Here is a 70,106-nt window from a genome sequence, read left to right on the forward strand (position 1 = left end):
CTCACCACTGTTCTATGTTGTGTCTTTGCATAGTAACCACACAGGAGTTTGTTCGGCTTGCCTTATCACCACTCTGCTGCTGAGAGGTACCGTGTGGCTACATCTAACTAGTTCATGATCACTGCTGCCAGCTCCATGAGGCTTCTCAGTGTTTTGTTGGCTAGTCTTAGTACTTTATGTAAAGAAAAGGAGACAAAATTAGAAGTTTGTATGAAGGACTTGCTAGGTTCCCAAGTTACATGAGATGTTTATTTGCTTTTTCAGGATCCAAAATGTCCTTGTTGAATAACAAACAGCACACATAGTATTCACTAAAGACCAGTAGTTTACCTGTGGTCTGCAGGGATGGAGCCGAGTGCAGGGTAGGAAGGCACAAGGGTGTGCATGGGAGGGGCCGTGCTGCACAGACATGGTCATATTTTATTAGTAGCAAAAATCACGTCAGAAGAAGGAATGAGGACCTGCTTTAGGGTACAGGACCCCACCCTCCCAGGCTCTCTTCTGCACTCTCAGAGCTTCATAAACAATCCAAGTCCTCCTACTTGCCAGATGGTGTTCGTTTATAGATTATGGAAATTTGTCTTTGAAAGACAGTCCCAAATCTAAGAGAAACATCAACTGTAAGGAATCCCAAGATTCAGGCTAGTGGTTCCCTGGAACCAGGAAAAGGACTAAAACTCCACAGAGCAAAAGAAAAATACAGCCACTGTGTCGTCCAGCCTGACTAGGGATTCCTGTCAAAGGAAACCCTTATATCACCAGCTTCACACAGACCTGGAATCCTGCATCCTCACAGCCTGCTTTATAAATGGCATCCATGTCAGATCGATTCCAGCAGGAGGGGCGGAGCCCGGGGACTGTCCTGTCCTGTGTTCCCAAGCCCTGCAGAAGACCAGCACTTGTCTTCGCCTTGCAGGTAAAGAAGCAGAGGCCCAGCAGGAAATGGCTTCCCCAAGTTCACGCCACTCAGAGTAAACCAAATCCCATCTAGTGGGGTGCCCCTGGTCCCCACAATCAGTTAAACTCTAAATCATAAGACATGACACTGCTCCACTATTCCGGAGTGAGGCGGCGTCAACTCAGCCGGTGAAATGATTCCTCTGAGTCCTCCATTCTGACTCTGCTCCGGACACCTCATTTCCTTTTAGAGATGGGATAGCCACAGCTATAGAACAGGGTTTGGAGAGAACCACCACCAAGATACTGTCACACCTCACTGTCAGGAGTGGCATCCTCATCACTTGAATGGAGGATGGGAAGGTGTAAGCGTTCCACCTTGTACCTGTTCTGGAAAGGGCCTCACAGGCTGACCCCCACTTTTTCCTCCCCTCCTGTCCCAGGCCTTGCCCCTTGTGGACTTCCTGATCTCCAGCATTGCTCCTGGGCCCCACACAGCAACCACTGAGGCCATGGTTCACTTCTTCCTCCTTTACCCAGTAGAGCCTCGGTCTCACTCCACCTCAGCACATGCCAAACATGCCCTCTCGTCACCCCCTCTTTCCTTGACAAGCTCCCATCCCTTCTAAGGTCTGGTTCAAGTCCTCTGGGAAGTTTCTGAAACCCCACCACCCCACCCAGGGTTCTTCTGTTCCATGTCACTTGGCTCTCAGTTGTCAGCATCCAACTGCTTTACAGATCTCTTCCCTATCGTTTCCTCTCGAGACCTCGGCCTGGCACTGTCTAGCACACAGCAGGTGTCAGAAACACTGAGAGCATGTGCAGATGAGAGCTGGCTGTGTCTCAGTAAGTGGGAAGTCATGGGGTGCACATCTGTTCATCAGCACTTGGGAGCGGGAGGCAGAAGGATCAGGAGTTCAAGATGGTCCTCAGCTACAGTTCATAGCCAGTCTGAGTTACAACTTCTTTTTTCCTTCCTTTTTTTTTTTTCTGGTAACGATAAGAGTCTTATGTAGCCCAGGTTGGCCTTAAATTCACTGTCTAGTCAAGGATGACCTCAGACTTTCAGTCCTTCTGTCTCTATCTCCCAGGGGCTGGGATTTTAGGCATACCCACTCTGCCTAGTTTACGTGGTGCTAGGACTCGAACCCAGGGCTTTGTGCTCGTTAGGTAAACATTCTACAAAAAGCTGCAAGCAGAGTTAAGAGAAGCATGATGTTTCTTGAGCCCCGAAGCCCAAGGATTGGAGCTTCCAGTTGAGGCTACAGCTCCTCAGACTCAGGGAGCTTCCGGACCCAGCCCTGAGCAACTCTGTTGAAACTGGGTCTGAGCCGGAGGAGTTCCAAGCCACTGAAGGGCTCTGGGACAAAGGGGGTGCCTGCTTGGAAAATGGTCTCCCCGACACGGGGTCCTCCAAATGGCACTGGGGTCCTGGAAAAGAGAAACAGGAGAGATGGGCTGTGTAAAAGAGGTAACAGACATAGGTGCACGTGTGCTCACACCCAGCCTCTCTCGAGGCCTCAGTTTCCCCTTCTAGGCAGCAAAGATCTATACTATCATTAGTTGGTCCTTAGTCCTGCCTTATCCAAATCTGTTCCCTGTTGAAGTAACAAGGAGGTTTCGAGTTAGAAGTGGCCTAGGCAAAGTTCTAGGCTCCCCTCCAGTCAATGCCAGAAGAGAACAACACTGGAAAGTGGATTTCTCTTTCTTTTTCCCACTTTCCCTTACAACAAAATACCCACAACCCGGAGGACAGAGGACTTGGAGGAGCACCAAGAATGAGAAATTGCCAAGTGACAAGCAGAGCCCACCACTTCCCCCCCACGTAAGGCGGGGACAAAGCTTCACTCATCATCTGCTGCTTTGGTTTGTGGATAAATCGGTGCTTTTACCTCAGAGGGCAAATTAGCAGAATCGCTTTCAACCTGGAAACGTGTAAACTGTCACCCAGCAACTCTGTTTCTAAGCATATGGCTGGGGGAGGCTCCTGCGTGCTTGCGTGGAGAAGCAGACAGCAGAGCGTTACCAAGCGGGAAGTAGCCCCACACCCTCGGAGGTAGGTAAGGGCGGACAAGCCAGAGACACAGAAACTCAAGGGAAAGGGAAACATCTGTGTCAGAGTGGTGGGTTTCAAAAGCACAAAGCTGAGTGAAAAAAGGAAGCTACAAAATGAAACAAAGTGTCCGTACACACACACACACACACACACACACACACACACACACACACACACAGCAATCACCCTCTGGTTGGCAATGGCGGGTACAAACCGTCTGTGATCATAGGGCATCCTGGCAACCTTGTTACCACTGCAAAGGAAACGCAACGTTGGAGAGTGGCCAACAAAGGGATCCTGTCTTTACTTCAGGGTCGTGTTCACTCTGGATTCTCCTGCTCCCTGCCTCTGGTTATGCTTTCCCACATATCAACAGTAAATTCTCTACCATACCTAGGAGCAGTCATGTCCCTTTCCTTTCCTTTTGGTTTTTTTTGAGACAGGGTTTCTCTTGTGTAGCTTTGGAGCCTTTCCTGGAACTCACTCTGTAGCCCAGGCTGGCCTCGAACTCACAGAGATCTGCCTGCCTCTGCCTCCTGAGTGCTGGGATTAAAGGCGTGCGCCACCACTGCCCGGCTTCCTTTCTTTTTTTACTTCTTTTTTTCATTCACAGTTGACTAATGCTGTATGTGATTTTAAGCCTTTTGCTGGGAGAGAGCAGTGCTGGGCATTGATCATGGGTCTCACGTGTGCTAGGCAAGTGCTCAGTCCCTCAGTTGTATTCACAGTCCTTTTTATTTTAACCAATACATGCCAGGCAGTGGTGACACACACCTTTAATCCCACCATTTGGGAGGTACAGACAGGTGGATCTCTGTAGTTTGAGGCCACCATGGTCTACAGAGTGAGTTCCAGCACAGCCAGGGGCACACTAAGAAACCCTATCTCAAAAAACCAAAAGAAAAGAAAAGAAAGAAAGAAGGGAGGGAGGGAGGGAGGAAGGAAGGAAGGAAGAAAAAGAAAGGAAGAATACAGAAAGCAATATTCCTAGAATTCCCCTGCCGTGGGGACTAGTGGAAAGGGGTTTGCCTCTGGGTGGAATTGCAAACCTTGGCCAGGGTCTGGGATCCTGCCAGGGCAGTACTGGCTCCCCCAGCTTTGCCAGCAACAGCTGAACCCTTCAAGAGCAGGCTGGGCAGTGTCTGAGGCCAGCAGGCCTCACAGCCAGGACTGGGAATCCAGAGTCCCCGCTGGGCCCTGCTTGTCCACCAGAGAGCTATTCCTCCTCTGCCACCTCAGTTGTTCCTTCTGTCCCAGAAGGGGCCTCCCTAGGACCCTTCTGCCGCTAGGAGAGTACCTCAGCTGCCATTCTGAGACGCAGGAGTGAGGAATGCCTCCACCTCAGCCAGGCAGGAAGCCAGCTGCCAAGACTGAGCCTGCCTGCTGTGGGGTTGAATAGGTGGTCAGGCGTCCGGTGAGGGCCTTGGAGAGACAGCAATTCTGCCTGGTGGAGAATTTCAGGCTCTCACAGACTCTTCCGCCCAGTCCTTCCTACCGGCGCCCTCCTCGCCCAGTCAGCTGTTTAGAATAACCAAGTCCCTCTCTACTGTGTATTCTCAAGGACCCTATCCTTACAGCATTTCTCTTCGGGCCTGGCCAGGCCCTCCCACACAGTGCCTGCCTCTCAGACGATCTCCGATGTGTGTGGTCTCAGCAGGTACCAAGCCGGCTAGCGGGCAGCCTTCTTCTCTCTGAACCCTCTTGTTCTCACTCACGGCAGCCCAAACCAGAGGGAACATGTTCAGAAACAGCCTCAGGACAACAACAACAACAACAAAAGACAACTGCAGTGGAAACACCCCCAGCTGGGGCCCCTCGGCCGATCCACCTCCTTCTGGAACTCCGGCTGTGCTTCCAGGCTCCCAGAGAAGCGCTACCCCTGTTTCTGCCCCATTAGCCCATCCACTTTCCCCGTCATTTCTGCCTATAAGCGGCAATCGCAGTAGCAGCCCTAGACCTAGAAGCAGCTAGCTTATTGTCTGACAGAAGCTTCACCTAGGACTTCTCACATCATCTCCACAGCAGCCTTGTGTACTTGAGAATGCTGCATTTTACAGGTGGAGTGACAGGCGCAGAGAGTTTAAGTTCCTTGTCCAGGGCCACACAGCTCGGTCTGGAGTCTGCATAAATGCATTAAAGCCATGCACTAAATCAGTACAGGCCACTCCTTCAGCAGGCCCCCCACCTCTGGTGCTATTTCCTGCTTTCCACAGCCCCGAAGCCACCTTCCAGGCCCTTTCCATACTACTGGTGAAAGAAAAGGCAGGGTGAGCCTAGAACTGGTGAGATCTGGAGGTGTCCCCAGAGGAGGACAGAGTTTTGATGTCCGTCCCAGAGCTGAATGGAGAGCAAGGCAACCCGGACTTCTGGGACTTGAAGCCCAGGGCTGCCCCCTCCTCCGGGTTCTGTGACTGAGCAGGGTGTTCATATGCCTGAGCGTCGTCTCTTCCTTTGTAGAATGAGGGGAATCTGGTACTTGCAATATGTGATGGAGGTGTATCATGTTCACCTTACACATACACACACACACACACACACACACACACACACACACAATTTATTGAACATGTAATAGGTGTGAGGCACTGCTCTAGCAAGGTCTCAGTAAACATCTACAGAGGGCTGGGGCTACAGCTAGCAAGCAGAAAGAACGCAGGCCTCCCCACCCTGTGCGTCCCATGCAGCCTGGCTTTACTTGTTGAAGTTGCGATAGTCGCGGAGAACGGGGGTGCGACTTCCGCCGCCACTGGGGTAGTCTCGGTAGCTGACGAACTCCTGCCACGGACACCGGTAGCCTTTGGGGATGGCGGTGTGGTTGAACTTCTCGGGCGGGATGCCCTTTAGCGGCTCCGCATAGCCTGGGGGTGGAGTGGCGCTGGTGACAGGCACTGCCTGGGCTCTACCATCCCACCCCGCGGGCGGGCGAGCATAGCCAGGGTGGGGGAGAAGCGTCAAGAGAGCGGAAGTATAGGGGTCGGGTATGTGAGCACAAGGCAGCCTCCCGATCCCAGGAGGTCTGCAACAGGGGGTTCCAGCCTGCGCTGAGACACAGATTCGCTGTGACTAACCCGGGACACTGGCGGCGACTCTTTAAGCCATCGGTGCCCCAGGACACAGGGCGGCCTCTCACCTGGCGCCAGGGCGCTTGGACTACGGACCGACTCGACCCCAGCCACTCCCGGATGGGCGATCCTGGGGTCCCCCGGTGGCCCCTGGAACACGTGGAGCTCAGAGCGGTGGTTCTGCTCCTCTGGGCCATTGGGAACCTGAGTACAGGGGCGAGCATTCAGAGGCGATGGCCAGCCGCTCTTTAGCGGCCCGTCCCTTCCCATAGCTGTCCCTGGAGGAAGGGGTCCCTCCTCACCGTCCCCAGCGCCGCTCTGTCAGCCGCTTTTCCTCGGGCACTTCCCGCCAGGATCTGTGGGGGGAAATAATCAGGCAGGGACGCTCAGAGAAGCAAGAGGCCAGGATTTCATCACCACCTCCTAAGGGATGTGGAGGGAGAATGTAGGAGGCGGGGGAAGCCTGGGAATGTAGATGGTTTACAGGGGTGAGCCAGTGCCTGTGATGGAGAAATATCAATAGCAGTCTTTGCTACTGTAAATCTAGTCAGAATAAGACACTTCTTGAGCCTCAATTCCCTTCTTGGGGTGGTGGTGGTGGTGGTGGTGGTGGTGGTGGTGGTGGTGGTGGTGGTGGTGGTGGTGGTGGTGGGTATACTGATGGTATGATAATGCTGACATATCCACCTCCTACATGTGGAGCCCCTAGCAAACACTGTCTCAGGCACGTAGTCAACAGGGCCACGTGCCATCTCTCTCCTCCCGACTCTTCCCCACTCCAGTAAGGCCCAGAACTTGAGTGGTAAAGGGAGAAATGCCCCGGACTTCGTTAGATTTTCCAAAATTACCTGCCACCAGCAAACCATTATTTCGTTGTATTTTGAGGCAGGATTATTTATGTAGCCCAGGCTGGATTTGAACTTGCTCTGTAGCCAAGGACAACCTTGAAACCCTAATCTCTCCGCTTCCACCTCTCAGATGCCAGGATTACAAGTGTGTAGCACCACACTGGTTTTGTGTGTGTCTGGGGGTGGAACCCAGACCTGCTTGCATGCTAGGCAAGCACTCACGCAGCTGAGCCACACCATGCCCCCATTCTTAACTTTGTCTCTATGTCAGCCAGTTCTTCTACAGTCTTCTCCTTCTCCATTCCCTACCTAAGACCAAGTGAAGTCTGAACCGCATCTGTCATGATGTAAACAGCCCAAAGCATAATCTAATGTGGACACGCAGAACACCCCACTCCACCCACCCTCCACCCTCCACCCTCCACAGACATCCTCAGTCTGGCTCCCTGGCTTTAGACTAACCACTGGCTCCCTCTTGCCCCTTGATTTCCCCCCAAGAGCACATGATGGCTTACTCACACCCTGCAAACTTTCTGAAAGCTCAAAGGTAAACTTCTGCACCCGGCGCTGCCTCTTCTGAAAGAGGAGGGATCCCGGGTTGTTGCGGAGGGACAGCTCCTCGATCATCAGGTCCTGAGGCACACTCAGCTTCTTCCCCAGGTCCAGCGAAGGGACTGTGGGAGAGGTCAGAGAGGGCTCTTACTGTCTGACCTCAAAGCAGCCCTGTCACTACTCCTGGGCAGCCCCAAGCCTCACACTTGCCATCACTAGACACCATCATTCCTTGGAACGTTTGCCATCTGAGGGTTTAGAAAGGCACCTCAGAGATTGGTGGGCACATGCTCAGTGATGCTGAATGCTGTTTCAGAGGCATTTATACTTACTCCGTGAATTTCCTTCGCACTTCTTTGCCTATAGTGGTGGTGAGAAAGGATCAGACGCTGAGGTTTTTGTTTTGTTTTGCTGTTGTTAAGGGAAGCCACAATAAGAGATAGAGAAGGGGAAGACTTCTGACCAGAGCCTCTGGGAGGGTGGAGCCGCCATTCACCAAGATGGAGATGAAGGAAGAGATGGTTTGGGGGAAGATGAGGAGTAAGGCTTGAGGCACATTCTTTTACTTCTTTACTTATTTATTTATATTCATTTTTGGTTTTTGAGACAGGGTCTCAGGTAACCCAGGCTGGCTTCAAACTTGCTATTTAGGTGAGGATGACCTTGAACTCAGATCTTCCTACCTCCCCTCTTGAGTGCTGACATTACAGACATATACCTATACTGGCAAGTCCAACTTTGTCTTTGTTATTTTAAAAATTGTCTTTTAACATTATTTAAACAGCATAACTGTCTTAAAAAGTTATAAAGTACAGATATAAGGAAAGAAGAAAAATAACATTATCTGCCACCCAGAGATGTACACCCCAGTGTACACCCTTTCCTAACCTTTCAATCACTATATAGTTTTATAAGATTCAGTGAAATCATAGCAAAAAATACTTTGTGATGTGATTTATCAAAGAGTTTCCTTTTTCCAAGTGAATATATTTGTGCTGCTGGGTTGTTTTGTCAACCTGACACAAAACAGAGTCATCTGGGAAGAGGAAACCTCAACTGAAAAAATTTCTACATCAGATTAGCCTTAGAAAAATTTGTGGGACATTTTCTTGGTTGATGTGGTAGGGCCCAGCCCACTGTGGGTGATCCCAACCGTGGGCAGGTGGCCCTGGGTAGTATAAGAAAGCAGTCTGAGCAAGTCCTGGAGTGTAAGGGTGGTTGTCTGTGCTTTACCCTGAAGCACTGCCCCTAGTAGGCAGCAGGTAACTGCAAGATACCTGCCCCTGCCCGAGGTGTGGCAGAGAAAGGGACCCCTTAAGACCTGAGATGCATATGTGCTCATGCTCTCTCTTGGCTGCCTAATGATCCTGGATGCTGGATGCTGGATGTGGGACTGCAGACCAAGCCAGAGTTCTCCAGAGAACCGCATTGGACTGTGCCCCACCACTCCTGGATCCCGTATCCGACCCCTTTGCTTGCTGTAAGTTTATGCAAAATAAACCTCTTTTGACTATCAGATAAACTATGTGGAATTGCCTCATTAATTTCCACTATACTGGAAGCAAGCCAGTAAACAGCATCCCTCCATGGGTCTCCAGTTCCTGCCTCCACATTCCTGCCGATTTAGTTCCTGCCCTGATTTCCATCCATGATGGACTGTGATCAAGACATATAAACAAGTAAACCCTCCTCTCCCCAAGTTGCTTCTGGTCAAGGTGTCTTTGTCACAGCAGCAGAAAGTAAACAAAGACAACATTTTGGCTTTACCTACTTTTATTCAAACACTCCCAATGATTTGATAACTTGGGACTATTCTTGGGGGCTAATGAGAAAGGACTGTGTTCAGGCAGGCTGGGCTACATTGTAAGTGCCTGTAAAAACAAACAAGTAACAGAAGCAACAGCAAAGACACCTTTCCAGCCCGAGGAGTCTTACAGACATTCAAGTGGAAACGCCAAGGAGGGACTTGAGCGTCTAATGCCAGTGTTCAAAGGAAAAGATCAAAATTTGAGGCATCATGATCTTATTATAAAAGATACTTGTTGGTGCTGTTGTTTTCAGGTTTCTTTCCATTTTTCTCCTTTTTGTTGTTTTTATTATACTCATCTATTTATTTAGTAAATTATAGGGGGTGGGGTGTGTCATAGCACACCTGTGGCTGCCAGAGAACAACATGCAGGAGTCGGCTCTCTTACTCCACCATGTGGGACCCGGGGATAGATCTCAGGTCATCAGACTCAGCAGCAAGTGTCCTTACCCTCTGTGTTTGGACACAGTCTTGTGTGGCCCAGCCTGTCCTTGAACTTGCCGTGTAGCTGAGGATTACCATGATCAAGTATGCACCCTCCGGCCTGTCTCGTGTTGCTTGTCAATGAAGAGCATTATATTTACCTCTCTTCTTGTGGTTAGAATCAGTCATTATCCCCACTTAGAGGATTTTCGGGGCTGCTGACTGTCCTTAAGTGTTTGAGTCCCGTCCCTGTGGCCTGTACTTCCATGAGAGCAAAAGGCATAAGTATATATTTAATCAGCAAAGGACACCTCCTGGGAGACACAGTGATGGCGTGCTAAGGTGGGAGAGGGTTCTGTAGGGGCAGCTTAGCTAATATTGTCAGTCTTCAACATCTGATACAGGCGGTGCTGTTCAGTGGCAGAGCACTTGCCTAGCATGTGCAGAGAACCCTGATGCCAATCTCTCCAGCACAGAAATATATAAATATTATATATATACATATATATACATACATACATACATACATACATACATACATACACAATAAAATCAGACACAGAGCCTCTTGTGTCAGGTGAATAAATGACATTTTAAGCTGGGAGGCTGGATGAGGTCAGGGAGAAAGCAAAACAGATCCAGAGAGCCAACAACTTAGCCCTATTTCAGCCGAGTAGGAAAACGCCCTTGAAACCTAGAGGGGCCAGCAAGGAGAAAAGTGCGGATGAGGGGGCACCTGGAAACCAACTCCTGAAAGACTTCGGAGACAGACAGCCCAAGGAGTCAAATTCTGCTGACGTGTCAAACCAGATGAGACCCGAAGACTGACCGTCAGAGCTACCAAGTTGGGGTCAGTGGTAATCTCCACTAAAGCGTGTCCCTAGAGCATTTGGCCGTGAAAGTGTGACTGGGGAGGGCTCGAGAGAGAAGGACAGTGGAACAAGGGGGTAATGAGCCAGAAACAGGATGTAGGATGTTCAGGGAGTGCAGCTGTGCAGCTGTCTAGTTTCTTCAAACAAGAGGAGACGGAAAAAGAAAGAAAGAAAAGGAGAGAGGCTGTTTTGGATTACATGACATTTAAGAGACATCGCAACCAAATAAGAACCATGTGCCTCCCTTGGGTTCTACACATCGGGGCTGGAGGGATGGCCCAGCATTTAAGAACACTAGCTGCTCTTCAGAGGACCCAGGTTCAATTCCCAGCATCCTCAAGGCAGCTCACAACTGTAATTCCAGTTCCGAGGCAGGGAGTAGGGGTGGGAGGCGTCTAACACCTTCTTCTGGCCATGCAAGAACTGCATGAATATGCTACAGATACATGCAGGCAAAAACACCCATACACATAAAATATAAATAAATACATCTTTAAAAAATTTTGGAAACTCAATCTGGAGACCACACTGGCCTCAAAGTCAGAGATCTGTTTGCCTCTGCCTCCCAAGGACTGGGATTAAAGGCATGTGCCACCACCGCCAACTTAAAAACTTTAAAAAACCATTCAGTGTAAGAAATCTGAATACAGACTAGTTCTTAGATAGCACTAAATCATTACTGCTGATTCTGTTCAATGTGCTAATATTTTGTGACAAATAGGGAATGTTACTTTTCTTCTGGTTGTAGGAATTGGAGATGGAGGAGGGGACATGCTCTTCAGGGGAAGACTCTCCTGCCTCCTGATACTGTGTGGACCCTCCTGTCTCTGCCTCCTGATGCTATGGTTACAGACACCTGCAGCCATGCTCATTGAATTTTCCATAGGTGCTGGGGGTTGAGACTCGGGTCTCCATGCTTGCGTGGCAAATGCTTTTGACCCACTGAACCATACGCCTGCCCCCATTGCCACTGTCAACAAGGAATCAGCCTACAGCTAAGCTATCCCCAGTCAGCCCTCTGCACAAGAGCACCCAGACTCTTCTTTCAAGGATCCCACGTAAGGCAAGCTTTGGGACCACCATCACGAATTGGTTGGATAAATATGACAGGTTCCCCCCCAACAGTGATGTGCTAAGGAAGCAGTCAGAGGGGGCTGCAGAAAGAGAAATCATGTCAGGATGGAAAGACAACTGGAGGACATAATCCATGTATATGTGTTCATATAAAAAATGTTGAGCAGAAGAATCCACACCAGTATGCTGACAGTGGTTAGCATATTCTAATTGTTTCATTATGACGAACTTCCAAAGCCATTCATGTGGATTTTGTTTGAATTTTTCAAAAACCATTTTTTTTGTGTGTTTGGATGTTTTGCCTGAATGTATGCCTGTGTGCCACATGCATACAAAGCCAGAAGAGAGTGTCAGATCCCCTAGACTTGGTGTTATAAACAGTTGTGAGCCCCCAAATGGATTCTGGGAACTGAACCCCAGTCCTCTGGAAGAGCCACCAGTGCTTGGAACCATTGAACCATCTCTCTGGCCACTTGTATTTTCATCAGATGTGTTATTTACAAAACCATAGTAGAAGCAGCAGCTCTGGGGACAGAGAGACCAGCAGTCAAATCCTGGCTTTGCTACCTACCAATCAGGGACACCCGGCCCCTCTGAGCCCTGTTTCTGGTCTGCAGAACCGGGATGGTAATATGTAACTTAAAGCTGTTATGAGGTTCAGATGGCTTAATGCATAAAAGCTTCTAAGACAGTGTCTGCCCCATAACACCCAGAAATAATGGTAAGCGTTTTGATTGCTATTGCTTTTGGGGGGGGGTCGAGATAGGGTTTCCTTGTATGTAGCCCTGGCTGTCTTGGAACTTGCTCTGTAGACCAGGCTGGCCTCGAACTCAGAAATCTGTCTGCCTCTGCCTTCTGAGTGCTGAGATTAAAGAGGTATGCTGCCACAGCCCAGCAATTGCTATTGCTTTCCAACGGCTACCTTGAATCTGAAAATGTCATTAGTGTCTGTGATGGTTTATGAAAAATGTCCCCCGTAAGTTCAGGATTAAAATTAAATATTCGATCCCTAGGCACCGTTTAGGAAGGTTATGAAATCTTGAGGAGATAGGGCTTGCTGAAGAAAGTATGTTACTTGAGGGCTGGCTTCGAGAGATTGTAACATGACCCCGCTACGAGTACTTTCTCTCTGCTTTTTGCTTGATGTGGAAGATGTGGTCTCTCAGCTTCCGGCTCCAGCTGCCTGCTGCCATGCCTCCCGTTCCATCATGGCTTCTCCCTCTGGAACTGTAAGTCACGACAAACTGTTCCTTCTGCAAGCTGCCTTTGTCATGGATTTTTATCACAGCAACAAAAGATGACTAATACATGTCATAACAATAATCATGTCTAGTGTAAATCATGTGTGTCAATATTTGGGGGTCTGTACTTAACTACATGGGTAAGAGACATAAAATTCACTGCATGACTCTGTCAGCTGAAGCATCAATACTCCACAGCTCCCATATATGAGCAGGCAAAGTCTCGGAAGATACAGGCTGGGAGTGTGACTCAGTGGTAGAGTGATTTTCTAGCATACATGAAGCCCTGGATTTGATCTTTAGCATCCAAAAGTGGGGGGGGGGGGTCATAAAAACATGACAACAAAAAGAGGTAAGAACACACAGCGTAGGCTAAAAGAATAACTCCCACATAAATCCATACAAGGCAGAGGCTGCAGTTCAGTTGTTAGTGTTTGCCTAAAATGCACTAGGCTCCGAGTTTGAGTCCCAGAGCCACATGAAACCAGCCTGGAGGCTGGAGAGATGGCTCAATGGGTATGAGCATGTGTAAGCATGAGGCTCTGAGTTTAAATCCAAGCACCCATGTGAAGAACTGCACTCCTAAAATCCCAGCACTGCTGGAGGGCAGAGACCAAGGGTCCTGTGGGCCTGCTGGCTATTCAGTCGAGCTCTAGGTTCAGTGGGAGACCCTGGGTTCAAGGAATAAGGTTGAAAATAATAGAGCAGGACATTCAACGTCATTCCCTGCGCGCGTGCGCACACACACACACACACACACATTCACATACCCACTCATCCACCTGCTCCTGCCCACCCCCACCACATTACACTCTCAAAAGTCATTGTCAGCTATATAGCAAGTTTGAGACCAACCTGAGATATATGGGACCCTGTCTCAAAAAAATTATTTCTAAAAATAAAATTTTAAGCCACGCAACACAATTGTTGAGTCCTTCAGTCTCTGGCCAAGACAAAACAGCAAAGGAGCTCAGGCTCCTTTATTTATCAGTGTCTCTGTTGCCATCTGTGCCAGTCACCTGGGCATTAGTCCAAAAGACAATGAATGATGTGGGCCCCACCCCAAACCATGGTCCCAATGCTGTGGGTGTGGATTTTAACCAGCAACACAGAGCCATTGAGGTCACATGAAGGCTTGAAACTCCCAACTTAGCTGGATTAATTTTTAGAGTAATTGACGTGCTCTAATAAATTCCAAGATTATAATGGGAGTTCTCAAAGGGGCCTTATAAAATTGCCGAGCATGGATTTGGGGTGATTTGTTCACAAAGTTAAGCCATGTTTTAGTAAAATGGTTTCAGGCCAGCCGAGCCACCTTCTCTCCCGCCCCCCCCCCACACACACACCCTCTGCCCCACGCCCTACCATACACACACTCCTATTTCCAGAAATGGGGTGGGGCTACCTGTCCTGCCCCCAGGTCTCTCCATGAGACTCACGGTTGGGCTGAATCTGGAACCAGAGGGAGTCCTTGAAGTTCAGTTTGGCCTTAGAGAGGGCTGGGAACAGGGTGGTCTTGGAACCAAGGACCAGTCTGGGGTACCCAGCTGTCGTGGAGAAGGATACGTTCCCACAAACACCTCACAAAGTATCCTAGCCCAGGGGCATACTCCACAGATCTGTCTAGAGACTGCTGTGGAACCCTCACTTGCTTCCCCGAGCCCTGGGGCCGGCCGGCCTGAATGGCCCTGACCTGAGATCAAGAGGAGTTTGTGGAACGTAAAGAGCTGGGTCCACCTTACCTGGTTCAGCAAGATCTCCCGTGACAGCCATCACTGGCTCCTTCTGCTCCTTGGGGATCATCCTGTGGAGAAGAAATGCCCACAAATGGCCCAGGAAGCCTCCTTTTCCCCCCAAACCTCCTCTAAGTCCTTGTCCCCCAGCCCCAGCCCTGAGCCGACCGTAGTCACAAACAAAGGCTAGAGGAGTTGAAGAGCCTGTGAGGTCTCTACAGGAAGGAGGCTGTGGACTAGGAGGCCACACAAGGCAGAGGCCAGTCTACTGGGAAATCACTCTCTTTAAGGGCTTCTCTCTAGGGTCCTGTCCCCATGCCTTCAGGCACAATTGTCATCTACTGACCTAAGAGCGCTAACTGGAGGCTGGAAGAAGTTGGGGGGATCGTGAATCAGGCCAGGGCTACCCTGGACTCTACACACTGGTACTTGGTCCTGAGGCTAGCCCAATAATATGGGCAAAACCATCACGTCCTCCCCTGTCTCTCCACCTTTGAGCTACTTCCATGGCAGCAGAGTTATCTCTGGTAAACGCCAATATAACCACCCAACTCTACCAGCTCCCTCGCTCCAGTCCCCTTTGTAACATTCTCCTTTTGGAAATATGGCCCCTGCCCACCTAACTCAGTTCCCAGCACCACCTCAAGGCCCCAGCCCTCAGCTGTCCCTTCCTGTCATCCCTTCTCTTTCTCTTCCTTCACCCCTCTCTTGCTTTCCAGGAATCTTGAGGCAGATTCACAAATCCAAGCCCCGGAGAACCCGTGTGAGTTCCCAACCCAGTTTCCCTAACATGGGTCAGAAAAGGAAACCTTGAGTCCCTCATCCCTGCCCGTCCCTGTCAGTGCCCCTCTTCTTGGCTTCCAGGTCTTTCTATGCTCCGTCCGTGTCCCCATACACAATAGGACCCTGGTGGACACTGACTGAGCTGAGTCCAGGAGGCTCCCTTGACTTTCTCTGCAAGTATGAGCAAGTAATCACCAGCTCTGTGCCTCAGTTTCCCCCCTCTGTAATTTAACAGCACTGGTTAGACTAAACCATAGGAATGGGCTTCCAGATATCCATGGACCTCTAAAACTGAATGCAAATCGGAGCATGTCTGCACACAATGGAGGGTTAGGGTCACAAGACAATTGACTGTGGCTTATCTGAGTTAGGACACTATAGTCCTCAGATCTGTCCCCAGATAAACATTCACAGGATCTGAACAGGGCCCCTAATTTACAGTCAGGCACTTGTCTCTCTGCAGTGCCTAATGATCCTGAAGACAGCAGAGCGGTTACCTCTCCATCACCTTTAACCCCAGCCTTCCCATCTGATGTCCAGGACCCTGGGAACTTCTAGTTCTCTTCCTCCTAATGCAGACCCTAGGGCTCTGTGAGGCCCAGACTCCCCAGATCCCCTGCAAGGCCCTGAAAAATGACCTCATCTCCTCTGCCCACTCCCCCTAGGTCCCAAGAGCTCCCAAAGATGAGAGGATAATGCCTGTACCTGATGGGGCCACAGTAGGTGGGAAGGAATGTCAGGCACTCAAGACTAACACCTCGGTCGGGGGAGCTGGAGTTGTATGGTCAGCGCCTATTGCGGTCTCCCTGGTCAGCGGTCAGTGAGCAGGGTGTGCCCTACAGCCAGTGCCGGCTTCAGCTGACAAGAATCACTCTCGCCTTGTCCGTGGGTCAGCCTTATTTCGGGCTGCAACAGGAGCTGGGGCCAGATGCTAAAGGCGCTGGGCTCTGGGGAAGGAAGACAGGTGCCCCGGCAGCAGGCCCTTGCAAACAGAAGGGCTTGCACCCCCTGGCTGCACACACGTTCACATTAGAACTCTTCGGTCACCTGGGAATGCTGGAGATTGGCTGTGTTCGTGGAAGCTTGGTAACTGCTCTATCCCTAGTGTCTAGAGTAATGCCTAATAGGGAGTCAATAGATGTTTGCTGGGTGAATGAACTGGATGGATGGAGGAATAAATGAATGAATTGGTCCCCAATATCTTTTCTTGATTTTTCCTCCCTCCCTCCCTCCTCCTTTCCTTCCTCTGGCCTTCCTTCCCTCCCTTTCTCCTTCTCTCCCTCCCTACTATCTTCTCATATTCCCTGAGCCTCTATCCATGGGCTAAAAACAAACGTGCCAGGATTCTATCTTCAAGGAGCTTAGCTAGCTTAGACCAGCCTTTGGGCTACTGTATCTCTAGCATTGCTTCTGAAGGAGCTCAAGGAGCAAGGAACACAGCGCCAGCTCAGTGTGGAGCCTTGGGAAGGCCTCCCAGAAGAGGAGACGTTGGCACTGGATCTTGGAGGATGCAGCTCACCAGGCAGAGGGGCCAGGGACCCTGCTGGTGGAGGATAGATCTCTTCTCGCAAAGACTGTGGAGGGTTGGCCTGCAGGGGCAGAGATAGGAGCTGAGGGTGGTGCTGGGAGTTGAGACCAGACAGGGGGGCAGGGGCCAGATTTCCAAAAGGAAATTGTGTTACAAAGGGCTGATGAAGAAATTAAGCCGGCGGAGTGTGGTGATGAGATTGACATTTTCCAGAGACACAGCTGCTGAACACATACAGGGTTGAAGGGGGCCAGACTAGAGGCAGGGAGATTGTGCGGTAGCCAAGAGAGAGATAGGGGGGTAGCTGGCTCAGGGTGGAGACAGAAAGGGCAGGGAGGAGGAGGAGGTATTGAGGGGCACTTGAATAATGCCCACATCTTGGAGGTGGTCTGGAAATGGGAGGTGTGGGAAGGAAGGAGTGGGAGGTGGAGGGAGGGGAGTCAGATTGTGAGCTCATTCCATCATGGATGAAATAGTTTGAGGCACTGAACACTGGACAAGAGGTAAGGGAGTGAAGCCACCAGTCGGCAGTCAGATACTGACTGTACTCAGGACAGATTCCAGCAGAAGTTATGACCTGGTAGAGGCACACAAGTCAATCCCAGGGAAGGGTGGGCACAGCAAGAGCTCCCTGGAAACAGGGTGGCAAGCACCTGAGTCTGTCACTGCAGATGGCCCCAGTGGACCTTTCTGACACCCATTTGAGACAGCATCCTGGGCTCTGCTCTGAACTCAACTTTCTGCCCCTTGGGTTGCTCAGCCCAGTCTCTGCTGGGCCTGAATCTAGAGGGTAGGACTAAGGGATGCCCTCATCTATTAGCAGGAACACAATCACTCTCTCTGAGCCAAGGCTGGCCCATGGGAATTGGGCCCGATGACCCTGGTCTCACTATAGTTGCCTGTACTCACATAAAACCTCCCCTAGAGACTCTTGTCCCATCCTGGAACCCTGATTTCAATGAAGTAGTAGCCGAGGACTGGACCCTGCCCCAGCTTGGCTCTGCCCACTTCAGCAACAGCATCCTGTAACAGTACTACTCCAAGACACCGCTTAGATCAACTGTCCCATCACTCAGATGGGGAAGCTGAGACATGGGGAAGGAATGGTGTCCTCAGATCCACCTAGCTAATCAATGACAGAACCCAGGCTTCAATCCAAGGACTTCTGTGGTCCCAAGTTTTTCCACCCGGTCTTATGACTTCCAAACTCTGAGACCATGAGTCTCAGATATTCTGTGGACTGATGTATGTTCGGGAGGAAGAGAAAGCCTTCCTGAAAGGCAAAAATGACACAGGAGGCAGAGGAATGCAGAAAGCATTTATTGCTCTGAATTCTACAAGAGGCATGAGGCAGGATACAGGCAAGTTCTAGTGTGTTAGACAACATAAGGCAGAAGGCAGTCACTATGACAGAACAGCAGATCAGAACTGTCGTTTCTCAAAGCTGCCTCCTGCTGGTTCTCTGAGGAAATGCAGGTAGAAGCCGATCTATGCCACAGCATCAGCTAGATGTCTAAAAGTATCTTTTCTCTGGAAGGCATCCTTAGCCTGGGACTCCTTAGTTAGCTACAAGGGATGCTGCAGCAGGTAAGAGCTTTGGTAAATGTGTTCATTTATTATTGACTGACCTCAGTACCCTCTCATCTTCCCAGTAGGGCCTGGTTCCCAACCCATGGCCATTACGAACCTGCCAAGATCACCCCTTTATCCCAAAACACTCCATCCCAACCCTGACTTTATTCCATCCTGACCCTAGCTTCCCCTAGCCTTACTCAGGGGCTCTAGATCACCCTAATGTGTGGGAAAATCTACCAATTACCCCAAATCACATCATCCCTTGCCTTTAACAACATCCTGGGTTTTTTTTCACCTACATATATTTGTACCTCGTTGAACTCCAGCACCTGTACCCCAGGTTCTGAATTCTGATATTCTGAACCTCAAGGGGTACCATCAGCCAACGATGAAAATCACAGACCTCAGCTACATTCTCCCCAATGTCATTCTTGGGGATTGGAATCAGAGTCACTCAAGTTTAGGGGACAGGCTCCTCAAGGCCACTGGGTACAGGCACGAGCTAGGCCAGAGTGAGATGTGAAGAAAAATGAACATAACAGTGCCCATTCTTCTGGGCATGGTATAGACACTAGGCCGAGGCCTGAGACTGAAGGAAGGAGACATTCACTTGGTGGCCAGAAACACAGGCCTATACTGGCATACCTCTTTACTTCCGCCCAGGTTTATTTGTCTCTGAATTCAGGCCCTGTGGTCTTCCACCCTCATCCCCACTTTCTCATACTATGGGATGCACTCCAGGGTGAGACTCCTCAGCGGTCAGGAGCCAACTCTATCCAAAACTGGAGTCTCCTCTGTGCATCCTGGCCATGACTTACATATTCTGTTAACAAGGACCTCTTTCCAAATAGGTAAGACAGACTGGGGGCAGCCACGTAAGGCTGCCATCTCTTCTCTCCCCAGCTTTGAAAAACCCAAAATTTGCCATGAACAGGCCAAGAAGGGCAGAGGTCTGAGACCCATAGCCCCAGGGAACACTGCTCTGCCCTGGCCATAAGATACCCTGGCCACCCTGAGCTGCGGTAGAGAAGGCAGCATGGCAGAGCCTGGGGAGGATCTTCCAGCTCCTTCTCCCCAGAGGGGCCCAGCAGGGCACCTTGAGCTTGCCTGGGAGATCTCTCTAAAGGTCACCAGATAAAAATAGAGCTAGTCTGAGAAGAGATGGAAAACAGCTGTTCTGGCCTAGGACTTGGTGCCAGGAGCTGGTGGTCAAGCCAGGGCCTGGGCATGGGTCATGGCCCAGGTTCTTTTCAACACACACTTCATTTGCCAGGCTGACGGAGGACAGAGTAAGGGAGGAACATGGAAGCCTGGCATGCTGCAGGTCGAGGGGCAGGGAGCCTAGCTGCCTTCCCCAAGGCACGAGTGTGTGGATGGAAGGGGAAGATGTCTGGAGACTGCATCGGCCAAATCTGAGGGTCAGAGGCAGGAGGAGGCTCTTGCTCAGGGTCACACAAATGAATGATAGAGCCAAGGGCTAGAGCCCACGTTTGAGTCACTAGCTACTCGGCCCCCAGGCCCAGAGCTCTCCTTCCCGACCCCTTTCTCTGGAGCTGTCCAATGAGGTCAGACCCTTTGAGGTCCCGGGGCTGGGGTACCCCAAGCTTGGTGCCTCCTCTGGCTCGGCCCTCCCGGGGTGGGAAACCTTAGGTGGTGCAGGAGGCCTCGGTGGGGAGACTACCACGCTTGAGCCTCAGGCTGCCATTCCAACCTCGAGGGCAGATGTTGTAGCCGAGGATGCCGGGCGACTTAAGCCCGGAGTCCTCAGAGTCGAGGGACACGTCGGAGTCTGTGGGCGAGCGGCGGTAGGGAAAAGGCCTGGACGGCGTGGCCTGGGGACTCCGGGGACTAGCGCAGGTCGGAGGCCCGGCGGGCAGCGGGCTCCGCGGGATGGGGGCGAAGGCGGCTCCGCGGAAGGTGCCCGCGGGGCGGGCGGGCTGCGGCGAGCGCATGCGCAACGGCGGCTGCGGCGGCGGTCCCCGCGGCGGGGAGAAGGGCCGCAGGGTCTCGGCGGCCGCTGGCCGCGGGGAGGCGCTCTTGCGCCGGGCCGCGTTGATGATGTTGCGCGCCAGGAGCGCTTGCAGCTGGCGGCTGGGGGGCCGCGCGTCGGCCTCCGGTCGCAGCGGGGAGACCGAGCGCTCGCTCCACGAGGGGGACATGGGTGGCGGCGGCGGCGGCAGCGGCGGAGGGCTGCTCATGCTGCTCCCGCGACCCGGCTCCCACGGTCCCGGGCTCACCCAGCCGTCCAGGCTGCTGGGGGGCCGGGAAGCGCCCGGCGTCCAGGGCGGGGACGTGGGCAGGCTCTCGGGGCGGTCCTGGGGAGAGAGCAGAGAGGGCCAATGGGGAAGGTTTAGTGCCAGGTCTTCCAGAATCAGGGTTTTGGAAAAGATCGAGTATGGTTGTTCATCATTCGGAGATAGGAAAGATACCCAACCAAGTCAGGTAGTGCCTGATGTAAAAACTCAGGTGGCTCTACTCAGTGCAGAAGCTTTAAAAGCCTTTGCTGTCTGGGGTCAGCCCCTGCTTGCTTTGGAGACGAGCTGCCTCACTTAGTGGGAGGGAATGGGCACGCAATCGTCCAGCCATCTAGCCTTCAGCTTCCTCCTCTGTAAAATGGGGGTGTCCACGAAGCTGCGAGGAAGGAACAACTCATGTGAAGGAACGTAGCGTGCGTTAGCACGTTCCTTGGAGGGGACTGCTAAACAGAAACTACTGTAGGAGAGATGGGGAAGACACACACGAAAAGGTTAAGGCATGGGGGCTGGCAGGCACACCGCACACAGCCACAGGGGGTGGGAACAAGTCTTTTTAAGTTACTATTTTCTATGTATGTTTAGAGTTTTGAACCATAAAGTTGTTTTATCTACTCAAAAATGTAACTTTAAATATATATTGGTTTTTCAAGACCGGGCTTCTCTGTTTAGACCTTGCTGTCCTGGAACTCACTCTGTAGCTAGACCAGGCTGGCCTCGAACTGAACTCAGAGATGCGCCTGGCTCTGCCTCCCGAGTGCTGGAATTAAAGGCGTGCGCCACCATTGCTAGGCAAATTTCATACTTCTATATACAAAAACATTTCTGAGAGAGGATTTTATGCAGCCCAGGCTGGCCTCAAACTCATTATGTAGCTGAGGATGACTTTGAACTTCTGATCCTGCCTCTACCTCTTTTGAGGGCTGGAATAATTACAGGCATGTACCTCACTGTGTTCTGAAGTCACCTCCTCACTTCTTTTCCTTGGGTGCCCGGCAGAGGAAGTTCCTCCCGGCAGATGGAAACACAAAAGGAAACCAAGCCACTCACCTCTGGGTCAGTGTTCTCCCCGTCCCTGCACTTCTTGCCAATAGGGGCAGCGAGACTAGCTCTGGGCAAAGCGGGTGGTGAGCATCTCTGAGGTTAAAAAGCACTGCACTGCTGTGGTGGCAAACCCATCTCCTACCTAGTTGGGTACTTATCCATCTACACGCGCCATCCTCATCCATCACCTCTCACTTCTTCTAGTTAGGTCAGACTGGCTAGGAAGCTGGTGTTATCACATTCATTTTCCAAGCGATGAAAATGAAGCCAAGAGGTGTAAATACCGGCCCACTGTGTTCTCCCCCACCAGTGTGTGTGTGTGTGTGTGTGTGTGTGTGTGTGTGTGTGTGTGTGTTTCAAAGCTACACCATGCTTAAACAGTGCTAAGGGAGTTGAAAGTGGAGGGCTTGAGAATATAGGCTATACCCACATACCTTAAACTATCCAGCTGTTCACCCATATTCCAGAAATAAGCAGTCTACTTGGGCTTTTAGTTGAGTCCATGTTCACTAGCAATCATCCATTCATCTCAGTCCCAAGCTATCGGGTGGAGTCAGTGACGTCACCCCAATCAAAATCTATAATCACCCACAAGATCCATTCTTTCACCCAGTTCAGTAATCTGTCAGTCATCCTTTCAACCAACCGAGAATTTAGTCCCTCCCAATCAGAAAAAAAAAAAAAACCAATAGAGGCAGGTGGTATATATTCTCCAATCACACGGCAGCAGCTGCACATGGGTTCAACCTCAGGGCCCTTTCACTAAAAAGGAGGACATTTTTGGTGGGATGTAATGCTGCAGTGACCTGTGGAGGCTTTTCCAGGATAGCCAAGCTCATCGAGGGAGCAACTCAAGGCCTCCTCCCCCTTTTATTCCCAGGGTCAGGGTTGTATGTGCCTATACAAGCCAGAGTCCCTGAGAGCTGTTCTCCGTGTGTGACACATGCCAGCTTGCAGCCAGGTCACCGGTGGGAGGCATACCACAGACCTGTGGAGAAGAGCTTCAAGGGAGGTCCCTGCCCCTGGTGAGACAGGAAGGACCAATGTCTCAGAGCCAAAAGCCAGTCAAAGGTGCTCAGGCATGCTCCATTATCTAATGAGTGCCACCCTGAGCTCATGGCCCAAGCCAGTCAGCAAATGTTTTGTTGTTGTTGTCTTAGACAGGGTCTCTCTATGTGGCCCTGGCTGTCCTAGAGCTCCCATTGTAGACCAGGCTGGCCTCAACTCACAGAGACCCACCTGCCTCTGCCTCCTGAGTGCTGGGATCAAAGACGTGCGCCACCACCACCACCACCACCACCATACCCGGCCCCAGTCAACAATGTTAAGGCAGAACCAGAAGAGGCTGAAGGAGCTGTGAGAACTGTCCAAAAGTCTCTAAAGTTTTGTTTCTGCCTTTCCTGGACATAGGGGATGGCTGGATCCACCAAGTAGAAGGAAGTCATCAAATCCAGCCAGGACTATGAAGTGACATGGTTCAGGCACGGGCCGAAATGTGGCAATGAGCCAGGCCTGACCTCGTGTTAACTGCCATGTCTCAGGACTGACCATGTGGGGGCAGAGGGGGCACCGTAAGGAAAGGGAGAAGGAAGCAGAACTGCTCGCTTTCTGCCAAAGGGCCCAGTGCACTGTGTCTACCAAGCTCTTTGAAAATGCAATGGGTGGAAATTCAGAAAGCAGCAACCAGCCACCCCAGCCTCTCAGCGGGGCCTTTGCATGGAGGGGGTGGAGGCAAAAGCTGAGCAGTGAGCACAGTACTGCCAGAGACCAGGGGACTCCCAGGCTACCTCCTGCAGCCCAGTCATTGCATTTGGAAGAACCAGGGCCAGAGACAGGCAGGGGCTATGCAAAGTCACATAGGAACCAGGTACCGATCCCACAGCGTTTTCTTCTCCACCAGGGGAGCCAGGCAGGATTGGTGATGGATGTGGGAAACAGTCCAATTTAGATAAAAAGGAGGGGCGGGGGAACTGGAGAGTAAATGGAATTGTCTGGTGGAAGACATTTCAGTCATACACACATACACACACACACACACACACACACACACACACACACACACACACACCTCAAACAGACCCAGCCATATCAGAACTAGGCATATGGATGCACACCTTTCATCCCAGTCCTTGGGAGACATAAGCAGGTGAATCTCTGTGAGTTCAAGGCCAGCCTGGTCTATCCAGCAAGTTCCAGGCCAGCCAGAGATACACAGTGAGACCTTGTCTCAAAAAAACAAAACAAAACAACAATAAAAAAAATATCCAGTAAACAACAACAGAACTAGGCACAGAAGCTCATGATTATAGTCCTAGCACTCAGAAGGCTGAGGCAGGAGGATCATCATGAGCGTGAGTTCAAGGCCAGCCTCTGCTATAGATTCTATCTTTTAAAAAAAAAGGAACTCCAAACCAATTTGGGCCATAGGGCAGTGTGTTTTCTCTATCCTCAACACAATCTGGGCTAGCCTCGGGATAGGAACAAAGGAGAGAAAGCACCCTCCGTTCCTAGGCAGCACATGGCTGACACCAGCAGATCCAGACACACTGTTGGCACAGTAGCACACAGGGACACAACCTCACTTCCACGCGCACACAGCTGCTGAGCAGTTCCACTTCACTTCCGGGCCGAGTCAGGGAGGAGAGAGGGGAGCCCCAAGCCGCCACCGCCGCCGCAACAGCGCAGAAGGAAGAAGCGAGACAGATTTGAGACAGAGTGTATTGAGAACAGGAGACAGAGCCAAGTGGCAGAGAGCTCAGCCCAGCGGCAAGAGCGACAGGCTGGAGGACCGGCTCCTCCACGGCCACCCCTAAGCCCACCCCAGGTGCAAAAGAGCGGGGTCTCCTAGAGGCTCCTGGGAAGACCTGGCCTGAAGGAGCCAAGCTCACTCACAGCTCCCACGTGCATCCCCCTCTTCGGTGCGGGTGAGCTCACTGACAAGCCACCCCTGTTCCCATGGAGACAAGCCCAAAGCTCATGAAAACTGCGCACTCAGCCCGGCACGGGCACCGCCTCCACCACCCCTGCCCCTCTGGGATCCCAGAAATAGGGATGCGAAAGAGGAAGTGGGTGGTCCTAGCCCCAAGTCTTGGGACAATTCCATGTAAATGTGTCTTCTTGTGTCTGTATGCTCTCACCCCCAACAAAGACTAGTTCCGGGGCGGGGAGGGATGGGGGTGTTGTGCCACTTCAAAGGAGGGCATGGAGTGGAGATCTCAGGCTACCTGACTCTACACCCTCTGTGTGAACGGGGAAACTGAGACCCGAGGTGCACATTCAGTCTGTCAGAACTCACGTCGAAGTCCAAGGTTTTTCCTCCAAGCTATTCTGTCCCTCTCTCCTGAGCTACTGTACCATGTTCCTGCTGTCACCAGCTGATCCCAAGCTTAAGCTGACCCAGCCCAGGCTTCTGACTGTGGCCTGCTGCAGCAGCAGCTCATTCCAATGGTACCTCACCAGGCCACTCTCATGGAAAGCTAACTCCTGTGTCTCTCAGCAACAGCCCATCCTTTCTACTTTCTTTCTATATCACAGTCCCCTTGCCTCTACGCCAGCCTATTCTCACAATCTTCAATGATTATCACAACTAGAAGACCCTATGTCCATGGGGGAAACTAAGGAAAAGTGAAAAGTGAATTGGCCAAAGTCACCCAGCAAATGGGAGGTGCGAGTGAGTCTAGAATGCTCCTCCATTGCCTCTTCCTGGCCTCATGCTGTTGCACTGAGGTGGCTTATTTTGGTCAGGGAGACCTTGACTGAGGTCACTATATCACTAAAGGGTCACTCTCCTAACAACATACTCCTATCTGCACAGCCCTCTAAAGGGCATTCTTCTCAGGGATACCCTGGGATGTCCCCTCACCCCGGAACAGTGAGGGCAAGGCAGTTGGAAGCAGGACTGAGGTCTGGGCCCAGGAGTTTCCCTCCCTGTGTAGACTCAGGTCCTGGAGAGGGCATGGAGGCAGCCGAGTCCCAGAGAGCAGGAAGACAAGCATCAGAAAACAGTGATATGCTAAGTCCACAGGCAGCAGAGGACTCAGGAGAGGAGGTGGAGCCAGGCAAAGCTCTCTGAGGCAGTAGACAGGAAATGTCCAGAAGGCAGAGGGGAAGAAACACCCTGTGAAGGTGAGAATCCAGAAGCAGGAAGCCAGATGCCAGGAGCCTGAGCCCTATGAGTAAGGCACACCCAGTACTTGCCGATTCACAGGTGCCAGAAAGGCTCTGTCTGTTCCAGAAGTCCCCATGAGGACCCCTCTGGGCCTTCTCCCAGCAAGACACTGTCATCAGACTCCCATCCCTGAAGCTTGCAAGACCAGGGAAAGACTCTCTGCTTATCAGGACCCTCAGGGGGTATTCTTTCTCCATGACCCTCCTTACCACCCAGACATGGAGTCTAAACCCCTTTGTCTACAGCTCGGAGAGGGGAGATGATCCACCCGTGGTCTGTTGGCATCGCCAGACCTTGATCCATGGATGCCTATCTTCCTCACTAAGCCCTGAGCCACATACTGCCACATCTTCTCACTGGCCCTCCGAGAAGGGGGCAAGACAGGCAGGCACTGGGCTGCGTTACTTGAAGCAGAAAGAAGGCTTCCACACCTGGGCCTCGATTCCAGCATTCCGGGTGGAGAAGGAAGGCCTGGGGGCCTGCTTGGCTCGAGGAGACCACGCCCTGGAGGGAGACACCGGGGAGATGTCACTGCTGTAGGTGGGGCTCACAGCAGTGGGCTGGAGGCTGTCCTGGATGGGGGCAGTGTAGAGGCCTGGGGAGGAGCGGGAATGCCGAGGCAGAGCAGGAGATGGCGGGAGGCCTGCCCTAGGCAGGTTGGGCACCAGGTCCAGGGAGCTAGGTTTGGCTGGGGAGGCAGCACGAGGTGAGACGGTGCGTGATGGAGTGCGTGGTGAGGTGGTGCGAGATGAGGCCTTGGCAGGTTCCTTGACAGGAGACAGAGCGTAGAGAGAAGGCCTCATCTGGTACGGCTGCTGCTTGGCAGGCTCTGGGCGCAGGACCCCGTTCTCCGGCAGGTAGCCATGGTAGAGGGAGGCAGGCGGAGTCCGCGCTGGGCTTAGGGATGCCACTCGGAAGCCGCCAGGGGCATTAGTGGAATACTTCCAGGATGAGGGCAGGGACATCGTCGGTGAAGGGCAGCGGGCCAATTCAGCATGGCCCGAAGACTCTATGACGTATTTCTCCATCCGCGACTGGCGGCGGGCATAGAGCTCAGCCCCCTTCCCTGAGGCCTCCGAGAGGTTCTGGTTGGGTTTGGGCTTCGGCTTGGCCTGGATGCGGGGTGACTTGAGGCAGGAGGCCCACTCAGGCACGGTGTCCTCAGGGGCCGCAGGGCTGGCCCTGTCCCGAGCTACTGGCTCCTGCTGGAAGTTGGAGGCCTCAGCTCCCAGGGCAAAGGGCTCTTCTTCCATGCCCACCTCCCCGTGGTCTCTCTGCCTCCGCTTCTCATCGGCTGTCTGCACTAGATCCAGCAAGTCTGGGTTTGGGGTAACCTTGGGCTTCTCCACGAAAGTGAACATCGATTTCCGGCTGCCTCGGCGGGCCATCGACTCTTCCAAAATGCCTGTCTTGTTGGCAGGGGCTACCTGGCTCTTCACGTGAGGCAGCTTAGGGTCGGAGCTGGGGTACAGAGTTGAGTAAGAGGGAGGAGACCTAACCCGGGAAGCCACAGGGGCTGTTGACAAAGTCTCGGCATAAGTGGGGGGTGGGGTGAAGCTTCCTAAGGGGCGCCTCTCCAGGACTGGGCTTCGCTGCCCAACCAGCCTCCTTTCTACCATGGGGCTGCGGGACATCATGTGCCTTTGCGGCTGGGGACTCCTATCCACCATGGTGGGAGCCGGGGGAGCCCAGGCCTTCTCTCCAAAATGCCGTCTTCCCATCATGGGGCTGTACTCCATCTGGCTGGTACTCCCTGGTGCCTGGATCCCAAAAGGCCTGGCCGTCCTGTTGACCACCGAGGCGGGCTTGGCTAGTGTGAGATGTACTTCGCTGTACACCTTAGTGGGCGTGGTGACAGCTGCCCGTCCAGACATCTCTTGCTCTGCTGATGCCACTAGGTTGCTAGGCTGCATATCAATGAGCAGGGAGCTGGACGCGAGATCTGTGGCTGGCGGCCCACAGCTGGAGAGGGGAGTGGCTTCCCTAGAGAAGGGGCTGGCGGCAGATGACGGAGCCGACACCTTATCGATCAGGAGAATGCTGGATCGCACCTCCTCTGCTGGCACCGGGGGCTGCCCATCAGCACAGGGAGTGCCACAGGGTTTGGAATCAGGTGTGCCATTTGGGGGACACTGTGCCTCAGATGAATTCTGTTGGACAGGGGTGACAGTCGCTGGGGGATTCTGATTCACATCGGTGGTGGGCTGGTTGTGGTGGCTGTTGGACGCCGCTGTGGTGACTGTGGCATTGGGCGCGGAAGGGTTCTGGTTGATATCTGCCGCTGGACTGTGCACCTCAGTTGATGGAGGGTTTGGTGAGGGCTGTTGGGGCTCGCGGCTCTGGGACAGGTGTAGCCCATTAGCTGTTAGCAAGGCTGCATTCTCCTTTAAATAAACGACCAGTGGCACTTCTTCCTCCTCACTGGCAACCTTCTCCAGGTGCCGCAGCAGACTGGCTTCTTCTGAGTACTCCTCCATGATGTGGCCAGGGATCCCTCTGCTGGGGCTTCTTCGGGGGCTGGGGTGCTTTGGAGGGCCTGGCTTGGATGGAGAGGTAGGACTCAGACTGAGCCCTGGGGCATGGCCTGTGGGGCTCGAGGGATGCCCTGCCGGGAGGGCCTCTTGGCTGGGCTTTGGTGGCCTCTGGCCACGGCTCTCCAAGGTGAACTCGTTCACCCTCTGCCGGCGCCTGTTGAAGAGCTGGACCCCTCGGGAGTTGGAGCTGGGAGGGGTGGTCAGCTGGGCTGCAATCTGCTGGCTCCACGCCTTGGCCTCCTTCAGATCCTTTTCAGTGAAGCTAGTGCTCCGGCCCAATGCTGCAGAGAGTACACAGGCCTGGTTAGCGAACGGGTGGACAGACAGACAGTCACCATGCCCTCCGACATCTGACCATTTCTTTGAAATCTGATCTTTATTCCGTTTCCTAGAATCAGCTGTCATGAAGATTCAAGGATGATGCTGACCCGCTGTTCAGGATGGTCTGACCATTGCACTGGACTACCCTGGAAGGGTTGCTAATACAGTACTTCTGCAAACTGAGTCACCCCCACTAACTACATCTCCCATGATTCCCCTGGCCACTGGCCACTCTCACCCCTTGAGAGTGTTTCATATCATCTCTGCCTCCGTTCTATACTAAAGAAGGGGGAGAGGAAGAAGAAAGACAAGCCATGGCCAAGGAAGGCCTTGGACGTGCTGGGGACATCCTTTCGCCTGACAACACGCTCTCCCTGGATGGGCCTTCCTGTCTCCTGTCATACCTCTGCTCTTCCTCAGCAGCATTCACTCTTGAAACTAAAGTGTTTGAATATCCCCTGATGTATCTTCTCACCTCAAGCCCAGCTTTGAGGGCCTCTACTTGTCATGATTACCTCTCTGACCCCAACCCCGAGAACAGTGTTCTAAAGATTCCTGAATGTGCAAAGCAACCCCAGAACACCTTACATATTCCTTTCTGGGGGTCCTTTATACTTTCAAATTCAGAGTATGGTCATTTGCTTGATATTCTACACAAGATGCTACTAAGATTTATTTTTTTAAGGTATTTTGAGCTTATCATTGTGGGGAAGCACGTACCACGCTGCACGTGTGGAGGTCAGAGGGTAACGGGTGGAGTCAGGTCTCTTCTACCTTTACGTGGGTTCTGGGGATCGAGGTCAGTCTCCAGGCTGGCACAGCAAGTACCTCTGCCTGTTGAGACATCTCACCTGCCCCTAAGACTTCTTTTTAAAAATAGGTTAACATGCCAGGCATGGTGGCACACACCTTTAATCCCAGCACTCGGGAGGCAGAGGCAGGTGGATCTCTGTGAGTTCGAGGACAGCCTGGTCTACAGAGTGAGTTCCAGGACAGTCAGGGCTGTACCGAGAAACCCTGTCTTTAAAAAAAAAAAAAAAAAAACAGGAAAGGTTAACACATTCACATAAAAAAAAAAGTGACCCCTTTAATCCCAGCACTCAGGAGACAGATCTCTGTGAGTTCGATTCCAGCCTGGGTTACAGAGCAAGATTCAGGACAGGCACCAAAACTACACAAAGAAACCCTGTTTCAAAAAACCAAAAAAAAAGTAACCCTGATTATACCACATCAAATCAAGAAACCACTCAGTCAGTTTCTTCCCCAATTTTCCTACATTTTTATTAAGATAATTATTTAAAAATCCATACATTCTAACATAAGCCAAGTGAAACCCTGGGCTGATGTCAACCGTGGCCACACTGGCCCACTGTGTTCTTTTCTCTTGCTCCCCCAAGGGCCCTGGGTGTCAGCCATTGTGCGCCCATAGCGCAGAAGAGAAAAACTTCTGTGAGGAAGTTCCGAGATTCCTGACAGGCACAAGGCCGCCACCCAGCTACAGGTGGCAAAGACCGAGTCAGTCCATAGCTGTGTTCAGGGTCTTTCTCGGGGAGGGGGGGTGGGGGGCAAGCCTGTAGGAAACAGCGAAGACGGAGGAGGTCACGGGTCGGCCGCCTATTAACTGAGGTCACCATTTCTCTTTCTGTCCACGGCGCCCAGCTGGCACACACTCGGTGCCCAATGCCGTTGAACAATGAATAAACAAAGAAAGATGCCTGGACAGATGAGTCACAGGCAGCTGGAGGGATCAGCCTATGACCAGGGTCATAGCTTACCCAGTGGCTGAGAAAACCCCTCCCCCACTGTGGGAAGCTAATTAGCTCTTGAGGAATCTGACCTTGCCCTCCCTCCTTAACTCACCCTAATCAGCCCTGGGCCTGACAGGCTGATGGGTCTCCAGGGACAGTCTTTCTAGGCATCTTGCCAGCCTGGCTCAGAGTTCGTGGACTCTGAGAGAGGCAAGTGCCTTGATAGAGGAGATAGGTGGTTCACCACTATCCCATTTTATAGATTGGGAAACTGAGATCCAGAGAGTATCCCAGGGCAAAGCTCCCACTCCCCTATGCTGGAGTCAGCAGAGAGGTCCATGGAGGCCAGGTACAATCCGTGCCTCCTGGCTTTCTGGCTCCATCCTTCTGTCCATCTGCTACACCTGTAGCTTCCCTTCATGCCACAGCGACAGCACACAGCCTACCCCAACTGTGGTATTCCTCTTCTGCCCCAGTTACCCACTCTGTAAAGCATGAAGTGTTTAGCCAGACCAGTCTCCTGGGACAGCCGAAGACGAGGCTTCCACACATGGGAAAGTCTGGGATGTTTGGACCATACAGTGTCTGCCTCCTCTGCTCTGCTTGGAAGCAGGTCTCCTGGCTCAAAGCCAAGTTCTTTGGCGGGGGCCATCCCTATGTTCTCGGCAAGCTCCTCCCAGAGCCATAGGCTCCTTAGCTGAGAAACATTTGGGGGCCACCCTGAGATCACAAGTACAAGGGGTCTGTCATCATCAAATCCAGGGCAAAGGGTAAAGAAGGCTCATGCTACCCCAGGAACAGCTGGCCACTGTGACCCCACTCGGCTCATGGGGACAGACAGTATCTGATCTTTTTCCAGCAAAGCACATTCATAGCATAGATCAGGATCCCGAAGGACACACACCAGGGGACTCTGGGATTATGGAGAAGCACCACAGAGTCTCAGCATCTCAGAGAGGGCTGTCACAGCACAATTCTCCACCCAGTCCTTGCATCCCTAAAGCCACACCCCTGCGTGTGCAAAACTTGTTTACACACCAGCTAGCACGGGCTCATGACTCCGTGGTGTGCCTCCCACTGGTACAGGTCTCTCAACCATAAATTCCTTCAGTGGCTTCCACATCTTGGTGTGTTTCTGCCCACCCCACCCCACCCCACCCCCCAGTGAACAGCTTTACTTTGCAGCCTGACGGTCCCGCAGAGATTCACAGGTGCAAACCCATCCCGTGTGACGCAGGATACAGAGCCTACCAACGTTGCTCATGACACACTTGCAGCAGCTGCAGCTGACACTGATTGGGCACACACTACATGCACTTTGCATGCATTGTTGGATCCTCGCACAATTCCAGCACAAACTGCTACTGTGTGCTTTGTGCTGACGAGGAAACCCCAAGAGCAGAACAGTAAGGTGAGCCGTCCAATGTTACAGAGCGACCTTTACACCTGTCACTGCAGAGCACCAGGATCCTGCCTGGCAGAATCCCACAGGGTAAGGCAGATAGAAAGTGATGTGGTGTTTGAACATCCAGGCCACTCCATGTCCCTGAACACCGCCACTCACTCCTTCCATTCCTGCTTCGGGACCTGTCCTGTACCCGCCCCCCACAACCCCTCACATCCACCCAGTACTCCCCAACCCCCTGACTTCCAACGTCAAAGGCCCTTGGGGAGAAGCCAGCTTGGGAGGCTCAGGAAGAGGAAGGGTCACAGAGAAAAGGTGACAGGAGGCTGCTGACTCCCAGCCAGGCTCATCATAGCCCGCCCTGCCCTGAATGACCTCCCTTCCTGTGAGTTTGGAGCTGCCCCTAAGCTCCGAGAGGGGAATGAGTCTCCTTCTTAGTGGAGCTTTGCCCCCAAGGCCAGCTGCAGTGATGTCACAAAAAAGGAATTTGACAGGAGGTTTGGTGCCAGCCCAGCCAACAAGCCTGGCAATTTTTCTGTCACCCTGCACAAACATGGGTGTGGGGTAGGGCAGGATTTGACCAGTCAATGGTACCCTAGAGTCCCTTGTTACAAGCCAACTAAAGTCTCCTAGGGCAATGTCACCTCTGGCAATGGCAAACTTGTGTGAGACTGTGCTTCTTGGCTTTAGAGAGATCAGAGGTGAGCCCCGGCCACAGGGACCCGCAGTCCTCCCTGCCTGTGGCACAGGCCATGATGCCCTTTCTTCTAGCCGAGATCTCGGGAGGTCTATAGAGCTCTGGACAGCAGCCCTGAATACAGGCCTTCGGCAGAAGAAGGCTGGAGGGTAGACAAAGAGAATAGCTGCCTGGAGTCAGGGCGAGACCGGGCAGATCCAGAGCGGAGGAGAGGCTCAAAGACAGAGCATTGCCTCAGGGAGGTGGGGATGCCATGACACAGGCCTCGCACGGCCCAAGAGTACAGCACTCCATGCTTATCGCTCTGTTCATCTAAAAGGCGGCGATCCCAAAAGATGATACGGTTGCTATTCCCATTTGGTAGATGACAGCCAGGCTCGGAGATGCCCACTCAGTGTCAAACAACTCGAAGTGGAAGAGCTGGGATGCAGAACTCAGAAAGTCTGACGGGTTTTCTAGCTCAGAGCTTCCGCGGGAGGGGCATCCAGGGAGCTTCAAGGTTCCTGGAGGATAGTCTACAGACCCCCGTCTCCCCATCCCACCAATGCCCCTCCACTGCTTCCTATCACTTCTTCCTTTCAGGGGAAGAGCTGATGAACTTATTCCCAATAAGACAGACATGAATGATAGGTGGAATGGGAGGATCCTAAGGCTAGGAGTCAGTAAACTCCTAGGTCTAGTTTTGTTCTAGCAGGAAAAAGCCTTCTTCTCTCCAGCTCCCGGTCCTTATCGCCTTCTGTAGGCAGCCCCCCTGTTCTGCCCATGACTTTGCCTGTCTGAACCAAAGGAAGGGATTTGAGGCAGGGGAAGAGAGGCCAGAGCAGAAGGTCAGGACATTGAGAATTCAAGGAAATGTTTCTCCACACGACTGCCGTCAATGGGAGTGTCCAGGCAAGGCCAGCGGTGGGTAGGATGGGAGCCAGAGGTGGGAACACAGAGGTTGGCGTGAGGCAGCCCATTGTAGCGGCCTGGGAGCCTTGGCAACCGGACCGGTAAACAGGCTTGGTAAACTGCCCCCCTGTTGGGGTCAGGAAGGACCCAATGTCCCAGCCACAATACAACCCCTGGCCTGGCTGGGGCAGGAAGATGAGGAGGTCTGAGTAATAACCTAGCCACTTTGCCAGCCCAGTCTCACATCCTCCCTGCAAAGAGGGAAATGACACAGACCCCAAAGGATGCACCCATGCCAGAAGCCTGGTGAGTGCATTCTGACAGTGGACACAGACCCACACGTCTCCCTGTAGAGTAACCCACACTTGGGGGAGAAGGCCTGCCAGCTAAGGGGCACACAGGAATAGGAGTGGGGATCCCTAGGGCCAGCTCCAGCCTTGCCACTAACGGGGCTGGCAGAAGTTCCCATTTGCCTCTTTCCTGGTACTGGGAGAGAAAATAGGCCAGACAGGGGATGCCACATACCCTGAGTCACACCCCAAACCCCAAAGGCCCCTCTGAATGCTCAGCTTACTCACTCTGACTGGGTCTTCCCTGCAGCCCAGCTTCCCCAGGATGCTCCGCCGCTGGCCTCTGTTCTCAAAGCCTTTGGAACAGGCAGCCAAGTTCCCGGCTGATGAAGAGAGGAAAATCCCACCTTGACAGTACCCGGAGGAGCTAGATATGACTTCTCTCCTCCAGAGATGACTCAGCCCAGCTCTTTATCAGGAAAACGATTCTGCAACTGCCTTTTAAATGGCCTCTCCACCCCCAGTCTCTCCCCCGCCAATCAACCCACCCCACGCAGCCAGAATCACCAGATTCACTTGTCCTGCCTCCCAGCCCCATGCTTCTCTTCTGCTCAGAACCCCTAGCCCTGGGAAATCCAGAAGGGTCCTCCTCATCCCGGCATTCAGGGGTCCGGATAGCAAAGCTTGCCTGTACAAGCACGCGCTTTCTCTCTGTGTGTCCCTGGCAATGGCTGAGAGTACAGTAGCTCCTGTACACACATCCACCTCCCCTTGAGTTCCTGCCTGGAAACAGGGTCACAAGCCTCTCCACTAGAAGCCCTTCTACTTCCCATCCTTTCCATGCGTCCCACACCCCCAGCCTGTCACCCAATTTGAATGTGATCAGCCCCTTCCAAAAGCCTTCCCTGCCTGTCAGCGTTTGAATTGCACAGCCCAGGGCATCATCACTTGTGGAGCAGCCTCACTTCAGGGAGAGCTTGCTGTTTAACAGGAACTATGACAGGACCTTGCCTCACTCTCATCACAGCAGCCCTGAGGCTAGCACTGACCTCACCTCTGCCTCAGAGGAGACATGCCTCGCAGAGGTGCCGTGACTCGGAACAAGTCATGTGACTAGCTGGAGCTGTGGATCACACTCACGGGGTCCCTCCCAATGTTTCTTTCATGACATCCAGGGTCTGGGTCTTCTGTCCCCCATAGACTGAAGGAGCCTGAGGGCAGGGCCACACATGCTCCACTCCCGCACCCCTCCCTGCCTACATCCTCGGTGAGGATGACAACTGCCGATCTTCGCCTGCTTGAGTTCCAGATGCTACAAACAAAGGCTCAAGGCTTCCTTCAAATCCTCACAGCAATTCTCAAAGGATGGCTTCTGATGGCCAGTTTAGAAATGAGGAGAGAGAAGCACTGAAGACTAGCTAATGCGTCCCAGTTCTTGCTCGGCAAGGGAGAGAGCAGAATATATCACTCAGCAAGGGAGAGAGCAGAATATATCACTCAGCAAGGGAGAGAGCAGAATATACGCAGAGCAGAGAAGCTGCTTCCCAAGCCTGCAATGTTTCCCTCAGTGGAACTCCATCTGCAGAAAGTACACACATCCACCTCCCGAATCAGCTGCCGCTTCATCCAGGAAGTCCTGCTCAATCCTCCCTAACTTCCAAGCAGGAGAAACAGGACTCACAGGACGCAGCAGACATCAAGAGGATGTGGGCTCTTTCCCCCTGCTGCCAAAGGGGCATCAGACAGGCACAGACAGAAGAGGGAAGACTCCAGGCGGTGGCGCACACCTTTAATCCCAGCACTTGGGAGGCAGAGCCAGGCGGATCTCTGTGAGTTCGAGGCCAGCCTGCTCTACGAGAGCGAGTTCCAGGACAGCCAAGGCTACACAGAGAAACCCTGTCTTGAAAAAAGAGGAGGAGGAGGAGGAGGAGGAGGAGGAGGAGGAGGAGGAGGAGGGAAGACAGGCTTAGCCCATTTAGCAGCTATCTCTGCAGGTAAAAGACAGACTGCTGGCTGACCAGGGCCTTGCTGGGAGGTCCTGCAGGACCTGGCTGCAATAGCATGTCTCTTGCCTGTTCTACTGGCTAAATCACTAATGTATAATGGGCAGATTCCAGAATCTTAGAAACGGTCGTCAGAGGGCTGGGGATACAGATCAGTGTGGAGCGCTTGCCCAGCCTACACAAAGGTCGTGTATTCCTTCCCTAGCCCTATGTGAAACAAGGTATGGAGGCACATGCCTTCATCTCAGCATCCGAGGTGGAGGCAGGAGGGTAAGAAGTCCAATGTTTGGCTATACAGCAGTTTCAGGCCTGCTGGGTTACATAAGACTCCGTCTAAAACAAAACAAAACAAACAACACCAAAAATCCAGCCAGTCCGGTGGCACACGCCTTTGATCCCAGCACTAGGGAGGCAGAGACAGGTGGAACTCTGTGAGTTTCAGGCCAGTCAAGGCTACGAAGTAATACCTTGTGTCAAGAAAATTAACCAATTATTAAGGGGGGAAAGAAACAGGAGAGGCCAACAGGGCTTGATGCTCTTGCAGAGGGCCCAGACTCAGTTCCCAGCACCCACATGGTAGCTCACAACCATCTATAGCTCCCATTTCAGAAGATCCAACACCCTCTTCTGGCCTCCATGGGCACTGCACACACATGGCACACGAACATACATGCAGGCAAAACACCCACACACATACAATAAAAGTTTATAAATTTAAAAACTGAAACAGGGCAGGCACGGTGGCACACACCTTTAATCAATCCCACCCCTACGGAGGCTGAGGAGATCAGATGTCTGGGAGTTCCAGGCTAGCCAGGGTGACACAGTTGAGACCCTATCTGAAAGAAGAAGAAGAAGAAAAAAAAGACAAAACCCAAAATGGTAACTAGAGACAGGTAAGTTCAGGCCTAGGGGGACAAGAACCTATAAGAGAGGTCAGGCTGGCCTGCAGGCTATAAGGTCTTTCAGAAGAGTCAGGAGCACAGGACAGACCACACATATAAGCCTGGAGACACAAAGGTCCGGAGTCACCAAGGTGGCAAGCCAGGATAGGAAAGAGAATGTTCCCTCATTTGTGCTCATCAGGGCCTGCCGCGCTCCGGGCCCTACACAAAGGTGAGGTCTCCCTCCAACCCCCCAGCTCTGGGCCAAGGCCTGCCTCTAGCATCTCTACATGCCTCAGCCCAGGCAGAACTATCAGTTAGGGAGCTCAGTACGAGTGGACTGAAGGTTCGGCACCCCGCATCCAAGGCTTCTGTGGCTTTACATTTGCTCCATCGCTCAGCCCTGGAGCCAAATTCCAGATTCTTCTGGATTCTAGACTGGAGAGTGGTTCTTTAGTGGGTGAGGGGAGACCGAAAAAAGAAGATCAGCAAGACTGTGGGTGGAATTGGGAGATGGAACCCCAAGTCGCTGTGTCAAACCTGAGAAGAAGCCTATTGCATGAAGTGCCAGGAGAACACAGAGCCTGGGAGAGAGAAATCAGGATAAAGCGATCCAAAAGCTTCCTTGGAGAGGACCACACTTGCCTTAGGTTTTTGTTAGTGGAGATGGAAGGATGCTCCAAGCAATAGGGAGAGTTTTCAGACACTAGAAGACTCAGGGTAGTCTGGCCACGTCCGCCCCCATGGCCCAAAGCAAGAGAGAGAGAAGAAACCTTTGAGGAAAAAAAAAAATAATGACAGCAGGCTTGCCTGGAGTCCTGTGTGCATGCAGGGAGCCGGGTATCATTTCACAGGAGCCCCGGAACGTCCAGGCTCTGCCCTGGGCTACGCGCACTGTGGGATCTGCCTTGGGCCTCTGGGTGGTTATACAACACACACCGCAGCGCAGTCCCACAGTCAGCCAGGACCCTCTGCCTCCTCCACTCTGCCATCTGTCCCTCTGCCGCTTCCTTCATATAGAAGAGGCTGCTGCCGTGCAGCCGGAAAAAAAAAAAAAAAAAAAAACCATGAAGGCCAGCCCTGTGGTAAATTCCCCACATTCCTTCCTCTCAGAAAAATAAATAACCCGGGAGAAAAAAACACAGGAGGAATGATAATGACGGCACAAGCCCGCTGGCACTCAAGCTACGCACTGGGGGAGACAGCATGGGAACCCAGCACCGCCTCGTGCCTGTCCTGGGACGGGCAGGGCCTGTGGCCGCCTCTCACAGTGGGTATAAGACCCAACTGGGGCTCAGACTTGCTCATAGCTGCCAGAGGTGCTCGGAGTCCCTGTGGTGTGGCAGCTACAAGGAGTCACCCCAGCAAACCTGTCAGGGGCTAGGTGCGCTTGTTCCTCAGCTAGCCGCCCACCCAGCACATCCAATGCACCAGGTCCTTCCTCCTTTATGTGGAATCATTCTTTCAATATTTTACTTTATCCTCGTGGACTCTAAGTATGCTTATCTCCGTTCTAAAGACAAAGAAACCGAAGCTGTGAAAGATTTGAGGATCCCCTACAGCATTAGGCTAAGGAGTCAACTGTGGGTCTCCAGCACCTGCCTACATTCCCATCCTGTCAGCTGGTGCCCCCCCCAGGTAGCCTGCCCTTCCACCTCCTGGGCAACAGGTCGCCCATCACCCACCCTGAGTAAATCACTGTGTCTCCGAGTCTCAACTTCCTCCTCAATAAAACAAGGATAAGCAGCTGAGAGGTGGCGGCACACACCTCAAATCCCAACACTCCAGAGGCCGAGGCAGGTGGATCTCTGTGAGTTCGATGCCAGCCAGGGCTATGCATAGTGAGACCCTGTCTCAATAAACAACAAACAAACAAACAAAGACAGACAGTCTACTTCATAGTTACCGCTCAGCAAGGGAGGTGCAGAGATGGTTATAAGGTTAAAAGCCCTGATCATTCCTGCAGGGGTTAACTCCAACCTTTACCACCTCTGGAGAGCTTTCCAAGGCTCAGGCTCGTGGTCTCTCACTCCCTCTGCCTCTCTTCCCCAGGTAGCCTCTGCTCTGTCCATAACCAAGCCTAGTTCCACCCCATTTCTGCTGCCCAGGGGACCCCCAGAGGCAACCTCTAGTCAAAATGCTACAGCAGAAAAGAAGAGTTCACCTGCCAGGCCCACCAGGGGCATGCCCCAGGTCCAAGGTCCCAGTAGGGAAGGAGCAGCTATATAGGTTCTGGCTGGATATGCCACCCAAGAGGGCACCAAGACTCCGGGGAGCTGGAAGATGCTAACCCTACCACATCTACTTCAATGCTGCTCATCAATTTCCAGGCCTAACTGTCCCCTGGACCCACCAGGAATCCTGCCAGAGAGGATCCTGCCAAATGAGCCAATCCTGCCTTCCCATTTTCCTAAAACTACAAAAGAACACAGGAGGTCAGGACATTTGACTCTGGTCTCTGTCCTGTTGTGTTTGGGTGGCCTTGAGCTAATTCTTAAACCTCTTTGGACCTAATTTTACCATCTCTTCAAAGCAGGTGGGGGTGGGGGATGGGGGTGGGGGTGGTTGCACTGGGACCACTGCTTGCCAGAGAATTGGTACCTCCCACCCAAGGGTTTTGGGTGCAACTCTGGTCCTTAACATCTTTTTTTTTTTTTAAAGAAATTTTTTATTCATTTTACATACCAACCACAGATCCCCCTCTCATCCCTCCTCCCACTCCCCCCCCCAGCCTCCCCCCACCCCCACCCTGCCCCCATCCCCTCCTCCAAAAGGATAAGGGCTCTTTCTGGAGTCCATTCCCTAGGGTGGGACACCTTGTTCAGCCTTGATGCAGCGGGGAGGGGCTTGGTCCTGCCTCAACTGAATGTACCAGGCTTTGGCTGGTCCTTAACATCTTCAAAGCTATGCAAGTTTCAAATGTGTCCCGGAAAACGCACGCCAAGCCTGTGCACAGCCTCCGGTGTGTCACATCTTAGGGAGAGGATAACCAGTCAATTGAGAGAAAATGAGGCTAAGTGGAGGCACGCTCCTGAGTTCAGCCAGTATTTATTGCACAAACTAAGGGTCGAGCACTGTTCACGGCCATAAAGAGAAAGAGCACAAAAATGTGCGAATTTTAGTAAGGGGGCGAGATGATAAATAAACACATAAGTCTGCGGAGAGTGACGTGCAAAGTCAATTATGTCAATCAAGGTCATCTTCACAGAGGAAGCGCTTCTGAGCGAGGCCGTGAGGAAGGGGTGGGGGGCTCAGGAGGCATAGGCCTGTGCAGAGAAAGAGCGGCTTGGCACTTGTTCTGAGATCCTGAGGCAGGCTCCACCACACACAAGCAAGGAAAGTGTCTTTTCCAACAGCCTTCTACCCTCTTCTCCCTGGGATCTCTTTCCCTAACGCTGGACCGACTCCAGCGGGTGGCAGCACATACATCTTCCTTTGCACACAGGCCCCCACACGGAGGCTTCAAGTATGCGGGACACACAACAGAGCCCGCCCCGGGCGTGCGCACACACTAAACAGAGTGGGCAGGACAGACACGTGAGCACCTGCAGGCATACACATGGAAGTACACTGTGCTCGTGCAGGAGGCCAGCATGGGCACACCCGAAACAGGTATACACTCTGTGGGAGGGTATGTGTCCCTTCAGGCTACCTACCTAGTCTCCAGGTAATGGAGTTACCAAACAGTTCTTGCCACAGACACACGCTGCTGGAGAGGGTCAGTGACCCAATGGTAGGTAGGCTTTGAAATCCATGATTCTGCACCTCAGTCAGAGCCGAATGCGTCTCTTCGGGAACGCATTAAAATCTACCACCTGATGCTTGAGTGTCCCAGGGGGTGACATTGTTCCAGAGAATGTCCCCCCCGCTTCCACTCCTACAACAACTAAGCCCTGTGAAGTACCCGAGCAGTACTGAGTGTGTCGGCCACCACCATGGGCATCTGTCAGCTGTCACCAGAGATTCCCAGCCTCTTTCCTGTGCAGTGATCAGGGCAGCTGAGGAGCAGGAGAAAAAGACCAGCCCCAGCCTGAGGCCTCAGCAAGTTCGTTTTTTCTCTCTTGCCCAGAACAGAACTTGCAGGTGGCCCACACGCCAATTCCTGGGCTCCAGTCTAGTCCTATGGGTCCACCTGAGGGACTCCGGTACACAGCCAGGTTAGCGACTCGATGGGCCCATCAACCCCTAAGTTAAGTGTATAGCTAGCGAACAGACAGACAGATGCCTGGACTGTGGTCTGGCATATAACATGAACTCCTTAAATGTTAACGCAAAACACATTTAATAACATTGAACTACGTGGGGAAAAAAATTATGTGGGATGGGTGCGAGCAATGTTCATTGACATGTACCTGCACATAGAGCCGTGTATGATAATGCCGTGATGAAATCTGGTTATTCTGTGTGCAAAGTGGAAAACCTAATAAAAAGGACAGTGAATACAAACCATCCTTTAAGTACTCACAACCCTTGGTCGTTTCCATAACACTTTTCATTTATCAGAAATACAGGCAGAGGAGGGATTGCTACATCACTCTACAGACTGGGAAACTGAAGCAGAGGCTGGGCATTTAGAAAGAAGAGGTAGGAGGATTGCCATAAATCTGAAGCCAGCCAGGGCTACATAGCAAGACCTTGCCTCAATAAATGAATGAATGAATGAATGAACAAAGAGCAAGAGGCAGGGAGGCAAATAAATAAATAAATAGCAAGAGGTGGGGAGGGGACCCAGAGAAGGCCATTCTACCTCCCAGGATTTCATAGCATGCAGCCTTTGGCTTCCAGCCAGAGGCTCTGTCACCTCAGGCCTGACATTCATCCCTTATAATTTGGTTCTAGCCTCGGGGTAACTGGCCTTTATTCCAGGTTCATGACAACTCTGGCACACATGTGACTTCCTCGGCAACTCAAGGCTCCCCAGCAATGGGACCAGCTGATCGGCCAGCACGGTCGTGTCTCCCTCCCTGGGCCATGCACAGAGTCCCCAGAGCCCTCCCACTGCGTGCTAGCATTAGATCTAAAACCATCATTCCGTCCTAACTAACCTGAGCGTGAGCTATGATGACCATTAGCAAGCCTCCCATCTGCCGAGTCCCTGCAACAGTCTCCAAAGCCCACCCTGCTGAGTGCTTGCAAGGGTTGGTAACACACAGGCAAAGTACCCATCGATAGGCCTGTGGCTCATGCATGCGCCAGCAATGGTGGTGTGTGGGGGCTCTGACTAACACACTCACTTCCAGGAGCAGAGAATCTTGTTTCATTTGTCAGTGCCCATACACACACACCGCATCCATGTAACTGCAGAGATGTCTTTCGTAACTCAGGCCGGCCTCACACCTGTTGTGTAGCGGAGGATGACTTTGAACTCCTGATCCTGCTACATCTACTTCCCAAGTGCTGGGATTATAGGTGTGTACCACCACACCCGGGCTTCTGTGGTACTGAGGACTGAACCCAGGGCTTCAGGCGTGCTTGGTCGGCATTCTACCCATTGAGCCACACACATCCCAGGTTCCTGACCATTACCAGCATGAGGTTTACAGGCCTAAGTGGGGTGCCAGGCAAGAAGACTTCACCTCTGTAGCACCACACAATCTCACTCAACAAGAGTCATTACTTGGGAACGGGGTTTTCAAGATGACCAAGGTCAGGTCTTCCTGGGGGCTCAGTGGCCTTTGCAGATCATGTCCCTTCTTGATGTGGGTTCCCCAAAACTTCTTTTGCCAAATTTGGGGTCCTGGGAAACTGCTTTCCTCTCTACCTGGTGCCAAGCACTTTTCTCACCTCAGGGCTACATAGTAGATGTGTTCGTCACAACAGTGACGAAGGCCATGCCGGAAAGGCCATGTCCTGGGAGCCCTGAATGTAATCCTGTTGATGAAGAGGCATAAATAATGTACCAGGATGTTCTCTCCTCCCCACCCTGACCTGCTAAGAATAGTACCAGCTACCCTTTCAGGGATCCCAAAGGGAAGAGGGCAGGACACCCAAATGCGAACAGGCAAGAAAAATGTCACAGGGCTGTGGCCTGCCAACTGCCCTCCCTGTTAGTCCACATTTCCAGACTCTCAAGACAGGGAACCCCAGAGAATTAAGGGTGCTTAGAGGCCAGTGACCAAGTTCTTAAGGAGTAAAAGAGAGGCCTGGGAAGATTATATGTAAAACCTTGGAGAAGGAGGAAACATGTGAGGACTTTAACTCTTTCTAAATTTGAAAATGGCTGGTCTATCACAGTCCTCAGGCTCTGAAGCATAGAGGAACTATGCAGGGCACCTGTTAGAATGGACACTGTCACTCGAGGGGTTGGGGGGACAGGCCACAGGGGGAGAGGCACAAGAACCTGCATTTCCAGTGATGCTGCCACTTCAACCACATGCCCCCCTTGGAGAACAGAAAAAACAAACAAACCCATTCTCTAGGACACAGATTGGGAAACTGAGTCCGAAGAAAGGGGTAGAGCACTGGCAACTGAACTACCATCCCAGGGCCTTGGCTTCAGGAGACTGCCCAAGGCCATGTGGCTGCTGGACTGCCATGCCCTGCTCAGAGCAGTCCGTTCAGATGCAAGCACAGCGATCCAGGCAGAGAGGGGCGGCTCCAGATGCTCTGTGAGCAACCATCTATGACAATGCTGAGTGTGGGGCCCACTGACAGCACCCATCCCAAGAAAGAGGACGCAGGTAGCCTTTGGCACAGCTCCAGAGGGATCTCTCCTTCCCAGAGTCCTCCTCAAATCCTTTTGGGCCTCCAGTCCTGGACAACTATCTCCACGGCCCCATGACGCACCTCTCTTTGGGATGCCTCATCCTCCTAACACTCCAGCTTCACTGGCCTTCCTTCAAAGGCTCTTTGGAGGTATACCATGCCCTTTCTCACCTCAGGCCCTTTGCCCCGCTGCTCCCACTGCCTTGAGCCCTTCCCGCCCTGGTCCCGGCAGCTGTGCCTTTCTGACCACACTTTCCTTTCTTCAGGGTGCACGCAGGTGGGAGTGACATTCTCACCATAGCATCCTCAGAATATTCTCCGACCTCATCAGATTCCATGCCTGTTTGTTTTAATATCAGTCCGCTCCACCCTGGCAGGGCAGAGACACCGGCTATGACCTCCCGTGCCTAGACTGCCGTTGGGGCCGGACCAACCTTTGTCGACGACAAGGAGGAAAGAACAGAGCAGCGGACTGTTCACACCCCTGCTGCAAAACCTTGACCTCCCTGACACCCTGCAGTCTCACTCAACCAGAGAAGCTGTTAAAGAAGGGTACTTTCAAGGTGACTGGGGGTGAGACCTCGGCCCCTGCGGCCTGGCTGCTCTCTGAGGCGCCGTGGCCTTAACAGGCCATGTCACCTCTTGGTGTGGGGTCCCCAGCACTGTTTGCCAGGTTTTCGTGGGAGAAGGAGCCTGGGTGAGACTTCTAAAGCTGCAAAGAAAGGACTTTCACTAATCCCATTCCTCTATCATTGCTTAATGCGCAGAGAGGGACGGGGGGGGGGGGGGGGGGGTGTCACCCGATGAGGCCACACAACCAGTGCACGGGGACACCAGACTTCCTTGGCACAGCTAGGAGCCAACAGCTGAGCTTCAGGCCCACCCAAGCTCAAGGAGAGCACCGTCTGCCTGGAGGCTAGGAGGAATGCAGAAGGGAGAGAAGAGAGAGGAAAGTAGCTGTGACTGAGCGCATGTGGATTCAGGCCCAGAGCCAGGGGAGATGGATGGAGCTCTCAGCAGGAGGCCTGAGGAGAGCCTGGCAGCTGGCTCCCTGGAAGCCAAATGGCCAGAGGCTGGGTGGTGGCATGTCTGGCCCTCATGCACATGACAGTCTATTTTTTAATCAGTACCCTCCCCATCCCCCAATTCCATGTATGCTCTCAAAGGACCCTGTGTCCTATCTCTCCACGGCGCCCAAAAGTCCTAAGTAGCCCCGAGGGCAATACAAGAGGCCAAGGATGAAGAGTGTCCAACTGTGTGGGTGGTGTGGGACCAGTCTGTAGACTCTTTGACCTCAGTTTCCTTATCTGTCCAGAGCTGGGCCATACCAGACTGCATGGGTTGTTGCAGCTCAGGCACTGGATTTGCAAGCTCTCCAGCATTAACCACACTCACTCCGGCAGGGCTACCCCTGCCCGTTGTACCCACGGTGCACATTTTATCATCCTTTACCCACCCCCAAGGAAGAAGGGCAGGAAAGAAAGGAAAAGGAACTGGCTCGTATGCCAGTGTCAGAGGCTTGGGCCCCAAATCCCATGAGGTTTCTCTTGTCAGGGCCTGAGTGTTAGAGATAGGGAAAATCAGGAGACACTCTGTGATCTGGAGAAGGTGGCTTGGCCTCTCTGGACTACGCCATTCAGGAGTAAAGCTTGAGGTCTTTGGGGTCAGTCATTGGGGCTCACTGAACTAGCCACTCTGTGCCTCGGGTTCCCACTCATAAAACAGTGAGGCTGGTTTCATAGAGCTCTTGGAACACAGTAACAAAAAAAAAATACTTTTCAAAAACTGTTTTTTATTTTATCTCTTCCATTCCTGCTCATTCCTTATAGCTGAAACCTGAGGCCTGAAGGAAGCAAAGGGCTGCTTAAAACCACTATCCCGTGAGCTCCCCCTGAAGCTCAATCCAGGTCTTATCCACTATGCTGGCTCATCCTGCCACCTCCCAAACACCCTGGTCCAACTCCAAGAAGAAATTGACACGGTGATATGAGGCGCCTTGGGCAAGAGGCCATCTGCTCAAGGGCTTGCTATTTTAATGGAGATCAAAACATGGGAGTACTATTAATAAGTAGTAGCTCATTTTTTAAGCATCCTTCATCAACTCACTCCATTTTCCTAACACTACAAGGCCGAGCATTGTCTCTGTTTCGTGGGATAAGGAAACAAGAGTCCAGAGGGGTTACATAATGTGCTTATGAACTCAGACGGCCAGGGATGAAACCCCCAAGTCTGACCACAACACGCACGTGCCAGCCACTCGGGAAGCAGGTGACACAGAGACAGGCTGTGGCATCCAGGGAGGTGGACAGGGCAGGGCAGGGCAGGGCAGGGTCAGCCTTACTGAATGGAAAAGATGAACCCAGGGTGATGGAATGTCAGCAGCAGCCAGTCGGTGAAGAGTTCATTCCAGAACAAGGGCTTTGGGTAAGCCTCTGGAATCACAGGGCCTGGGGGCTGTTGTCATGTAGACGTCTTCTCCAGTCACACTGAGTAGCAACTGAGCCCCAGTGTCCACGGATAGATAGTTCACAAAGGGCTCTATACACACACTGGCCTAACTCACAGAGCCTCCCCAGAGGCCATCTGCCCTCCCTCTGGCCAGATCTCAAGCCCAACTCTTAACGCCCTGCAATTTAAAGACCAGGGGGTGTGTGGTGGTGGTGGGGGGGTGTAACCTGCAGCCAACACATACCACCCACACCCAGCTTTAAGAGTGAGCCACTCGCCGGGCGGTGGTGGCGCACGCCTTTAATCCCAGCACTCGGGAGGCAGAGCCAGGCGGATCTCTGTGAGTTCGAGGCCAGCCTGGACTACCAAGTGAGTTCCAGGAAAGGCGCAAAGCTACACAGAGAAACCCTGTCTCGAAAAACCAAAAAAAAAAAAAAAAAAAAAAAAAAGAGTGAGCCACTCACCACCCTCTACAGCACCCTCCCAGGCCCAGACTAGTACCTTCAAAGACTCTGGGTCCCATTCCAGACATGCTTCCTCCAAGATGCCCTGACCACCCTTCAAATATCATTCAGACCTCTACGCCACAGTGGTCCCCGATAAGCCTTCCCTGGCCACAAAGGGGCTGTCCCTCTGCTGGCTCTCCATCTCAACAGTGGGCTTCTTTCCATGCTATACCCACCCCCCACGCCCAACTCTGAAATTATCTTGTTGATTTACTCATTTCTTTTTTTTTTTTCCTTGTCTTATTCTCTCAATTAAAACACAAGTGTCTATGGTGAGATGGTACATCAGATAAAGGTGTTTGTCACCAAGCCTGACGACCTGAGTACGATCCCTGGGACCCACATGATGGTAGGAGAGAACCGACTACTACTGACCTCCACACACATACCATGTGCGTGTGCACACACATACATGATGTGTCCCCCCACACACACACACATACACACACATACAAGTAAATAAATGTAATTCAAAAATCTAGACAAAGCTGCTAGCTTCTAGCCAGGTAAGGCAGCACATGCCTATTGTAATCTCAGCACACAGAAGATGGAAAGAGATCGATCATGAGTTTGGTGCTCATCTGAGCTATATAGCAAGTTCCAAACCAGCATGAGCTACATAGGGGGACTCTGTCTCGAAAAACAAAACAAAAAGCCCAACCCTATGCGTATGTGTACACGCATGCACACTGTATATATACACATGTATGTACAAACACAAATATATAGCAAGCTCCCTGAGGGCAGAATCTGACTGGCCTGTTTTCTACTATAACCTAGTTCCGAAGCACCTTTCCCCTCATTGCTAGCCAGGGCTACTGAGGTTTTCCAAAGCACCCTTTCCCTCATTGCTAGCCAGGGCTCCCGAGGTCCTAGGAAGGCAAGGGATTTAACCAAGGTCACTTGGTAAGCCAGCAGGTAGCAGAGATCAGCCTGGTACTAGAGCCGGGGCATTCAGCCTGGTTCCCATCCTCTCCCTGCTGACCCACCCCGGCCTGTTTTGACCCTGCTTCCTCATCACAATGGGACAGAGCTGGAAAGTCTTCGACACCAGTGCCCACTCCTCAGAGCCCATGGTGTGCCGATCTGGGCAGCCCGGACTGTTTCCCCTCAGTCCCTCCCTTCCTGGCATCCACTGTTCCGATGAGCTCATGTCTGGAAGCCTAGGAGCTGCCCTGAAGGAAAAGGTGCCTCCCAGGCCAGGCCCGTGGGCTGGAGGTGTGTTCAGCCTCGTGGGAAGGCAGCCTTAGTAGGTAGGGCACGTGCCGAGTGTGAACGTCCCACCTAGCAGGCCTCTGGGAATCAGCTCTGAAGACTGTAGAGAAGAGGATGGGAAAGGCCCCCTGTGTTTCTTTCCTTCTGCCAGATGCCCTAGGGTGCTATGCCCCTCCCACTTATTAAAGTGTCATTTTTTTTTTCCTTCTGCCTACAACTAAACTGTCCATTAAAAGGAACCTGTCGCCTGGCGGTGGTGGCGCACGCCTTTAATCCCAGCACTCGGGAGGCAGAGCCAGACCGATCTCTGTGAGTTCGAGGCCAGCCTGGTCTACAGAGCGAGTTCCAGGACAGGCTCCAAAGCTACACAGAGAAACCCTGTCTCAGAAAAAAAAAAAAAAAAAAAAAAAAAGTGTTGATCTTACCCTTCCCGGGAGTGTAGAACAACAGCTGTGAGGGAGGGAAAGAGTTAAAGACCTTATTTTCACTGTGCAAATACTGACTCAGTCCTAACGTAGTTAAAAGGGGTGCAGGAGATTGGGTGTGGCTTGCAAAGCGAGGGCAGGCTAGAAATTAGGGCCGAAAGAAAGCCTTGGTGGCCCAGCAGCAAATATTTGCTGTTAGCTCTTCCGGTATCAAAACCTGAATGATGCTGGAACTAGCCAGAAGCAGGTCAGCTCTGGACAGGGATTTCGGGCTCCTGCTGGGGGACCGTCATCAGCTTCAGTTTATGCCTCAGCACCCCCCTCCCCGCAACATGGCTAGGGGTCAGGTCTGGGTCAGTGACAGGGCAGACCGGCTGCAGGCAAGGCCCCCCACAGTACCCTCTTCCTCATGACAAGCATCAGATTTCATCCCTCACTTTCCAAAGCAATAAGAGTGGGACACCCTGATGGGCCACCGTGGTACTTGGGTTTGTAGCACAGTTGCGCCCTCAGGGTCCACCTTCCTACCTCTCTGGGATCTGGAGAAGGGAGGGGGGATGCCAACATCCTACAACAACAAGGCGGTTCACTGCAGGGTCACTTGCCACTCAGGACCTGTGGGAGTGGGGGTTAGGATACATGCCACCTGCGGCTTCTCGCTCAGCTGTTTACCCAACTTCTAAAACACCCAGATGGGCAGCACAGGGGTCCCTATCTCCACCTAGAGTTAGACCCAGAACTTGGGGTTGAGGGAGGACGTGGAGACCTTTCCCCTAGATTCCTCAGAGGTCTTTCCAGGGCCCTAGGCGGGATCTTTCCCCTCGCCTCATTCCACAGTGTGGTGTCAGAAAAGAGCCGGCCCTTTCTGGTAATTAAGGGAAAGGTGGAGCTGTGAGACTCAGGAGTCCCTTGGGGGCACTTTATAAAGGTCTTGATTTCCCCAGGTAGAACTGGGCTGGGCCCTGGAGGTCCCAGCTGTGTAGCGGTGTGGCTACCCTGCGCACCACTGCAGCTCCCTCGGCCCGACCGCTCCGCCCGCGGGAAATGGAGGTGCCCGCCGGCACAGTTGGTCCTGCTGCCCCCGCAGGCGCCCACGTCCGTTCAGCCTCAGGCTCCTGGGTCTTGCAGCCGGATCTCCCAGAGCCGGCAGGGACTCAGAGCTAGGGCTAGTGCCCATGCCCGAGTCAGGGGGTTGCATGTCTCCCCTACCCCACATCGACAGGCTTGCGGAGAGGGACACACAGCTGAAGCTCACACAGCCCGGGGAGACAGCGCCCCGGGACAGGGCGTCCTCCGGTTTCCGAGCTGCTGGAGAGCCCTGAGATCTCTCCAACCTGCACTGCACAGATGGGGAAACTGAGGCTCGGTGTAGAAGCAACTTGGCAAAGCTCACCCTGAATGCAGGGACTGGAGCTGAGATGTGCCACCTCCCTCCTCTGGGGGAGGTACGAGCAGCTGCGCAGGTGGCAAGGGCAAGGCTCACTGGGCGCCTCGCCAGCCCCGAGCCCCCCCACTCACCTCCAGCAGCGGTGTGCGCTCCCTGAGCTCCCGGGCGCCGCCGCCTTAGCTCACCTGGCTACGTCCATGCGTGAGCCCCGCCCCGAGATCCCTGCACCCCGCCCAGCGGCGGCGCCCGCTCAGCGCCCGAAGCCAGGTCCTGGCCGCTGGAAGCTGATGGGGACCCGAGCGGGAGCCGCGGGCGCAGGGCGGGCGCCGCTCTCCCGCTGTGCGCTCCCCCGGGCCCTAGCGCCGCCCCTCCCGCGCCCCGCCCAGCCCCCGGGGTGCGACACCCCCTCCCCCCCCCCACTGTGGCCAAGGCCTCATCTCCAGCCGGTCCCGCTCTCTCCTCGCGTCCTCACTTATGCATCTCACTTGCGGATGCCCCTGTCCCTCCGTCTCCTCATCTTACTGTGTATCTCTGGGTCTGCGGTCCTGCCCTTAAATTCTTTCTCACTCGGTTTCTCCCAGCGCCGCCATCTCTCTGCCCCTTTCTCTTCCTACTACCCTCCTTTAAAACCTGTCTTTGAGATTCTGTCCCCTCAAGTGATAACCACGACACCCCCTCGCCCCACACAGCCCAGGAACCAGAGTAACTATCTTCCTTCGTAGGGCTTAAGCAAAGAGGCTGGGGAGGGCTGTCGTCAGCCCGTTGTCCTCCCCTGACTTAATTAGCTATCAGCAACAAGGGCAGAGATGCTGTGAGGCTTTGATTCCCCCAACTTCTGCAGAACACCGTTATGGTTGAGCTCAGCAGAGGCCATGGCAATTGTCACTCTGCTCCAGTGGGAACATCACACACCACACACACACACACACACACACACACACACACACACACACACACACACACACACACACACAGCTGTTAAAAGTCCATATTCCCACATTCCAGTGCAGCTCCCATGGGGAGTTGTTGGTGGGCTTGGAAACATAACTGGTTAACAAGCACCTCCATATCCCCAGCAGTTCTGAAGGAGGACCACACTGGTTGATCACTCCTTCAGTCAGAGTGGCTCCAGTGTCACTGGTCCCCAAGAAACCGTGTTTCGGTTTCTGATAAAGGAACTTAGAAACATGCTGACGTCCACCCACCCTGCCCAAGGTCCTCTAAAACACAGACTCAAAGATGTTCAGGTTTCAGACTCTCCCTGTCCCCAGCGGGTAGGCTCTGAGAGCAGGAGGTCAGGTGACTGGGGAGACAAATCCACGCTGGCCCCTTCCATCCCTCTGTCTGGCTGGCTTTGTGGGCTTCAGGGAATTCCTCGGGCCTGTGGTCACTCTTGTCCTGGTGGACGGGGTGGGGGACAAGAAGATACCCTGGAGATGGCACCAGGCAAGAGATTGCTCTCTCCTTGTGCATGCGCTGGGGAGGTGGCTGCAGCCTAGCCTGTGGAAATCCAGGAAACAGTGCGTGGGTGAGAGGAAGAGAGAGAGAGAGAGAGAGAGGCTAGGATTACTGTGTGGGTGGCTGTGAAAGAGAAAGAGATGGGGGAAAGAAAGGCGGAGAGAAAGTGGTTCCGTCTGCATGTGGGTGTGTGACGGTCGGTCGATGTGCAAGAGCGGCTGTGCCTGGAAGACAGACCAGGAGTGTGTAGCAAAAGAAAGGAAGCGCAGGACATGGCTTAATCCTTGTCTACAGGAAACTGTGTACTCGTGTGCGAACACTTACATGTATGTGTCTGCGTGACCTGTCGTGGGATGGGGGCTATGTAAACAAACCTGAGACACTTGCCTGCATGTTCCATGATATGATGGACGAGAAGCTGTTTGGGAGGGGTGTATGCCAGTGTCTGCCCATTGCACATGGGTGTGCCAGGGTGTGATGGCATTCACACATGTATCAACTGAAAAGGGTCACAGGAGAATGTCTGGGAATGTGGCATGTCTACATGGTGGGGTACACATGTGTTCATGGGTGGCTATGGTATGTATGTTTGATCGAACCGCACAGGAAGGTATACGAGAACCTGGAGCAGTGCTCTTCACAGTCATCTTCCTGTTAAAGTCACCAGGGTGTGGGGCTCCCTGCCCAGCCTCCTCTGCCATCTGCTCTTTCCCAGAAGCCTAAGGGACAGGAGCCTTGACCCTGGCTCCTTGACCTTAACCAGACTCTGTCAGCTCTCTCCCTAATAAAACAGATGTAGTTCATTTCCCTCTGTTTAATCAAGATGGAGGTGGCCAGGGCAGGCTTACCTTACAATCTGTACCCATACCCCTATCCTCCTACCCATCTGAGGCTCAAGGCAGTGTCTGTTAGAGTGGCAAAGGCCCCAGAATCCTCTGGATAACCTTCACCATCGAGTGGCCGCTGGCAAGGGAGAAGCTGGGTCAGCAGTGGCTCACAGGTCTCCCCGTTACATCTGAAGAAGAGGAATGTGGCTTGGCTGGGTCCCCCACCCACTCTCAGAGCCTGAACAACCATTTTCCAGCCCCAGGTGGGTGGAAGAACACAGCCTGCTTCCTTGTTGCCATGGAAACAAAGCAGCAGAAAGAGGATTTAGAAGCATGGGCCCCAAGACCTCTCAGGGTTCAAATCTCAGCTCCTCCACCTACAGGCCGTTGGACTTCAATGTGACAATTCTCTGAAATTCTGTGTGCCTAGTTTCCTCATCTGTAAGACAGAGATGAGGGAAGAACGAACTGGGTTTGGGAGGCACACCCGTAACCCCAGCATCCAAGAGGCCACAGTTCAAAGTCAGCCCAGATTTCCTCAGCAAATCTCAGGCCTTAGGGAGACTGCACAGCAAGACTGTCTCAACATAAAAAGGAGAAGAGGAGGAGGAGGAGGAGGAGGAGGAGGAGTAGGAGGAAGAGGAGACGGCAGTGGCAAGTCTGAACTTCCTAAGGCTATTCAGAGGATGCATTGAAGCACTCTGTATAAAACATTCCACACGGAGCAGAGCATCTGAAAAGAGAAGCAGCCCGGGGTTCCAGCCTTCGATTTTGCTACCAATTTACTGGGTGACTTTGCATGTCTATCGTTTCCTGTTTCTCTCCCTCTGTGGCCACTGGCACAGCAGACTCAGTCCCCTGCCAGGTACAATCAGCTTGAGACTCTGTGGCGAGGATGGCTACAGGGTAGAGCTCTTTCTTGGCCAACTGCGGACCATCTGATCACATCCTCTACCAGACTTCCCTCAGCCCCTGGTGACATCGAACTCAAGTCTGCAGTCCCTTCTTGCCTGCCAAAGGCCCTCTTCTGCCCAGCTCGGCTGGTACCAGCATCCGCTGACCCCAAAGAAAGGTCTGTAAGGTGCCCGAGGCAGAAGATGAATAGCTTGGGCTTCAGTCTGCCAGGCAGCACTCCAGAAAGCCAGGTTTAATAGCGGAAGGATGGGTGTGATTGTCTGAAGATGCTTATGATCCTCTCTGTAATGAGAGGAAGCTTGGAGAGGAAGCCCTAAGCCGCTAATAACCTGGCAGCTCCCCAGGTTCCTTCCCTCCAGCTCTCCAAGCAGAGGGAAGGGACCTGCCACTACCCATCCCCAGGGAGCAGAAAGGCCATTGAGACTTAGATCCAAGACCACCCAGATTTCCACTCCTTAGCAAGTCCCAGCTTCCTTTGAGAGGTCTCACCTCTCCCTTCTCTCCTCCTGAGGCCGCCTCTGCCTCTCTGTCCCTAGAATGCTCGGGCCAACTGGATGGACAGTAAAGAGACAAATGAATTGGGCTGCTCATGAAAAGGATGCACTGAGTCTCCGAGCTGACAATGACTGCATGCCTTGGACAGGTGACTTGAATCTCTGAGTCTTCATCATCTCACCTGTCCTTCCTGGGAAAACTACAGTGAGATCCCATCAAATGACCCACGGGGTGTGAGATGCCAACAAAGTAACTAAAGGTGATCTTTTCTCCTCTCCACCTCTGCCACAGTTGCTACCTTTCCAGGGTATCTGCAGAAAGCGCCATTTCAGTGTAGAGTCCTCGCTCACAGCATGAGGCTCATTAGTCAATCAACCATCCATAGCCGGACATGCTAGTCACATCCTGGACAAGTCACTTACTTGTCCTGAGCCTCCATCTTTCATCTGTGGAATGGGCTCTGCTGTGAGACCGCATGAAGCCATACAGAGAAGCTGTTTGCACAGCAGTCTCTGCACACAGCTCAACCAACAGCAGTTGTGTGGTTCAGCCAGTAATGATCGTTTCCATTTCGCTTTACACAGCTACCTAGAGCATTGTAAATTTTCCAAAACAGCCACAGCTAAGATCATGGCACCCTTTCAACGGCTCCTGTTTTTATTCTGTTTTCACAGATTGAAAAAAAAAAAATGAGCTCACCAAAGGGACTTGCTAGGGCTTGACGACTGAGTACTGGGCTTGATACCCATCATCCCTGCCTCCTGACCTAGCTGTGGCCCAGGTAAGGGCAGGGAGCGAGTCACAACTGTCCTCAGGTGCCCGAGGACCCATATTCAAGCTGACTCTGGGATCCTCCTCCTTGTTTAGAGGCTCTGAAGGCCCCCTCACTGCTCCTGCCCAGCTCTCTATCTAGCCCGTGCCTGGGCAGGGACTGTGACCCAAGGAGATGATCAGAGCCTGGAGAGAATTACTGCAGAGAGCAGAGTGGGTGAGAAGGCTGGTGAGGTGCCAGCTCTGGCGTCAGCAACGCCTGCAGAGAAATGAAGTGTTCCTTCACTCTCTTGACGCACAAGCCCTCCCAGGACTGTCTCCCCCCCCCCCCCCCACACACACACACACACACTCTGCACCCTGGGGACTTGCTGGTGGCTGCTCTCCTGCCTGGGCAGATGGCGGCTCAGCTCACAGCCAGCCCCACCTCCAGTGTGAACCCACTGCAGCGCTTTCCACCGCCCCTGGCCAGCGGTGGAGGCAGTGAGGCAGCAGTAGGTTGGTTCCCTCGCCTCACCCTGCCTGCCTCGGAGGACTCCAGCGCTTGCGGGCCCCAGGAGAACGCGGTCCTCCTCCTCCTCCCTCCACAAGCTGTCATCAGATCTTGCTGCAATCCAGGTGACAAGGCTTCTGCCTTTGTCATTCATCTCTGACAGATGGAGAACCAAGGCCCGAGTGAGGACCCTTGGCCTAGCTCAGCCATCAATACGCGCGGAGGGTCCCGGATGAGCACTCTCCTATTCTTGAGTCTCAGTTTCCCCATTGAGGTCAGCTTACATAAAAGGCTTCAGTCTCTGCCCTGTCAGCACCTGTGAGGCAGTAGCCTCCCTGTCGGGGTGTTTGTTTGTCTAGAGCTGCCACTGAGCTCTGTAGGTTTAATGAGGGGGTTCTGCCCAGGTCAGTTGCTTAGGACTTCACAGTCCCTTGCTACCAGTAATGGCTAAAGGGTAGGTGATGGGGGGAGTGGGTTTTTTTGTCAACCAAGTGAGATATGGGCTTTCTACCGATGCCTTCTCCTTGACAAACAGCTGGAACTACACATACTGCCCAGGTGCCCATCTCCCACAGCTGGAGATCTGGACACGCTGGAAGACTTGTGATCATTGTTAATCATCCTAGGAAAACGTGCTTTTAGAGTCCCTGATTAAGAACATGTGGGGTTTTCTATGGCCCTAGGGAGAAGGGATACAAGCTTACCTGGCTTCTGGGCCACCCTGGGTCCAGGACTGGTGCTGCCACTGGTTGTCATCACTTTTCGGGCCTGTACCACATCCCAGTCGTGGCTGGCCCTGTCACTGGGCTGGAACCCACCTCGTGCCTCCCTGGAACAGCTGGATGGCTGGATTATGCCTGGGGCTCTGGATAGCTGTGCAGTCCCATGGCTGGCTCTGCTTCTGCTGGCCACCTCTTCTTCCAGCTCCACAAGCCTCACCTCTCCCTGGAGGCCATCTTCACTGCTGCTCTCCTCAGCTTCCAGAGCCAGGCACCTGTAGCTGCCATCCGGGATCTGGAAGGGGCAAGGGGCAGGCCTCCCCTCGCTGGGCCCAAGGGGTAGGGTTGGGAAGTGAGGGCCCAGCATTGTGGTCCTCTCCTCTGTAAGACAAAGCAGCGGCCTCCTGGTGCAGGGTAGGTGACCCGTGTGAGTACTGCTCCTCACTCCTCTCGAGGCCTCCTTGGGTTCTCTGCAAAGTCACCTTCTGCTGCTACACAGGGCTGAAGTGAGGTCCAGCTGAGGGGTGAGACAAGTCCTTTCTGGGCTGGGTGAAGATGTAGTCCTCTAACACTTGTCCTTACCCTCCTGGGCTCTGCTCTGTAGGGCCCTCCCGAGAGATCTATCTGCATAGGAAGAGAAGATGCCACACATCAGAGAGCTCACTGAATGTTCTGAAGGGAATCACTGGGACCTCTCCACCCCTGGGTAGCCTCAAGAGCTGGCTGGGATCTGGGGTACAGTTCCCACTCCTCCACAGGGAAGTGTTTCCTTGTAGCATGCTGTTCATACCCTATCCCTAGGCTACCTGACACTTATTTACTTAATGTTTCCCTTCAATCCACTTTAAATAACATGACTTCTATTACTTTAGACTTATCTTGAGCAATAATTGCAGGAAAACCACAAGCAAATCGGGCCAAGTCACCCCCTTCCCTGTGCACATTAAATAAATATCTACTTAGTTTAAAACACTCATGAGCACCATGTAAAAAGAATTCTTTCACGTCCCACCAAAGGTACACACACCACAAGAACCACAGGGACAGTGGGGTGCGGGGTACACAATTAGGGTACACAGCCGGTTATAAGAGACAACACAATGGCGTGCTCACAGGTGCCCAGACTTTGAGCCAGGATCCGACTCTGCCACTTGTGTGCTGGCCTCTGAGTCTCCCCTCCCCTATCTGTGAAATGGACATTGTGATCTAGCGTGAGCACCCCAGTATCTGAAAACCCCAAACCCAGAACCTTCTGAGCACCATCACGTAGCCACCTGTGCGAATCTCATCCCTGGACTTGGGGACTAAGTCACAGTAAACATAAGGCGCAGCTTAAAAAAAAAAAAAGCCTCGTGTAAAATGGTCTTCAGGCTGGGTATAAGATATGTATGAAACAGAAATTAAACTTAATTTTAGACTTAGCTTCGCATCCCCAAAGCTATCCTCATTATGCATATGCAAATTTTTCAAAAATCTAAAAAAGTCTAAAATCTGAAACACTAAAATCTGGACCCAAGCACTTTAGATGACGGATCAACTCCAATTTAATTGTGGAAAGGGTTCTATGAAAAAATGCATGCAGAGTGTTGAGCACACTTTCTGAGCCATCGCTTAGCTTATGTGGGTTACTCTTTCATCCCACAAAAAGTTATCAGGCCCCCATTCTACTTCAGATATCGTAAGAAACATGGAGTGTAGATGAAGGTATGGTGCTCTAGTTCATGAAGTTTTGACATCTGTTAGAGCAGTGGTTCTCAGCCTTAAAGGCTGCAATCCCTTAATCCAGTTCCTCATGCTGTGGTGACCCCCAATCATAAAATTATTTCATTGCTACTTCATAACTATAATTTTGCCACTGTTATGAATCATAATGTAAATGTCTATGTTTTCCGATGGTCTTAGGTGACCCTCGTGAAAGGGTCATTCAACCACCAAAGGGGTTGCGACCCACAGGTTGAGAACCTCTGCATTAGGGAGAGCTGTGAATGATAATGAGAAAATAGTGATCATAGTAGAATTATTTGTAAATGTTACGAATGATGATAATCAGGAGAGGGCAGGAGCTTTCTCTAAGGGCTGAGGAGGAGGGGATGAATGGAGGGTATTCGGGCGGATGAGCTTGGCAGATGGAGAGTGGGTATAGAGAAGGGGGAGGAATGTGGGGTACCACACAGGTCCCTGGCTCTGAGGACACATGACTGTGTTTGTGGAGGTTGGAAACAAACAGGAAGGGGCAGGTGTCCAGTGGAACGAGGAGGTGCCTGATGTTTAGATTTCCAGGGGAGTTGTGCAGTGTGCAGGTCCATGGGAGAGTCCCAGAGAGCAGGAGAGAGTCCCACAGTGGGGACAAAAGTTTGGAAGTCATTTGAGGAGACACAGAGTCTGACATGAACAGTTGAGCTGGTAGCCCTTAAGGCAGGGCACACCGGTCATGCTTGGAGGCACCCTTGTGGTGACTAGATCTTGTTGAAAGACTCCATTCTACCAGTGCTTAGCCATGCGAACTCTATTAGGAGACAGATAGAGGACTCATGCGTGCGCATACTCATGTTCTGGCTGCGCCTGGCTGGGGAGAATTCATTAACGTCTACTGGCTTGATGACAGTGAAGCCAAGCCTGACCACCCGTGGCCCTGAGGCCCCTAGCCCAGGAAGGGGCCAGTCATCCCAACTGCAGTAGTCTGGGTTGAGGTCCTGGCCTCTGGCTGGGACTGTGCCTGGAGACACTGGCAAGCGGACTGGGAGATGAGCGCATAACTAGACCCTCTGGTAGCTCAGAGTCAACCAGGAGAAGGCAAACATGAGTCCTCATCAGAGAGAGAACCAAGCACCTATTAGCAGGACCCGGGAAGAAGGGAGCCCCCAGGACTGAACACACACTCCCTCCTGGGCGTTCACTTAGGCAAGCACCCTGAGTACCAGACAGATGTTTTCATAACTCATCCTAGGGGGAGGGAAAGTGGGAATCCACTCAACGAAGTGACCCAGCTATTGAGTCACACCCTGCTCTGACACCTTGACCACGAGGCTGGACCTCAAGCCTGATGGAGGTGGCCTCAGGTCTTCACTCCTTCCCCAGGATCTCGCTCGTTTACCAGCAGATGCCGGGCTCCTGCCGCTGGAGTCTCAAAGGACTTTGACTCTCATGGAGGGGGACCCTAGCTTCTGCATGAGCCTGGCCAGGTGCCTCCTGCCCTCTGGAGTCGGTTGTCCCCAAGGGCACAATGCAACTCAAGCAGCCAGTGCTGGAAGGGCCACAGGACTCTGGCATCCCAGAGCCACGATCTTCGGTACTCAGAGCCACCCACCCCTACCCTGTCACAGAACCAGATGGCAGGAGGCAGGAGGAGTGGGTGAAGGGCGGGGGCAGAGCTCGCTGACTCCCTGTGGGGGCCTCGCCTGCTCCATCCCTGCTTCTGTTTTGCTGTATTTGACAGTGGCCACGGTTTCCAGGAAAGAAGAGAGAGGCGGAAAAGTTAACTTTCCGCCACCCACACAAATATTTTTGGCCCGCTTTGTCTTCAGGCTGCCAAGCCGGGAGGGAGGGATTGGCAGGAGCACTCCAATTCAGAGATCCCTCCCAAGGAGGCAGGATTTCCAATCCAGGCAGGGACTCAGCAGGGGTCCTTGCAGGCCTGCCTCTGAAATACCCGGGATGCTCCAGAGCCCCATGGACTCATAGCCACAATAGCCGGCCCTGCCTCCTAAGTGTCTACTAGGTACTGGTCTGAGACCTTTACCCATAGTTCTCCAGGAAGGTGGTGGAGTGTGTGGTCTGGGGATGAAGACCCTGAAGCTTGATACCGTGTCTAGAGTTTGGGGCAAGAAGGTTAAGAGGGTGGGAACCAAGGCTGTCAGAGTCAGTGCTCTTAGCTACCACTTTTAGCAGCTACAAACTGTGGCTCCAGGGACTACAGAACAGCCCCTGGAGATGCTGAGCCCATGTGGCTGCCCATCTGTGTGGGCAGGAGAAGGACGGTCCTGCTTAGCAGAGATGGAAAGGGCCCCTCCCAAGCTTGAAATGCATTTTCATGCACACACTGCCCCTATCTTACTACCAGCTCTGAGCTCTGACCTACAGAGCCCACTCCTCCCCACCCACCCCACAGAGGGAGCCTGGAGCCCAGGTGAGGGAGCAGGTCCTAACTGAACTCAGGCACCTGAATGCTCCAACCTCAGCCCCACAACCCAGCTGGGCATCAGATGCCCTGCAGTCCCAGCGCCTGACCAGACATCCCAGGCTCTTTCTGCTGCCAGCTTCTGAAAACAGAGTCCAGCATCTGTGACCCGGGGATCTCATGTCCTTTATGCTGCTCTCTGCATGGTGGGGGAAGGGTGCTGGCTTGGAGTCAGACCCTAGTTCAAATTCTCTCTATCTCTCTCTGTCTCTGTCTCCATCTGTCTCTGTCTCTCTGTCTCTGTCGCTGTTTCTCTCTGTCTCTTTGTCTCCATCTCTGTCACACACACACACACACACACACACACACACACACACACACACACACACACACAAGCTGAGCTGCCTGGCTTGAGCCAGCCTCCTGTGCTTCCCAGGGTGGTTGTAGGGATTTGTAGACAGAGTGCAAGCTCACTGCTTTCAGCCACCGGCTGCTCTCCGTGGATGCTTGCAGGCCAGACATACAGGGCCAGTGACTGCCATTCACAGGCTACAGGACTGGAAGACCAGAAGAACCTACTATCAAGGAAGTGAGGGAGCAAGGGCTGCTGGAGGTTCACAGTGGGTCACACCAAGAGGTGCACAATGGAGTCCAGGCATGGGGTCCTCGTCCTCACTCTCCAGAGTCATCCCAGGCTCTGGGCTTCTCTTTTTGCTTCTTTCCTTCCTTTTCTTTTTCCTATTTATATCCCCCTTCTCTCTCTTCTCTTTCTTTTTGACAGACTCTCTAGCCCACACAGGCCTCAAGCTGGTTATGTAGCCAAGGATAACCTTGATCTTACGATTCTCCTGTCTCTACCTCCTAGGTATGTACCACCAAGCTGTTTATATGGTGTTGAGGGTTACACCAAAGACCTTATACATAGCAGGCAAGCGCTCTACCAAGTGAGCCACGTCTTTAGCCCCTTTCTTCTTTTTTAAATCTTTTATCTGTATGAGTGTTTTACTGCATGTATATATGTCCACCACGTGCATGCCTTGTGCCCACAGAAGCCAGAAGAAGGTGTTGGATTCCCCTTAGTGGGAATTATGGATGGCTGTGACCCATCATGTGGGTTCTAAGAACTGAACCTGGGGCTGGGCGGTGGTGGCGCAAGCCTTTAATCCCAGCACTCGGGAGGCAGAGGCAGGCGATCTCTGTGAGTTCGAGGCCAGCCTGGTCTACAGAGCAAGTTCCAGGAAAGGCACAAAACTGCACAGAGAAACCTTGTCTCAAAAAACCAAAAAAAGCCGGGCGGTGGTGGCGCACGCCTTTAATCCCAGCACTCGGGAGGCAGAGCCAGGCGGATCTCTGTGAGTTCGAGGCCAGCCTGGGCTACCAAGTGAGTTCCAGGAGAGGCGCAAAGCTACACAGAGAAACCCTGTCTCGAAAAACAAAAAAAACAACAACAAAAAAAAAACCAAAAAAAAAAAAAAAAAAAAAAAAGAACTGAACCTGGGTCCTCTGCAAAAGCAACAAATGTTCTTAACCACTGAGCCATCTCCCCAGCCACTCCTACCCCCTGGTTTTCTTATGGCACAGTCTCACTCTATAGCCCTGGTTAGCCTCCAACTCATATCCTCCTGCCTCTCCCCTACCCCCACCCGGGTGCTGAGATTCTGCAGAGGACAAAATTAAGCTGAGAAGGAATTAGTAGCCCAAGAAGATAAGACCCTCATTCCCCAAATGTCCTTCTCCCTAGCTGACCCCATGCTCCCCTGCAGTCTATTTCTGCCTCTGTACTCTGTAGGATCTGATCCATGGTTCTTGGCTTCCTAAGAGAGGTGATCCATCAAGGCCCCACGAAGACGAGAGCGAGAGACCACTGGAGAGAGACAGATCTGGAAACCCATGCGGGTTTAGATAAGCCGAGATTGAGCACGTTGGGAAAGGCCTAGGCAGGGGAGGCTCTGAGAGGGCCAGGCTGTGGCAGGCCTCAATTGCCAGGACCCCTTCTGCTAACAGTGTGGAAGCAACCCTGTAGGACTGCTGCTGGGCCGGTCCTGTGGAATGGGGCTGAGGGCAGCGTAGCTGGAGCAGAAGGCAGAGACCGCACCAGGACTGGCATTCAGGGGTCCCTGGACTAGGAAATGTTTCGGAGCGGCTTCCTCAGCTCGTGGCACAGTGCCAGGCACATAAAAACAGTATAGGTGACAAGAGATGACGGTTGCGTAGTCTCTATGTCAGGTTTTATTCCAAGCACCTCACTCATCTGACCCTCCTCAGGAGAAGGGCGAGGAGTTATTATTAACCCCATTCCATAGATAAGGAAGTTGGGCTTCCACGACCTGCCAAGTGCACACAGCCAGCCTGGTAGCTACATCAGGTTCCGATCCCCAAAGTCTCACTCTAGACATCAAGGCTCGTCCACGAGGCTGCACTCCCTCAGCGGTGTGAATGAATGAACTAATGGGTGGATGAAGGGGAAGATGACAGGATGGGAGGTTCCCTCCAGTGCCTGCTACATCACCTGGCACACTGTAGTCCCTTTAACACATGAATATGGGGTAACCAAGGGATTAACTATATGTGTAGCTGATGCTAAAAATGGGGTAGCCCAGGGAAAGGGGCTACTCAGAATCTGCCCAGCCCACTCCTATCTGGCACTACCCTCAGCTTCAGAGCAGATAAACAGGTGTCTGGCCCGTTTAGAGCTGAGGTCTTCCTGCCATTAAGCAGAGGGCCTCTACTGTCCCCAAGCATCTGAGCTAAGAAGATGCTCTGTCTGCCTCTCTCCTGGGTACCAAGGCAGGGACATCAAAGCAGTCCCATGCTTTTGCAACCTCCAGACTGGCTGGGGCGCTTGTCACTGCTCTGTCCTGCATTCTTGGAGAAGTTAACTTCCTTTCCCTGGGCCTCAATTTCTCCAGCTGATGAAAGGTCCTGGGTAGTGTGGTTGGTGGAGCAGAAGCAGTGGGGTGACACTGCATGGACCTCTTCACTGAACTTCCCCTGTCCCATTGTCTTTGGGGGGTGTGGAATATGACCGCCCCTTTCCCAGCCCTCCTCCTAGGCCCTGAAGAAAAGACAAGGACTCTGGCCTCCTCCGTCTCTGTCCCACCAGCCGAGTCAAGAGACCCGCCCTGCTATGGCTTCTCCTTCTTCCTTGATACTCTTTTCCTTCCCTCCATTCCCACCTGTCCCTCGGGGAGAAGGAGCCTGGGTTGAGTGGGCACGGTGTGAGGCTAGGAGAAACCAGAAGCATCAGGAAATCCCTGGCATGAGAGGGCAGTGAGGGACCAGGGGGTCCTCGGGGAGGTGAGTGCTAGCCCAGCCTCGAGACTGCAAATAACCTCAGATGAGTCACGTTGCCTCTCTGAATCCCTGGTGCCCTCTTGGCAGGGCGGAGGCTCAGCCATTCATTTCTCTGTTCTTTCACTCAACACGCATTCACGAATGCCTGCTATTTTCAGCTCTGGTGGCACACAGTGAACAAGAGGGAGAGAAACCCTACCCACGTGGAGCTCACATGTTGGCTGGGGTGGACAGATAATAAATAAATAAATAAGCGAGCGAATCAGATGGTGCTAAATGGGATGGAATCATAATTAGGCAGGAAAGAGAGCCAGGGAGTGTTGTGCAGAGTCGAGATAGAGCAAGCAGAGAGAAACCTCCACAGATGCTATTCTGGGTTTTGGGTGGCATATGTATTTCAAGTTCATGATGGTGTTAGATTTTCATATGCAATTATTTTTTTTAAAAAAAGCATAAAAATCAACATTAAATGGCAGAAGCCCTGGGAGGCGCAGTTCTCATGCTATTGTGCTGATGACTCAGTTACTCACTGTTTTAGAACCTGCTCATCCCCCTACGACTGACTATGACTACCGTTTAGGACAGAATATTTTTCCGCAATCTGTATCTAAACCTTTGATTTCATGTATTAGTATTATTTCATCTGAGAACACAGTGTTTCGAGGTTCTGAAATTGATAGGCTGCCTCCTCCTCCTCCTCCTCCTCCTGGAAAAACAGATACTGTGGAGTGAGTCTGGGAATAATGGCGGTGATTCTGGATAGTCCTTGGCAGGATTGAATAAGGCAACCTGTGAAGGAGTTCTCTGAGGTGCTTCTCTTGCCACTGTAACTACTGTTTTGTGAGAGGATGCCTGCGGGTGTCATAAGAACCAGAGCCGCCATCTGCTGAGCACTGACTCTGTGCAGGGCCTATCCTGGCCACTGTGTCCACTGAGGCCAGCACCCGCTACTCCTCCAAGTACCTGCTACTCCTTCTTCCCAGTTAATACAAGAAAGCAGAGGCCCAGCAAAGAGGAGTCTCTGCCCATGGTTCCTGAGTAGAGGGATGGCCAAGCTGGGACCTGACAGGTCCCTGGGACATGAAGTCGTCACTAGGGTCCTCTGAGGGATCCAAGGGGTGGGGGGAATGTGCCATCCAGCATAAAAGGTATTCATTCTGGTCCTGGCTTAACCACAGCTCTCCATTCTGGTCCTCAGTGACCCCCTAAGCTTGAGCCTCAAAGCCCATTTCCAGCTCCGGATTGCCTGCGGCACCTGGCAACTCAGGGCCCTAGGTGCCAAGTCTGTTCTAAATGGACTTGCAAATCCAGGCTGCACCAAACCAGCTAAGCCCCCCTGCACGTCACACCTATTTCTGCCATGCTGGGTTGACAAGTACACGGGCCAAGGAACCAGCTCTGACGAAACTGGAGAGACTGAAGTCATGGCTATAAATATAGGGCTATGGCTGGCCGGATCAGACCAGCCTGGGAAGCCACAGGTCCCCCTCCTGGCCACAAGAGGAGGTGAAGACCAAGAAGGGAAGGAACGTCCCCGAGGCCCTGTGGTCATGGAGGGCCCAGAGTAGACCAGAGCACCAGGCGTTTGGCCCTAAAGCTGTTCTTTCTGGCCACCCTAGCCTTGCTCTGGGGACTCAACAGGACAAGTCCAGACTGAACAAAACTAGTGTGGGATGATTTCAGTTTGTGAAAGAAGCTAAAAACTCAGAGCATACCTATCCATTTCCCTCCCATTCATGGGCCCCCCTCTTCCCCGAGAGTCTTGGTCAGGACATGAGGTGTCCTATCACTCTCCATTTTATTCCTTTGAGGCAGGGTCTCTCGTTGAACCTGGCACTAGGCTGATGGCCAAAAAACCCCAGTGATCCTTCTGTCTCTGCCCACAGCACTGGAGTCACAAGCACAGCCACACACCTGCACGCTTATGCAGCAAGCACTCTTACCCCCGGACTCCCCCCCCATCTCCCCAGCCAGAAATGGGCACATCTCTTGCCACCTCTGCACCCTTACAGGGGAGAATTGATAGCTTGAAGTGGACTGTGGTGGGAGCGGCGACAACATGGACATGGGATGATGTTACAAACCAGGGTCCTTCCCCCTGTAGAGCAGCCCACTCTTTAGCACTGACCACCCCGGAACTGGTTAAAGGCACAGCCGGCGAATTCCGCTACACCACGTTTCCTCAATCATGGTGAGCCTCCGCTTTCCCTGAAACCACGCCTGTGCCATGACCACTGGTGAGGGCTGCTTGGGCACAGGCCCTGAGCACAGGCCTCCAAGAGGAAGTACCTGGTTTCCAAGCTTGCCCCTACATTAGAACCACCTGAGAATGTTCCACACATTCCAAATCCCTGGCCGAAGCCCTGATGGATGACATATGTGTCTGTGAGTAGGATCGGAGCATCTGAAAGTTTTTATCTTTCCCAGTGATTCCTGTGTGCAGAGAGTTTGGGGATACTGCACTCATTTAGCTGTTCTCAGACAATAGCAGAAAGGGAGCAGGGCCGACGACCCCTATTCCTGTTCCACTTAATAATTCATGGGGTTTCATGAAAAGCGTGTGTGAAGGATAATGAGTTTTAGTTGTTGGCTTACAACCCTCGCAGCTGAAAGCACACAGGAACCTGGGAGGCAGAATTTCCTTTGCCTTCTCTTTTACAACCCAGCCACTTACAACGTCCTGAGCAGATGGGCCACAGGCTTATCAACCCTCAGGAGGCCTCGCTTCATGTGGTACCCAGCTGGCCAGCCAGGAAGATGGAGGGTTCTCAGCCAGCTCCTTCTCCTCTCCAAGCTGCCACTTCCTAACCTACAGGCCAAAGGTTCACAAAGGTGGCCCCTCCTGGGAGACATCAAGCTTCAGGCTCAGAAGGCTGGTAATAGAGACATCAGGGTGCAGCTTATGCCAAAGGTTTGTGGTTTCATTCCAGCCTCTTCTTGGACAAACAACAGCTAATGATAAAAATGATCATGGCTAGAGTCCAATGGTTATGGGTTTCTTCCTGTGACCCAGAGATACCACTGTAAGCCCTTACAAGGCTGTGCTAACCAAATCGGCTACCACTAGACACATACGCTTCCGAGTAGTTGTGATGTGGCACTCAGAGGGACACATACTCTAAGCAAAATAAATAAACAAATTAATTAATTAATTAATTAAAAAAATACAGACTATTCCCAAGATGATGCAAAACAAAATACACAACGTCTCAAAATAACTCTACCTGGTTTGTAAGTAAGTTATTAGAAATAACTCCACTGGCATCTTTCTTGCACCAGTGTTTGAGTTTTTTTTTTTTCTTTCTTTCTTTCAGTGTGACTGCAGACATTATAAAATGACACATGTGTTTCTCTGATCAGCCCTAGCCTAAGTCTGGAAAGGCATGGCCTCTACCGCCGCACCTCTGAACTTCAGACTGCATTCTGCATCCTACCACTTTACCAACTCAGAGACTTTGGGCAAATTATGTATCTGTCTCTCAATTTCCTCACCTGTCAACTGGGAAAATATTAGCCAGTCTCCTGGTGGTGCGTACCTGGAATCTCAACGCCTAAAAGGTCACACGGCAGGAGGATTGAGAGTTGGAGGCCTGCCTGGACAACATAGTGAATTCCAGGCCAGCTTGGGCTACAGAGTGAGACCCTGTCTTAAAGGAAAAGAGAAACCCAGCAGCCTGGGATAAGAATAGTATGTGAGTAGCTGGGCGTGGTGGCGCACACCTTTAGTCCCAGGACTTGGGAGGCAGAGACAGGTGGATCTCTGAGTTCCGGGCCAGCCTGGTCTACAGAGTGAGTTCCAGGACAGCCAGGGCTACACAGAGAAACTCTTTCTCTGGGGGAATAGTATGTGCTTCTCACGGCCATGGTGGGCGTTTGAGCAAGTCCTGCACAGAGAAATTTCCCAGTGAAGAGTAGCCGAGCTGGGGAAATTCAGCTCTGGATTAAGTGGCTCTTTGGATATCAGATGCTTCAGGAGATGTGGAGATTCCCACCAGTGGTAGGGAGCCAAGGGGTCTGGGAAGCTCTTTAGCAGGCCTCTCCAGAAGGAGTATAAACAACCGCAGATGAGGGAGCCCTCGGGAAAAGGGCTGAGAGGTGTGCACCCTTCCCTTCCCCAGTTTTCAGTCAGCCCAGCTGGACCCAGAGGGGCCCCTGGACTTGGTCCCACAGAACACTTGGTCCCCAGGAGGACACGGGGAAGGCAGCAGGAGTCAAGAGTAAGAGGCAGGAGCTTGAGTGCCATACAGGGTGGGAGACGACAAGGGATAGAAGCGGCTGAGTCTCTTAGCCTCAGTTTGACGACCTGTGAAATAGGGCCAAGGACAGGGCCTCCTGGGCACTGTGGTGGGGTTGAAATGAGGGACACAGGAGGGACACTCAGTCACCATGCCAGATGCAGGGCCTGGCTCAGGAAGGGTTCTGGTTAGTAGTCCTCACACCGGAGCTTTGACAGCTCTTCTCACTGTGTAGTCACTTTGCGTGGTTTGTTTCTTTGGGGTTGGGGGAGAATAAATTGTTCTATTTTCTTTTTTTTCTCTTTCTCTTTTCTTCTTTTTCTTTCTTTCCTTTTTTTTTTTTTTTTTAGACAAGGGCTCATTACATAGCCAATAACCATGGCTAGCCTTCAAATTACTACATAGCCCAGGCTAGCCTAACAACAGTCTAACTCCCTCAGACTCTTAAATGCTAGGATTATAAGTATCAGCCACCACCTAGTTTCCCCCACCCCCGTCTCTCTCGTTTTGTTTCGACAGTCTTTCTATACAGCCCCGGCTGGTCTGGAACTGACTGTGTAGACCAGGCTGCCTTGTAATGATCCTCCTGCCTCTGTGTCCAGTGTCCTGGGACTGCAGGCAGGGGCCACCGTGGTGGTTTGAATGAAAATGGCCCCCACAGGCTCATAGGGAGTGACACTTTTAAGAGGTGTGGCTTTGCTGGAGTAGGTGTGGCCTTGTTGGAGGCAGTGTGTCACTGAGGGTGGGCTTTGAGGTTTCAGATGCTCAAGCCAGGCCCGGTGTCTCTCTCTCTTCCTGCTGCCTTCAGATCTGATTATAGAACTCCCAGCTACCTCTCCAGCACCATGCCTTTCTGTATGCCGCCATGCTTCCTGCCATGAGGATAATGGACTAAATCTCTGAAATTGTAAGCCAGCCCCAATTAAATGTTTTCTTTATGAGAGTTGCTGTGGTCATGGTGTCTCTTCGCAGCGACAGAAACCCTAATTAAGGCAGCCACCATGCTTCTGACATGCAGCTCCTGCACACACACTGTACATCAAGCTTGCCCTAAGGACTAGGAGTCAAGCAGGGACTCTCCTGGGTTTGAGAGTGAGGTTAGAAGAGCAGAGGGGGGAAAGCAATGAGAAAACATGCCAGGGAATTTCAGGAAATGGAAAGTGCTCTGTAGGGGACAAGTCGGAAGGAGATGGTCGTTCCTTCCTTTTGTATATTTGCCGTCAAATCTCTTGACCTACTGTAATGGATGCCATCTACAGGGCCTAAGTAAGTGCACACAAACATATCCCAAGCCAGAAGTACCATGGGTTGTGGTGAAGGGCATGCAGGCTCCTCCAGGAGGCCTGCTCTGATAGGAACATTTTTAGTCCATCACTGGCCTGGCAGGCTGGAGACGTAGGAGCGTAGGGCTGGAAACACATTTGAGCTAGAACTATTATCCACCACCTCCTATGATTCCACTGACTTCAGACTAGAGAAGTGCATTCGGGTTGATATAGTTGTAGACAGCCCACTGACTTCACACATGTTGTCCTCGTTTGCCTCAGTTTACCTCTCCACTAAGTGAGAAGGTTGCTCCAGGTGCTTGCCAATGGTTCCCTCAACTCTGGTAGGTCTGTGCCCCTCCACCTAAGACACCATGTCCTGGAAGGAGTGGGATTGAAGATGAGGCTGTACCAGCACGCAGTGCCCAGAGCAGGTAGGACATGTCCAGGTCTCCTCCGAGGGACCCTCTTCTTTAGCACCTAGTACAGTAACAGCAATGTCTAATTTGAGTAGTCAAATGTTGGCCCTGAGGGGACTAACCTCTCTGTGATTTCTGGAATCCTTACATATTTTTTAATTGTACTTACTTCTTTTTATGTGTGCAGGTGTTTTGTCTGCATGTGAACCACACAGTCCATACCTGGGACCCATAGAGGCCAGAAGAGGACATCAGGTCACTGAGACTGAAGTTACAGATGGTTGTGAGCTGCCATATGAGTGTTGGGAATTGAACCTGGATCCTCTGGAAGAACAGCCAATGCTCTTAACCACTGAGCCATCTCTCCAACCCATCTCTATGATTTCCGAATCCCCTTTCACTAGGCACCCAGCCTCAGCTGGTACCTCCAAGGTGTCAGGGTGTGTTTCCTTCAAAGCCAGTGCATTCTTAATCTTCAGAACTCTTCTCCTATAGAACTGAGACCTCCCTTCTGGTACCTCAAACCACCGCTGCTGCCACCACCGATCTCTGTCCTCCGGGGATGCCCACCTTTGTATACAACTAATCTTCATGCAGACCTGCAAGAACACACAGACCCTTTCCCATCCTGCCCACTCTCCCCGCTGTGAGCCCGTTCTATCATTTCTCAGAAGTGGAAAACGAGACCCAGACCCATCAGGAACACGGAAAGTCCATGCCTCACCACTCTAGGCATCCTACCTACATCAGTAAAGAGGAACATTAGACCGGGGTGGTGATGTTTTTCTTTCAACAGGTGCTTAGTCTTATGCTGACTGTCCACAAAGACCTCACTGTCTACCTGTTTATATCCCATGTCCTACATTTCATACCTGCACAGCTGTTACTCTAAGCCCGATAGATGACGAAATTATAAATATTTTAGTTGGTTTGACACACACACACACACGAACTTTTGGAGGCAGGGTAGAAGCAAGACTTAAGCCTATTAAAAGAAGATAACATGCCGGGCGGTTGTGGTGCATGCCTTTAATCCCAGCACTCAGGAGGCAGAGCCAGACGGATCTCTGTGAGTTCAAGGCCAGCCTGGGCTACCAAGTAAGTTCCAGGAAAGGCACAAAGCTACACAGAGAAACCCTGTCTCGAAAAACCAAAAAAGAAGAAGAAGAAGAAGAAGAAGAAGAAGAAGAAGAAGAAGAAGAAGAAGAAGAAGAAGAAGAAGAAGAAGAAGAAGAAGAAGAAAACAGCCTCCTCCCCCATCATGCATGCAGGCTGACATAGAATAATAGAAGGGAAATAGAAATAGCTGCCCAAAGCTTTAGTCAGGAAGCGTGGAACATGCTTGCCGAGGCAGTGGCTGAGAGATAGAGAGGTATGGGGTGGGCCAAGGAAAAGGGAGTGACGGAAGATGCTCAAGAGTCAGGAGTGTGCTGATCTAGCCTCACCGCTTCTGCTCCTCATCAACGCCTGAGCTAGACACACGCAGAGAGACCCAGCCTGTTTCTTCTAGTCTGAGACAGGAGCGTGGCATTCCTTGCCTAGGCTTGCAAAGGGGCCAACTCCCCTGGCTGCCTCCCTGGGCCTGGCCATGGTGGGGGTGCAGAGCTAAGCCCCCATACCCGGGCCATGGTAAGACCTTAGCGGCTCGGACATGCTTGGGGAGCTGACAGCTGAAGCTCTGCACTCTGGTGGTCTGCTTTGGAATAGCTACTAGACAAACCGCA

The 70,106-nt window shown here is 52.5% G+C and overlaps 2 protein-coding genes across 5 annotated transcripts; both read right to left on the reverse strand.

Annotated features, from left to right (window-relative positions):
- Window positions 1-227: 227 nt before the first annotated feature.
- On the reverse strand, window positions 228-14,635 carry Myoz3 (myozenin 3). The gene is made up of 7 exons (XM_052742763.1): window positions 14,575-14,635; window positions 14,272-14,379; window positions 7,383-7,561; window positions 6,318-6,371; window positions 6,084-6,219; window positions 5,649-5,811; window positions 228-2,328 (listed from the first exon to the last, which is right to left on the reverse strand). The coding sequence occupies exons 1-7, from the start codon at window positions 14,633-14,635 to the stop codon at window positions 2,160-2,162; spliced, it is 870 nt and encodes a 289-aa protein (XP_052598723.1). The 3' UTR covers window positions 228-2,159.
- Window positions 14,636-18,181: 3,546 nt separating this feature from the next.
- Synpo (synaptopodin) lies at window positions 18,182-55,590 on the reverse strand. Of its 4 annotated transcripts, none has more exons than XM_052742245.1 (3): window positions 55,038-55,590; window positions 26,347-28,730; window positions 18,182-20,766 (listed from the first exon to the last, which is right to left on the reverse strand). In XM_052742245.1, the coding sequence occupies exons 1-3, from the start codon at window positions 55,417-55,419 to the stop codon at window positions 20,098-20,100; spliced, it is 3,435 nt and encodes a 1,144-aa protein (XP_052598205.1). In that variant the 5' UTR covers window positions 55,420-55,590; the 3' UTR covers window positions 18,182-20,097. The 4 variants fall into 4 exon arrangements, 1 of the variants encoding a protein (XP_052598205.1); XR_008219212.1 differs by lacking the exons at window positions 18,182-20,766; window positions 55,038-55,590 and adding exons at window positions 44,194-44,309; window positions 49,506-49,733 and having other exon boundaries at window positions 28,616-28,730; XR_008219211.1 differs by lacking the exons at window positions 18,182-20,766; window positions 55,038-55,590 and adding an exon at window positions 34,090-37,741 and having other exon boundaries at window positions 28,616-28,730.
- Between the last annotated feature and the right edge of the window lie 14,516 nt (window positions 55,591-70,106).

This window comes from Peromyscus californicus, unplaced genomic scaffold (assembly GCF_007827085.1).
Source record: "Peromyscus californicus insignis strain IS unplaced genomic scaffold, ASM782708v3 Scaffold_17__1_contigs__length_78620276, whole genome shotgun sequence".
Lineage (NCBI taxonomy): Eukaryota > Metazoa > Chordata > Mammalia > Rodentia > Cricetidae > Peromyscus > Peromyscus californicus.

Coding starts and splice junctions, on each gene's coding strand:
- Myoz3 (XM_052742763.1), bottom strand. CDS start 14,635: ATGATCCCCAAGGAGCAGAAGGAGCCAGTGATGGCTGTCACGGGAGAT. Junction 14,380..14,574: donor GGGAGATCTTGCTGAACCAG/GTAAGGTGGACC, acceptor TCTCCACGACAG/CTGGGTACCCCAGACTGGTC. Junction 6,220..6,317: donor ACAGAGCGGCGCTGGGGACG/GTGAGGAGGGAC, acceptor CCCTGTACTCAG/GTTCCCAATGGCCCAGAGGA.
- Synpo (XM_052742245.1), bottom strand. CDS start 55,419: ATGCTGGGCCCTCACTTCCCAACCCTACCCCTTGGGCCCAGCGAGGGG. Junction 28,731..55,037: donor CAGGGTGGCCCAGAAGCCAG/GTAAGCTTGTAT, acceptor TACTCTCTGCAG/CATTGGGCCGGAGCACTAGC. Junction 20,767..26,346: donor ATGCTGGAATCGAGGCCCAG/GTGTGGAAGCCT, acceptor CTCTCTCCCCAG/GACCGCCCCGAGAGCCTGCC.